Here is a 70,434-nt window from a genome sequence, read left to right on the forward strand (position 1 = left end):
AAATGTCTTAACCAAAACCATGTGGCAAGTCTTCTAGAAGCTATGAGATAAATGGCAAAATGCTTTTGAAAAGTGACAATTGCTTTGCCACGTTCTTTTCCCTCAGCATGTTGAATCCAAGACAAAAAGAAATCCTCTTCTCTTTCCTTCTAATTTCATTATTCACCAGCTTCCCTTTGTTGTATTTCTTTTTGGTAGTTTAACTTCTCCTGTTCCCCTCTTTTAAATAGCTGAGTTTGTAATATATAAATTTTGCTGATTCCTGCATCCTCTAAATAAATAGAGATGGGCTTGTTTAATCTTGGGAAAACATTTCACATTACTGAAATAATTTCTTAAGATAGTGTCTCGCACGACTCAAGCCAATTCGTGTATCTGCGTAGAAATAATATTATTGCACTATTATTATCGTTATTTTCTGGTGTCATTTCCTTACATATTCTACTAGAGTGCTCATACACTTGTGTCACTGGATCTTGGCACACACTAGTAGACTTATGATTTTGGGTTATTTTCTACAGTTATGATTGCATTTAGCTGCTTTTGTTTTGATTACTTTAAATCCGTTATTCATTAAATCTTTTAAATTAAGAAAAAAAATTTACTTGAAAAACTTTTTAAAATGATAAATCACTAGATTATTTACTATTGGCTTGCCTAACAACGATGCTGGATGCCATCACAACCTAAATTGGAATTGGGTCGTGACAACACCTGTTGTCTTATTTGTTATTCTTTCTTTCCCGTTGAATATGTAAAAAAACATGAAAAATAATTTAGCAGTATGTAAATTATGTTCTTGCTAGATCCTTTGCCTTACATTTTCTTATTATGAGCATCGCGCTGAAAAAAAGTACTCTTTTTTGTTCTAATTTATATTGTAAAGTCTCATTTTAGATGTTTCAGAAATGATAAGACAACATTCCGTTTGATACTAATATTCTCGACTCAACTGTTACAATTTAAAGAAATATAAATACGTATATTTAAAATTTATATTCAGATGTAAAATGAAATAACAGGGACATTTTAAAAGACAGCTAGATTATCCAGTCCCACGAAGTCCACGTGTATAAAAGTAGTGTAATGCTCCCTGTGTTGGGCCAAATTATCGTGCCCGCCGCGCCTTCTAAGACAACAATCCCATATTCCATTTTTTAAAATTTTTTTGAAGATTTCAACCGTTTTGAAGCTTCTTGGCAGTTGTCACGTTTTCACTGTATCATCATACAAAAATATTCCGATTTTGAGACAGAGAGAAAAAACAAAGAATGGAGGAAAAATGAAGAGAGATAATAGGAGAAGAGACGAGCACAGTACGCATCCTACCATACATTGACAACAACATACCCCTAAATCCACCCTCACAATTATTATTTTTCTAATGTTCTGAGACAATTACCCATTTTTTACCTTCATTCTTAAGCCTTCCTTTAATCCAATACCTTTTTCCTAATCATATCTATTTTGTTTTCCTACTTATACGCATACCTTTTTCTTGATTGTCAGAGGAAAGTGGGTGGTTGAGTGTATGCTTCTGTTTTTTTTTTCTTCGTAGAAATTGGATTAGGTTCATCTCAGAGTTTTATTATTTCTGGTAGAAGATTAGAATAGAGGGAATTAATTTTGAGAGAAAGGAGAATGGAGGGGACGATGGAAAAGGGAGTATTGGATGATATAATAAGGAGGTTATTGGAAGAGAAGGGAGGGAAGCAAGTTCAGCTCTCTGAGGCTGAGATCCGCCAGCTTTGTGTCAATGCTCGCCAGATTTTCCTCTCTCAGCCTAATCTCCTCCAGCTTCGTGCCCCCATTAGGATCTGCGGTATTTTCCTTTGCCTTTTTATTCATTTTTGATTTTTTATTTATATTGGTAGTGTCCGAATCAGCTTATTATCTCCCATTACCACAGGAAATATTGAATATTTTTTCAGCATGCAGGATGAATGGTCTTTTTAATATGTGATTGTGTGTCTTAGCATCTATCGTTTATTGTCACATAATTGGTAAAAAATGGACCTTTATGATTTGAGATGTCTATTCTTTGATATAGTAATTAAGAAAAAGATATGTATTATATTCCCTTCTTCCCTCTCCTCTCTTCTTTAGATGGGAATGCAGAGTGTTACAAAGAGCCCCTTATAATTGATATCTGCAATTTACTATTGTGACCTAATAACCTGAGCTTGGTATGAAATATTGGATTGCAAAGGTTGATGGTCCTCGGATAACAATAAGATATTGTTTGCATTAAAACATTTACATGTGCAATGAACATGTTGGAGGTTGAAGGTGCAGTTTGGTTTATAAGTATTCATAGATAGTTATGCAATGCTAGAAAATCTTTATATACTACTCCTATTATATAGATAAATTGTGGTTTACATGAAGGAAATATGTTATTAGCTAATAGACTTACATCGCCAAATTCTGGTGTCTGTGAAATATGTTTGATAATCTTAAATGTAAATTTTGGAGGCTCTTTTTGATGCTATAATTATCAGATTCTTGATGTTTTTTTTGCTTGCATTGAACATTTAGTTTCTAACGGGATATCATAAATGCCTCTCTTTGTAATACTCTCACAAATTTATCTCTTTCTTTTACCATTCTTGCAGGTGACATACATGGCCAATTCCAAGACTTATTAAGACTTTTTGAATATGGTGGCTATCCTCCTTCAGCAAACTACCTTTTTCTGGGGGATTATGTTGATCGAGGCAAGAAGAGCTTAGAAACAATATGTTTGCTACTGGCGTACAAAATTAGGTACCCCGACAAGATCTTCCTTCTTAGAGGGAACCATGAAGATGCAAAAATCAACAGGGTCTATGGATTTTATGATGAATGTAAAAGGAGATTCAATGTTAGGCTATGGAAGATATTCACAGACTGCTTTAATTGTTTACCTGTTGCTGCACTTATAGACGAAAAGATCCTTTGCATGCATGGTGGGATTTCTCCAGAGCTAAAAAGTTTGGACCAAATAAACGAAATTCAGCGGCCAGCTGAGATTCCAGACGGTGGCTTGCTGTGTGATCTGCTGTGGGCTGATCCTGACCCTAGAATTAAGGGTTGGTCAGAGAGTGATCGAGGTGTTTCTTGTACTTTTGGACCTGATGTAGTTGCCGAGTTTTTGGCTAAGAATGAGTTAGACCTCATCTGCCGGGGTCATCAGGTATGCCATACTCTGGATGGTCAAAAAATTATCTCGCTGATAAGCTTTGAAAACTCCAAACACCTACTTTTAGCTTGTATTCTTTAAAGCAAAGCTTATTTTCCAGGCATTTCTTATTTTCACTTCGTAAAAATGCCCATGCTAGAAAATTTCATATCTTTCTCATGGAAATGTGTTTTCTACAAAAATGTCAAGCAAAGTATTTATCCAGATTATGACATGAATATAGTTCTGTTTTTGTTTTGAAGTATTCTGGGGCAATTTTAAGAAGAGTTATTGTCGAAGCACTTCAATTATGATACTCTTGCAGTAGTTGTTCGCTTGCTTCTAAGCCATCAGCATTTCAGTTTCCTCAAGTTTTATATTTGTCCCGTATGTATTCTGATTCCTAAATTTTTGTTTTAGGTGGTGGAGGATGGATATGAATTCTTTGCCAAGCGAAGACTTGTGACTCTGTTTTCTGCTCCCAACTATGGTGGGGAGTTCGATAATGCAGGTGCTTTATTAAGCGTTGATGAGCAACTTGTATGTTCTTTTGAAATATTGAAACCGATATTATCTAGCGGTTCAAAGTTGCCCCTAAAGAAGGTATGATATTCTTGTTTATATTTTCTCAAGTTAATATAGTGATTTTGACATGAAAGAGTTCTTACAAGTCCCCGGTAAGTTTCTGAAATGAAGACTCTACCAGACATCTAACAATTGTGTTTTTCATTTGAACAGCCACCAAAGGTTGGAGGGATGTGATACAGTAGAAAGTGTACATGGAGATTTATCCATAATATAGCGAAGAATGATAAGCACTACACTTTATATTTTGTTATTAACACTAGCCATCCTTTCCCAATACCTTTTTGGCTTTGGAACTGTGGATGGGCCATGAGTATATTACTACCAAAGGGGAAAAAAATCTGTAAATCGGCAACATAACTTATATTCAGAAGATCTAAGATGTTTCAGTTTTTATAGACACATTTTGTTTCCTTTCTGTATTTACTAGCACTCAGATTTGACAATCCTTGATTTAGGATGAGTTGCTTTATCATCCAATAGTTTAAAAAATTCTGTAAGGTTATAGTTTATAAATCTTTTCTTTTAAGGATAACACAACCATTTTGTAACTGCAACAATGACTTACTTGATGATGAGAATGGTATCTAAACTAAACAGCCAGTGGAAATGTTACAAGCCCATTCCCCTCTCCGGTCCATGCCTCTCTTTGTGCAATAAGTAAAGAAGCTTAATGGGACAATGGTGTTCTAAATGTTGTAAGTTGCAAGTATGCAGCAAATGATATTAAACTCTTTTCATACACCTGATCTTCTGTTCTATCATCTGTTTGTCCATAAACTATAGTATTGGAAATACATGTTCGGCCACCAGTATCAAATATTGAACTTAAGTATTTGAAATACTGGTAAAATATAGTAGAAGAACTTGTTTGAGGCGTATTTCAAGGGAACAATGGACACGGCTCTACTTTTTTTTTAAAGTAAAATTCATGTTTACTTCTATATACTTCTTTGGCAACTTCAATTTTCAAATACTCGCTAAACAGTCCTTTTTAAGTTATTGAAATTGCAACCTAATAGTTACAGAATAGTGTAGTCAAAGTAGGCCAAGTCGATAACATTTTCTATCTATTCATATTATAAAGATATATTGGCCAAAAAGCCAGCTGATACGACGAAACCTATCAAAAGCCTTTCCCATTATACAAAGGTTCATTAATTCAAAATGATTTTAAAAGCTTTTTTGTATAAAAAATTAAGGGAAAAAAAGCCCATAGTAAACGATCCCCAAGATCTGTAGTGAGCAGGAAGAATTCTTTAGATCTTCGTAAAATGATATGTTCTTTTTTAATTTTTGTATATCAGATTCTATAAATTCCTCTCTTCCCATCTAAAGCACAACAAAGTGAAATAGCATTGGCATAACTTCGCAAAAAGCTAGCCCAAGTGTAAATTAAGCACCATAACTGAGATTTTTCTACTTCTGCAATGGAACCTACTTGAAGCTATCACAAGGGAACTAAAATAGTTATATGTTCCAGCTGCCTCCATGTTATCAAACTTGACTTCAACTTTTTCAATCTAGTTAACTTGCCTCCGCAGTAAGCAGGTGAATTTAGTTTGTTAGTAATCTACGAAGGAGAAAACTTTCTTCACTGGTTTACACTCGAAGTGCAATAACAAGTAAACCTGTACTCATCGCTAACTTTGACTGGGAACACAGCAACAAGATGAAACTCCTCTCAAGTAAGGAGATATTCATCTTAAACTACCCTTTTCGCTCCCTTGACTTGTAGGGGATCTCGGATTCACATTTCCTCCCAATCTCCTGGCCGTGCGTTGGAGGGCTGCTATGTTTCTGGCGTTGCCTATTGCTTTTCCTTTGACTGCATATTAAAAGTAAATTTACAGTGATGAAGTATGATATCATTAAGCATGCAGACATTATCAAACTTCCAAATACATCACTCTAATGGACTAAGAATCATACGCTGGAACTTAGAAAGTAACAACTAACATTCTAATATTACATGCCACATCAGAGAGAGTTGATGAAGCTTCAAATAAGATCCTCTTTATTTTATAACTACTAAAAAAAAAAGAGTGGCCTCACCTGGTAAATAGAAGTCCTGCTGTAAGAACCATGGCTCCTACTGCCCAAGATATTGTTTCTTTAAATGTCATGTCCTCTACCCATTGTTTGAAATCTTCCGTTTTCTCTTGCACCTTGGATAGTGAAGCCCTCCATGACTCAGCAATAAAATCCACGCTAGATTTTCCACATAGCAAGAAACTTCTTCTGGATCATCATACAAAGACTTCACAGTAAAACCTGCAACGCGCAGAGCTCTGTCCCATTAGAGATCCATTGGGATGCTCTACAACAAACAAAGTCGTTTACACCACAGGGTGCTAGAACCTGACATGTTGTAACAATCCGGCCGATTATTTTGAGAGTATTAGCCCCGATACCCGATTTATTGCTCCCTCTATTTTAGTTTGTGGTTATGTGACTTGCCATGATGGTTGATGTCGGGTTCGGGTGAATTTCGGAGTGGAATGAGATACATAGTCCCTAAATTGAAAGTTTGAGTCGTAGGAGTTGACCGTAGTTTGACTTGTGTGAAGACGACTCCGGAACGGAGTTTCGACAGTTCCAATAGCTCCGTATGGTAATTTTGATCTTAGGAGCGTGTTGGGAAGTTCATTTGGAGGTCTGTAGGTCGTTTCGGCATAAATTGGCGAAAGTTGAAAAGTTGGAATATTTTGGAAAGTTTGACCGGGAGTGAACTTTTTGATATCGGGGTCGGATTTCGATTCCGAAAGTTGAAATAGGTTCGTAATATCATATAGGACTTGCATGCAAAATTTGGTGTCACCAACGAAGTCGTCAAGTAGATCGAAGAGGCCTTGAGCGGAATGCGAGCTTGCTTCCGTGATTAGCATGAGATCGTCAAGGTGAGTAACCGGTTTGGTTTTCTTCCCGAGGCTGCATTGGTTTTATGGCAATCGCTTCGATCCACCCCCTCGGTGAAAAACCGAATACGCCCTGAGGAATTCCTACCAGCAGACTTCCCTGTACTCAAAGTGAATTGTCTAAGTGCTCTCCTTTGTCTCATTGTTTATCTCGTAATCATTCGATTCCGCCCCTAAAGCTAGCTCATACTCCTCCTCCTTCTCCTTTAGGATAGGATCCTCCTTGGTCCTTTTCACATAACATTCTCGGTTGCCTCCGGTCCAGTAGGTCGGTCGCCCTCTAGCCAGTGACTAGCCCAGCTATGGAGCTAGGTCTACACCGCCACGTCGAGACTCTCTTTCGAAAGTGAGATACCGGCTTTCATAAGAGGGAAAGATCACTCCGTCATGCAGCAGAGCAGTGTTTTTAGTTCATAATGAATGAACCCCCGGATGAAAAAAAAAATTTCTCTCCCTTTTACTAAACCATGGGGAGGCCCGAGTAGTTTACCGGACAAATTGAGTTGTCGTGACGATACCTTTCAACATCGGAAAAGACTTCTCTTCATCACGAGACTGATCGGATCTGCCGTAGACACCCGAGAGATTTTCACAAGGCAGGCTAAAATAAAAGACTAAGAGGCGCTGCAAGCGAGCAAAGAGTTATGCTTTCATTTCTTTGTTGAGATTGAAATCAAGTTAAAAGGTTAGGTATAATGCATGCAGCGGAGGCAAGTGGTTCATTCATGCGCAGACTTAACTGAAAAAGAAAGATTCCCTTTTGTTACCGACCTTCTTCCCTTGACTGGTGTTTTAGGTCTTCTTATCCAAGAGGACACATTAATCTTGCTTTAGAGGCCCGAATTCTTATCATTCTTGCCTTCTCCTTTCTATCGCTTGCCCTTGCCTTTCACTCTCATTTGGTCTCTTTCTTCTATAAAATAAAGCGAAGTAAAGCGCATGGCAAAGAAGTAGCCAGCTGCTTGCCCCCTTCCACTCGGCCTTTCTTCGCTGTGTGAATAAGGTCTTAGTCTGTATGGGCATTCTGGGCAGGTCGCAATAAGTCTCTAGTCGAAGGTTTAGACCAATCGCAATTCATCACCATCTTGCCCGCTTCCAATTGATGACTGTCTATTATATAAGTGTTGACCTAAGCCCCTGCGCAGGGGCTCGGCTCCCGAACCGTACCAAGTACCATTCAAACAAAGGGTGCATTGCCTCTTTGAGTGAAGAAGAGAGGGGCTTTGTATAGACACTCTTGAGCCATGTTCGTCGCCCTAGGCTTACCAAGAGCAAGGATTCCGGAAAGTCAAATTCTATATTGCAAGTGCAAGTCGACGTTCCTGATATGAAAGTGAGTTCTTTCCGTGGTGGAAAGGAAATCAATCCACTCGTCCTAACTAAGATGCCACTGAATCAACTCCAGAAGGAATTCCTTACCAAGAAAAAGAGGGAGAGGAGCGAGAGACTTTCCCTGAAACCAAGCAATCCTGAAGTCAATGGAAGAAAGGGGGTTCAAATACAGGCTGGCATTAAAGGAAGCGCTTTTAGCACACACCTAAACAATCGTGTACTTGGGAGCCCCGAGTGCCTATACCTTTCTAGGCTCCTGGTGCTGGCTGTAGTCGTGGGAGGTGGGGGCTCTACCAAAAAGCATGCAATGACACAATCAATAGGTGAGCCCTTACCCGCACTCCGAGCAGGTGGGTATCGACAGACACAACGACTTAATCAACCAAATCGCGCAGGGCTTTGAACCCAAATACGTTACCTACAATGGAAGTAAACATGTTGGTAACAGAACCTTCTTCAAAAATGTCTAAAGGGTAAGCTACATAAGAAATATTTAGATCTTTTTCTCCAACAACACGCTCGATGTGGTAGCATCGCCCTTTGTAACGATCAAGGCTGGTAAGTCCATCGGTCCATACAGTTGTCCATAGGCCTTTGGTGTCCCCTTCTGTCAGATAGAAGCTTTTCAAAGGAGTTTTCACTTCCTCAATTAAGGGCATTCTAGTTCGACATGCAACCTTCTCGATGTATCGATTCTTGGTAGACAAGGCTGGTTTAGATCGAGACGCCCACCTTTCGGTCCGGGGCTGAAGTTTTCTCTTTCTGTCGGAAAACGAGCTTCTGGCAAAACATCGGGAGAGAGTGCTACTGCTTCCTTAATTCATCAATTCCCATCTATGAAAGGGATCCAATTCAGTATCTTGCATACGAATTCATGTTGTCAACGAGGATCTTAGCCCCTTTCCTTGTTGTTTTCCCGTAAAATAAAAAAAAAGGAATGCCTTTAAGTGAGAGCAGAATGTAGGAACGAAACTTCCCGGAGTCCATCGATTCATTCCCAATCCCATCCCGTTCTCTCACCAACTTGAATAGCTTATTTTCCTTCTCAACTCAAGGTGATCTAAATATCATGTCTACGACCCTCACCTCCCCGGAAAGCGCCTTCGTTCCGCATCAATTGTACAATAAAATATATCTCGATTGGACTAAGGAAGAACAAAAAATCTTCGCTCGATGATTATTTAGTTTCTCTTGTTACCTTGTTTCAAAGCTAGCGCCCCTGCTCTTTCTATGAGTAGCCTGGGTCAACTATTCAATCAAATGATATTGAGCATGTTTCCCTTAGCCAAAAACATCACTAGCTTAGGCTCTGACCGCGTGCCTGTTGAAGAATGAGCCGGCGACTCATAGGCAGTGGCTTGATTAAGGGAACCCACCGGAGCCGTAGCGAAAGTGAGCCTTCATAGGGCAACTGTCACTGCTTATGGACCCAAACCTGGGTGATCTATCCATGACCAGGATGAAGCTTGGGTGAAACTAAGTGGAGGTCCGACCGACTGATGTACTTTCGTTCTACTTTACTATAGCTGTTTTAGATTTGTCGGTCGCTCTCTTGCAAGTGTGAGTCTAGCTCCCTCTCCTTGATCTCTTCTTTTTGTTTTTAGCCGGATTTGGCCTTTTAGCCATCCCTTCGATCAAATAGAATGCGCTTTACTCTTTCATTTGTAGCTGGATTACCCCTGGGCTAACTTAACTTGAATCTGTTCTCTTTAGTTTTTCACTAAGCCTCATCTGAGCGCAAAAGAGAAATGAATTAAAGAAATCAGTGAATGAAATAAGGCGATAAAAAAAGACCTAGGAACGAGCAAGGAGGATTGGTTTCCCCACCTTAAAGTACCAAGCATTTTAGGGGTCTAGCTCGCTGATATAAAAAAATGGAAGATTCAATCCAGTCCCAAACGTCCCTGGATTGAATCCTTAGTTAGAGAGAGGGGCTAAGCCTACGTAACGCTTAGCCGATTTCCTTAGTATGTCGAGGGTGGATTAATGAATGACTGCTTTAGCTCTATCGATAGAGGCCCCCGCCTAAAGTTCTGACCCTTGCTTCAAGCTCTGCTCTGGGAGAATGGCCCCACCCGATGTGCCTCCGGCTTGGGCGTGGTGAAGCAAGGGGTCAGTGAGATCGACCCCGATCAGTGCAGTTAGATAGTTAGAGTTAGTAGTTTCTTCAACAATTCTAAAAAGAGGAGTTGCTCTTAGACTTAGGGAGCGAGTAGAATAAACGGGTTGGCGACCACGGATGACAGCACCCACAATTAGGTCTTCCTGTTCTTAGAGGAGGGCCCGTTTCCTGTCTTCCAGGACGCTAATGCGGTCCCGGATCCACTGTATGGCTGCAGCCACAAGTGCAGGATCGATGGGAGGCAGGTGCTCCCAAAAGGCAGCCAGGGTTTGTTGCCTTTGTTCTTTTTCGCTTTCGACGGCTTGAATTGATTCTTGAATTGTTGCAAGTCTTCCGACGATATCCATTTCAGTGTTGTTGTAATAAGTGTTACTGAAAGTATTTCTTTTTGACTTCTACGTATCTCTTTGAAAATATAGACTGAAAGAAGCGGAGTTGTTTTAGTATGAAGTTTATAAGTTCTTAGGTTTGAATCGTGTTTTTAGCGTTGTTTGATGTGATTTTTGGCCTCGACTAGGTTCTTTATGTGTTTAGGAACTAGTTGGTATATTACGGACGGGGTCCCAGAGGCCCCGATTATGATTCGGATCGAGATCGGATTGTATTTTGGACTTGTGCAAATACTAAAGCTCCCAGTTCTAGTGTCATCGCACCTGTAGTGGAATTGGCCGCATATGCTGACTCGCATAAGCGAGCTTTCAATCGCATATGCGAAGTTGGCCTTGCCCAGCAGTGGTCGCAGAAGCGAGAATTTCTCCGAGAAGCGCCTTTGCTTCAGCGATGGCAGGTGGTCAGAAGTGCTAGTGGTCGCAGGTGTGATCCTTTCTCCGCAGAAGCGGTCTCACAGATACGAGCCCTTATCCACAGAAGCAAAAGCCCTAGACTCAAGTTGAAACTGCACCTGCGATGGTTTTTTCGCAGGTACGACGTCGCAGAAGAGACCCATTGGCCGTAGATGCGGAGGTCGTTGGGCAGAAAAGAGGAAATCGAGGGTTTAATTTCTTAACTCATTTTAGGACTTTGAGAGCTCGGATTGAGACGACATTTTGAGGGGTTTTCAGAGGAAGCATTAGGGTAAGAATTCTTGATTCGTTTTTGTATAAATCCCATGAATCTACTGTTAATTACACCTTATAATTTGTGTTTTGGAGTTAAAATTGAGGAATAAGGTGCAAAAGTTCTTAGACTGAATTCTTGAGTTTTGAAAGGCGAAATGGGATCGGATTTGAATAATTCTTGTATGGTTGGACTCGATATTGAATGAGTGTTCCATTTTTGTAATTTTGATCATGTTACGAGACGCGAGCCGGGGTTGACTTTTTGGGGTGATTTTCCAATTCTTTGCTAAAATCACAATTTCATTATTTAAGTTAGTTTCCTATTAGATATATTTATAGTGTGAAATTCTTTTGGCTAAATTCAAGCCGTTCGGAGTCGGAAAATTAAGGGAAAGGCCTTCTAATTGATTGATTGAGCATTGTTTGAGGTAAATGACTTGTCTAACCTTGTGTAGGGAAAATTCCCCTTAAGATTTGCTACTGTTATGGTTATTTGCAATATGTGAAGGCCATGTACGCAAGGTGAGAGTGCGCACACGGGCTAAATATTGAAATTTCGGTTTTAGCTAAGTAGTTTACTTTTTATGCCTTAACTGAGCTACATTAGCATGTATAGTCATCTTGTTTAGCATAATTTCACATGTCTACTTGTCTTGTCTCTTATTTACAACTTGTACTACGTGCTTAGTTGAATTACTTGCTTTCTTGATTCCCTATTCATTATTTAACTATAGGATTCTATACTTGAAATTGATATCCTTGAAATATAATTGTTTCAGTTGTTATGTTTTAGTTTTCGTGATTATTGTTGAGGTGATTGTTTGGTCGTTGCACGAGGTTTCTAATGTGCGGTTGTTATTGTTTGCACGAGATTTTTCCGTGCCATTGTGATTATTGATACGCATGCGGTGGTATAAGGTCTGGTGTTGAAAGACATACGGTGAAATAAGGTGGGCTTGATACGTGTGGCTAGTAAGGGAACTATTAGAAGCCATGCGGTGTGATTAGGTGGGCTAAAACGCGGGGTGCTATTTAGAAAAAATTAATTTCAAAACAAAATATAAAGGCTCCCGCGGTGAGATAAGGAAGGACTTTAGTTATTTTATATTTGGGACTACAAGGCGGTACCTCAGAAGTGCCTCTGTTGGTCTTCTCTATATGTTGTACTGTTGTTTGTCATTCCCTTAATATGTAAGGTTTTGTACCCTTTTGTGTTGTATTTGCCGTTTCTTGATTTCGTGTTGTTGCTTTCCGTATATTCTTTATTGTTTTATTTCCATGTTATTCTTTTTATATCATTATACCTTCTCCCTTGTTTTATTATATCCAGTAGGGTCCTAACCTGACCTCGTCACTACTCTACCGAGGTTAGGCTTGGTACTTACTGGGTACCATTGTGGTATACTCATACTATATTTCTGCACCTGTTTGTGCAGATCCAGATACATCTTATCAGCCTCGGTGTTAGTGTATGGATTGACTTACTTATCGAAGAGTTCAAAGTATACCTGCCCACATCCGCAGGCCTTGAAGTCCCCTTCTATCCCGTCTTTTCCTTGTTTCTTTATAGAAAGGGATGTATAAGATTGTGCATCATTGTATCTAGAGCTTGTGACGTATATCTTACCAGGTTTTAGGAGTTGTATTCATGTTGAGTTGCAGTTATTACTTTATACAGTTGTTGGTGTTTTGAGTTTTTAGTTAATATTTCAGTCATTCCGCATATTTGTTAGGCTTACCTAGTCTTAGAGACTAGGTGCCGTCACAATATTTTTAGGAGGGAAATATGGGCCGTAACAAGTTGGTATCAGAGCTCTAGGTTCATATGTGTTATGAGTCACAAGCAGGTTTAGTATAGTGTCGCGGATCGGTACAAAGATGTTTGTACTTATCTTCGGGATGCTATGAAACTGATAGGAAAAGCTTCAGTTCTTTAATTCCTTATTGTGCGAAATTGTTGACTTCAGAATTCTAAACTTCTATCTTTCTATTCTCTCACAGATGGTGAGGACACGTACAACCAGATTAGATGACCAGACACCCATGCCCCTTGATAGAATCACGAGATGCAGGGGCCAAGGTAGAGGTGGAGGACGTCTACGTGGTGCAGCCAAAGCACCCGCACGAGCTGCCACAGAGGAGCCACCAGTAGCTCCAGTGGGAGCGCAGGCACCTGAGACGCATGTTATTGCACCAGCTCTTCAGGAGACATTCACCTAGTTTTTGAGCCTGTTCGGCACTTTAGCTCAAGAAAGGTTGATCCCACTTTCTCCTCCCACATCTCAGGCCGGGGGAGGAGCACAGACTCCCGTCGCTCATACCCCAGAGCAGTGGGTTCTGGTTGACCAGGTTCCAGGGGTCATACTAGCACAGCCAGTAGCCCTAGTTCAGCCCGAGGTTAGGGCTGCAATTTCTGAGTCAGAGGATGCCCAGGATTTCTTGAGGAGTGACATTGTATCCTCCGCACTATAGGTATTGCGGAGTCTAGTGGGGTTGCTTTTACTATGTTCCAGCTTAAGGGAGCGGCTTATCAGTGGTGGCGAGCATATGAGTTGGGTAGTCTGGCTGAGGCAGCTTCACTCACTTGGACTCAGTTCTCAGATATGTTCTTGAGGGAGTATGTTCCCTAGAGTCTCAAAGATACATGGCGCGTAGAGTTTGAGCAGTTTTGTTAGGGTTCTATGAGCATGGCAGAGTATGCAGTTCGGTTCAGTGATTTGGCTACGCATGCACCAGCCTTGGTTGCTACTGTTAGATAGCGGGTCCATCAATTTATCGAGGGGCTCAACCATAGTATTAGATTTAGCATGGCCCGAGAGTTGGAGATGGACATCGCATACCAGCAGGTAGTGGGGATTGCTAGGAGACTGGAGGGTATGCTGACTCGGGAGAGAGAGGAGAGGGAGGCCAAGAGGTCTCGAGAGTCTAGCATATATACTGGTACTCGTACCCCAGCTGCAGCTCGTCATGGTAGGGGCTATGTGAGTCACCTTGTTCATTCAGCACTTGGTATTCCGACCACTCATATGCCTTAGGCTCCTTGTTATGCACCACCATTGTTTAGTGCACCTCCTGCACGGGGTGCTTTCAACGATCAGTCCAGCCGATCAGGCCCGAGCCAGCCACAACAATCATGTCTTCCGAGAGCTTATTTTTAGTATGGTGACACTCATCATATGGTGAGGGATTGCCCCAGACTCAGGATGGGTGCACCTCCACAGACTACTCAGGCTCCGCGTGCTCCACTAGGTACTCAGGCTGTGGTTACAACACCAGCTACCACTCCACCTACACTGCCAGTTATAAGACAAAAGTACCATGCATAAATTGAGTTATTATTATTTTTTTAATAAAAATATTGTTATTATTGTTGCAGGAATATCATGATTTATTAAGAAACTCCGTAGCTCAGCAATTGACGGAACATGTGCGTGAAAAAATACAAAGTTTCGATTTATAAAGAAAATCTAAGGGAACAAAGAAAGAAAGAAAGAAATGTTTTTTAAAAAAGAAAAGCTTGATAAAGAAAGAAGAACAATGCTCCTGGACACATGATTTATTTTATGTACACACTTTTTTTTAAGTAAGAAGAAAATGCCACTTGCCAACTTGGAAACATGTGATGAGCACAAGTTTAAAAACCAAAGCTGCAACTTGCCAAAACCGAAAGAACAAGTTGCCAAAACATATCCATTCACGAGCCTTGCAAGTTGGCAAATTGGAAGGTGCAACTTTTCAAATCAAAGAGAAAACGGTTTTGGACAAGTCTATAAATAGCACTCTTTTGAGCTGCTTTGGAAGAGTGTGGGAGCAAATATAATTTCCCTATCTTAAGTCATTTTCTTTCTTCTTCGTCTTCAGTTATTCAGTGTAGAAAATTACTCTAGTTACCGTTTTTAATTAAATAGTGGGAATTATTCTCCTTGAATATTTCTTTCTATTTTCTTATTTAATGGGCAAGAATATTTCTATTGTCAGTATTAACTCCATTATGGAGTAACTTTTCTTGTGTTGGAAGAGTGACAGATCTTAATATTTCTATATAATAGTAGATATTATTCCTTAATTTCACATACTTGAGATAAAGCTTTTCATTTAAATTTTATCTGCTTTTATAGTTATACAACAACAACCCAGTATAATCCCACTAGTGCTTTTATAGTTATGTATTATTTAATTTGTTAACATCTATCTATTTCGTATTATATATTAACTTCTTACTAATTCTGTAATCGAAAGAGGCGGAAGAACTAATATAGTTAATTTTGATGCTGATAGATGTTGACTTTTATTTAGTGACATCTAGCTCTTATATGTTAAAATTTGACTCTACACTTATCTGTAATTGAAAGAGGCGAATATTGTAGTAATCAATTATAACAAGTAGGGTAACCGAAAGGGGCCTACTAAAAAGAGTATGTTTTAGTTCAAGTATATATTTCTGGTTATTTAGTATTACCATTTTAATGATTAATTAGTATAACCGAGAGGAGTGCAATTAATTATTCAGCAATAGTAATAATATATAAATGTAATCGTGAGAGGCATTTATACATTTATGAGAAACAAAAATTGAAGAATAAATATATCTATTGTATAATAAAAATATTAAGTGAAGTCAGGATCCCAACACCTTTTTATTATATTTGTGAAAAACTAAATATTTTCTATTACTTTATTCGTGCATTTTTAGTTAGTTAATTCACAACTCAACCCTTTCTGATTTTCTCAAATAGTAATTAAAACAAGAAACGTCTGTAGAATAGATAAATCAATCTTTGTGGGTTCGACATCTTTCTATACTACTATTTGACAAAGTACGAGTTTAAATCATATATGCCAGACACTCATCAAATTTTTGGCGCCGTTGCCGGGGATTAGCTAAAGTCTACTACAGATTAATTGTTTTACTATTAATTTGAGAATTTTTTTATTGTCTAATTATTTTAACTTTTCTACAGAAATTTCAGAAAGTGTATGACTCGTTCCTCTTCTACAGAACTAGTCAAATACGATCCTGAAATTGAAAAATCCTTGTGGTTGTTGCGAAAAGAACAAACCTCACGATCTCAAATTTTCACATCAGAGGAAATGGAGAACGAAGAACTCAATAACCAACTTTCACCATATCAAGTAGAAGAACAGTTTGATGAGGTGGCACCACGACATGATAGAATACTCCGTCATTATGCAAGGCCAAATTATTTTGAAGGAGAATCAAGTATGAGGAGACCACCAATTGCAGTAAACAACTTTGAAATCCGCACAGGCGTGATTCAAACCATTCAACAATCATGTCAGTTTACTGGTGATGCAAGTGAAGATCCTCACACCCATTTAATTGATTTTCTTGAATTAGTTGAAACTTGCACGTATAATGGAGTCACAACAGATGCTATCAGGTTGCGGCTTTTTCCTTTTTTATTAAAAGGTGAAGCCAAAATATGGTTGCGAAGTCTACCAAGAGGTTCCATTACAATATGGGACCAAATGACCCAAAAATTTCTTAATAAATATTTTTCACCTCCAAAAACATTTAAAATGAAGCAAGAAATCAATAATTTTATACAGACAGATATCGAATCTGTATACCAGGCATGGGAAAGATTAGCAACAATGTTAAGAAAATGCCCACATCATGGTATCCAAGACCCTGACATTTTATACATTTTTTGTCACGGTCTTAAGCCCTCTGCAAGAAATGTAATTGATGCGGCATCAGGAGGATCAATAATGGGAAAAATCACTGCAGGAGCAATGCAACTACTTAATGAAATTTCAGAAAATGTTGTTCAATGGCCCTCGGATAGAATTATTATCAAGAAAACAGCAGGAGTAAATCAAATTGAAGCTTTGAATTCATTAGCACAACAAATTGCGACCTTAACACAAAAAATCGAAGCTTTTTAGGTAAGTGCTCAATCATCATCCCAACTTGAGAATTGTGATGTTTGTAAAGGTAATCATCATGAATATCAAGCTTTAACGCAAAATGAGGAGCAGGTAAATGTGATTGGTTATAGAAATAATTACTCATTTGATAGTCTCATGGCACAAAAACATCCAGGATTTTAGTGGAGTAATCCTAATGGTGCTGAGAGTCCTCAAAGATTTTTTAATTAAAAGCAGCAGTTACAGGAACCACCTGGATTTCAAAATCAAAATAGAGGCAACAAGATTTCCAAAAATATCAACAACCACCCCAAAGAGCTCATCAGCAAAGCCTTGAAGACATGATGTACAAATTCATTAAGGCTACTGATGAGAAGGTTGAAAGTCAAAGTTCAGCCATCAAGAATTTAGAAATTCAGATGAGCCAATTAACAACCCTCATGTTTGAACAAATAAAAGGTGCTCTACCAAGCAACACCGAGAAAAATCCAAAGGAACACCTCAAAGCCTTCTCTCTGCGGTCAGGTAAAACTCTTGATGATCCATATGCAGATAGACAAGGAAAACCACAAGAAGTGTAACAGGTAAATGAAGGTGAGAATAAAAGAGACTCTAAACTTCTAAAAGAACAAAAAGATAAAGGAAAAAGGTACAAGAAAATGAATTGATGACAAATCCTCACTCTGTACCTCTCCCTTTTCCCCAAAATTTGAAAAGAGAAAATCTTAACAAATAGTTTTCAAAGTTTCTCGATATTTTAAAGCAACTTTACATTAACATATCTTTCACAAAAGCTTTGATACAAATGCCTTCATATGCTAAATTTCTCAAAGAAATTTTGTCAAGTAAAAGAAAATTGGAAGAAGTTTCAGTGGTTAAGATTACTAAAAATGGTAGTGCTATACTTCAAAATAAGCTTCCACGGAAACTTGGTGATCCAGGAAGTGTTACAATTCCTTGTACTGTGGGAGGTTCTCACTTTGAAAAGGCATTATGTGATTCGGGTGCTTCAATAAATCTAATGTCTTTCTCAATTTTCAAGAAATTAGAACTTGGTGAAATGAAAGATACTTGTGTGTCTCTTCAGTTAGCTAATCAAAGTACTAAAAGGCCCAAATGAATAATTGAAAATGTCCTCGTTAGAGTAGATAAATTTGTATTCCCTGTACATTTTATAGTACTTGAAATGGAAGAAAATACTGAGGTACCATTAATTTTAGGTAGACCATTTCTCGCAACAGGAAGAGCGATCATTGATGTTCATCAATGACAATTAATATTGCGAGTTGATGAGGAGAGAGTAATTTTTGATATGCAGAAAATGATAAAATTTCCTAGGAATGAGTCATCATCATCTTGTCTTCAAATTGACATACTAGATGACCTTGTAGATGAATTCAAGGATAATCAATTAATTACTTATTCATTGAAAAGATGTTTGGTCAGGTTAGGGACCACAAGTGATGAAAATCCCACAATTAGAGAAGAAGCTGAAACACTGGAAAAAGAATCAGAAAATGAGAAAGTCTCACAAGAAGAAGTTCAATAAAAAATCGAACTCAAAAATCTTCCTTCTCATTTAAAATATATTTTTCTTGAACCTGAATTATTTCTGGTAATCATTTCATCTTCTTTAACTCCAAACAGGAATACAAACTGATAGAAGTCTTGAAGAAACATAAAAGGGCTTTAGGGTGGACTATAGCCGACATCAACGGAATCAATCCAGCTATTTGTATGTACAGGATCCTCATAGAAGAAAATTACAAACCTATAGTCCAACCCCAAAGGAGACTGAATCTAGCAATGCAAGAAGTTGTCAAGAAAGAAGTAGTGAAACTTCTAGCGGCAGGTATCATTTATCCAATATTTGATAGCCCTTGGTAAGTCCTGTACAGGTAGTACCAAAGAAAAGAGGTATGACTGTAATAAAAAATAAAAATAATGAACTCATACCTACTAGAATAGTCATAGGATAGAGAGTCTGTATAGATTACAGACGACTTAATAATGCCACGAGGAAAAATTATTTTCCTTTGCCTTTTATTGACCAAATGCTTGAAAGAATTGCAGTCCATAGATTTTATTGTTTTATTGACGGATATTCTTGGTATAATCAGATACCAATTGCTCCATAAGATCAGGAGAAAACCACATTCACATGCCCCCAAGGTACGTATGCTTGCAGAAGAATGACATTTGGACTAATGCTTCTGCTACATTTCAGCGTTGCATGTCGGCAATTTTCTCATATATGACTGAAAAGTTTCTTGAAATTTCCATGGATGATTTCACACTTTTTGGTAAGACATTTGAAGATTGTCTATATAATTTAACTTTGGTGCTTAAATGTGACGACCCAGACGGTCGTCTTAAGAATTAACGCCCTGATCCCCTATTAATTGCTTTTCCGAGTTTATTTCTGCTATTTTGATTTGCCGAGATGTTTGATTTTGAGTTTCCGGGAGTTTTGAGACACTTAGTCCAAGAATGAGAGCTTAAGTGTTGGAAGTTGATCATAGTCGGAACAATGTGAAAACGGCCTCATAATGGAAATCTGACGGTTCTGTTAGCTCCGTTGGGTGATTTCGGGCTTAGGGGCGTGATCGGATTGTGTTTTGGAGATCCGTAGCTAATTTAGGTACTTAGAGACTTCGAGGTACATCTTCCGTATCCGCAGACGGAGGAGTCCCTTTCTATTCCTACCTTTTAGTATTTAGCCCTTCTGTACTTTCTGTTCTTATCAGAAAAATTCCGGAGTTAGAGCTATGTAGTATTTATTTTATCTTAGCTTGTGATTCATGGGTTTCCGGGTCTTGGATTTGGATATTGGTTTTGAGATTTATATATGGTATATGCCGTCTACTTTATTTCTGTTTTAAATTGTTTACTTCCACAATTTTTGGTTTTTCTTCCACAAATTAGGCTTGCCTAGTCGTAGAGACTAGGTTCCTTCACGACGGTTCACGAAGGACGAACCGGGGTCGTGACATTAAAATATGTGAAGAGACAAATCTAGTTCTTAACTACGAAAAGTGTCACTTTATGGTAACTGATGGAATTGTTTTAGGACATAAAATCACTGCTAAAGGAATAGAAGTTGATAAGGCTAAATCTTATAGCAGAATTACCTCCTCCCACCACTGTTAAAAGTATTAGAAGTTTCTTAGGGCATGCATGTTTTTATAGAAGGTTTATAAAAGACTTTTCAAAATTTCGAAACCTCTGACTAACCTACTGATGAAAGATGTGAAATTTGAATTTTCAGATGATTGTAGAAAAGCATTTGAGTTTCTCAAAGAACAATTGACTAATGCTCGAATTGTTGTCTATCCTGATTGGAGCCAGCCATTTGAAATAATGTGTGATGCAAGTGATATAGCAGTAGGAGCGATATTGGGGCAAAAGAAAAATAAGATCTTTAGACCCATATACTATGCCAGCAGAACCTTCAATGAAGCTCAAATGTATTATGCAACAACCGAGAATGAGTTATTGGCAGTAGTATTTGCGTTTGACAAATTTCGTTCTTATTTGATAGGAACAAAGGTTACATTATTCACTGATCATGTAGCCTTAAAGTATCTATTAGCAAAGAAAGATGCTAGACATAGATTGCTAAGATGGATGCTCCTTTTGCAAGAATTTGATCTCGAAATAAAAGATAGAAAAGGTTCAGAAAATCAGGTAGCAGATCATTTGTCATATCTAGAGAATCCTCCTACTGAAATACTAGATATCCAAGAGGAATTTCCTGATGATCATATCTTTTCTGTCGCAATGGTTGTATATAGACCTCCTTGGTTTGCTGATATTGCCAATTATTTAGCGGGAGGGTGGATTCCAAAAGATTTTTCTTACGATCAAAGAAAAAGGCTTAAAAAAGAGGCAAGACATTATTACTATGAAGATCCTTACTTGTTTAAATTTTGTGCAGATGACATAATTAGAAGATGTGTGCCGGAGACAGAAATGAACAACATCTTAAGTCATTGCCATGATGGGGCTGTAGGAGGACACTATGGAGGAAGAAAGACAACATCTAAAGTACTTGAAGTTGGATTTTTCTGGCCTACTCTATTCAAAGATGCAAGGAATTATGTCGCCACTTGCGATAAATGCCAAAGAATCAGTAACATTTCAAAAAGGGACGAAATGCCTCTTAACTCTATTTTTGTTTGCGAAATCTTTAATGTATGTGGAATTGATTTTATGGGTCATTTTCCTTTTTCAAACGTCTATGAATATATTTTGGTAGCTGTTGACTATGTTTCAAAATGGGTAGAAGCAATTGCTACTAGAAAAAATGATGCTCATATTGTTTGTGCTTTTCTCAAGAAAAATATTTTTTCTAGATTTGAAACTCCGCGAGTAATAATAAGTGATCAAGGAACTCATTTTATAAATAGACAATTTGCTAGTTTGTTGTTAAAATATGGAGTAACTCATAAAACAAGAACTCCATACCATGCTCAAACAAGCGGGGCAAGTAGAAGTTTCCAACAAAGAATTAAAAAGAATTTTAGAAAAAATTGTTGGTTCTTCTCGAAAAGATTGGTCTTTAAAATTGGCTGATGCTTTATGGGCGTACAAAGCTGCTTATAAAATTCTCATAGGCACATCTCCTTATAAACTGGTTTTTGGGAAAGCTTGTCATTTACCCGTGGAATTAGAACATAAAGCATATTGGGCTATAAAATTTTTGAATCTAAACTTGCCAGATGCAGGTAAAAATCGTCTATTGCAGCTTGATTAGTTGGAAGAGTTCAGACTTACAGCATACGAAAATGCTAAATTGTACAAGAAAAAAACAAAAAAATGTCATGACAAGCTCATCCGTAAAGATTTTAAAGTTGGAGATCAAGTTCTATTGTACAATAGCCGATTGAGATTATTCCCAGGAAAGTTTAAGTCACGATGGACAAGACTATATACAGTAACAGGAATGACCCCCTATGGTGCCATTGAAGTACAACATGCAGATGGGGGAGACAAATTCAAAGTAAACGGTCATCGTTTGAAGCCTTATATCAGCAGATTCTTCGAGAAACAGGCTTCAACAATCCTTTTTGCCTAAATTTTAAAATAAGTCGAGCTGGCGACGTTAAACTCAGAACTATATTCTTCCCCTCTCTTTAATCGTTTATCTCTCTCTCTCTCTCTCTCTCTCTCTCTCTCTCTCTCTCTCTCTCTCTCTCTCTCTCTATATATATATATATATATATATATATATATATATATATATATATATATATGTAGTATGTATTAATATATTTTGCTATGATAAAGAAGCACTCCTATGATTTCAACAATGAAAGTTTTCTCCTATCATGAAAAAGAACATTTTCTTTGCCATAATCTTGTCTTTGTTATATATGAGGAACCTTGAGAAGCCAAGAAAAAGGAAATGAGGTCAGAATAGATAAAATTAGGGAAGCTCCTTTATCTCCTTTTACTTTTAATTTATTTGTCATGAGGACATGACATTATTTAAGCTAGGGGGTAGAGGAATGTGTTAGCTATATATGTGTTTTTTTTAAGTTTTTTTCCGGTTAAATAAAAAAAGGTATATATTACAACTGAAAAATTGTTTTTAGTAAAATTATAAATTTAAAAAAAACTTGAGTTGCCTTATTCTTAAGACAACTTATTTCATGTGCTTCCATGGATTTCTTGTTCAGTTCTTTGCCATGGTCGTAATATTTTGAATTGAACATTTTTTAGGACTTTTAGTTGTTTTAACTTGTTTTGGTAAATAAGTTGGCTAAACTTGATTTCACTTGAAAAGCATGACACTTAGAAAAGGCGAATTTGATTAAGTACCATTCACGGGTTTTATGATCATTTTTCTAAGCTCATGCTTACTTATTGATGATTGAAATCATAGTTTTCGTTGGCCCAAGTGTATTATGCAGTTAGCTCTATTGTCTAGTTCTCCTGCTTATCTGGAAATCTAGAACTTGCCTTGAATGTGGATTCAGGCGAAATTCTAGGCAGATCTTTTGAGTTGAGAAATGAAAGTAGGCCTTTTTTGTTAAGCTAGAGCCTAAATTGATCTACCTTAATGATTTTTACTGCTAGTTAGCCCAGTTGAGCCTAAATAAATTATCTCATATTTTTGTTGGTCGCCAAGCTTTAACCCTTAGCCTGTTTGTTGTTATGACTTGTTCTTTGTTCACCCGATTCCTTTTTGGCACTTTAAGATTTTAGCTGAATGTGAAAATCTAGGCGTGAGGTGTAGTTGTGAAAATAGTTGGTGAAAGAATAAGTGTTTGAGGTTGTCGATCTTTTGAGATGTTGCCATGAGAACTAAAAACGATAGTTACTTCTGAAATTAAAAAAGAAAAAAGAAAAAAAAAGAGAGGATAGCAACATAAAATGTCGGCATCTCCATCAAAAAAAAATATTGTGAAAGGGATGAAACAAAATAGAGGTTATTGTTTAAATAAAAGCAAATGCAATTGTGCTTAAGCAATAAAATAAAACGTAGTGCCCATAGGGAATTTAAATCACTATTATTTATATGTATCGTACCTATCTCTAAGCCTACATTATAACCTCGCAAAAGTCCTACATGATATCGACTCAAAGACTCCTACATCAGTGGAGAACCACATGACAGTCAAGCATATGGCAATTTCCAATAGCTTGAGGTACTTCTTTGTTGAGAGTGAGTGAATTTTTCTATTCATTCCCTTCTCTGTTCTTTATCTATATATTATGTGATATATGGGCATCTCTCTTCATCTAGTGAATGTCACGACCCCAATCCCCGATTGTGATGGCGCCCAACACGATGCTAGGCAAGCCCGACCAATTTGCCACCCACAATCCCTTATGTAGAATTCATTACCAATTAATAAGATTTAATGCCAAATTAACATGATTATAACTCTGTAGTAATAGATAAACAGTACGAAAATCCAAAAAATATCAATATAAATCCCACTGATCTAGGGTCACGAGCCAAGAGCCTCTAATACAAGTCTGTGTAGCAACATATACATAGAGTTGTCTAGAATGCGGATAATAAAGAGGATAAGGGGAGAAATCGGGTCCTGCGGACGCCATGCAACTACCTCGATGACTCCGGAATAAGCTGAACAGCAGCAGAAGGCTCAAACTATGCCTCCGGGATACTTGTATCTGCACACATGGTGTAGGGAGTAAAGTGAGTACTCCAACTCAGTGAGTAATAGCAATAAATAATGACTGACAGAAAGAAAACTCGTAAAACACTACGCAATTCTATATTAAAATAGTGAGAATATCAAAAATAGCAACTGAATGAAGAAGTCAGTTAAAAGTCCTTTAAGCCAGTATTCATTTCATTTACTCCTCACGATAACTGAATTCATTTTTGTACTGTTGCGGCGTGCAGACCAATCCATATAGTATACTGTTGCGGCGTGCAACCCGATCCATATATATATATATATATACTGCTGCGGCGTGCAGCCCGATCCAAGAATAGTCGACTGCGCTCACTGGGGGTGTGCAGACTCCGGAGGGGCTCCTTCAGCCCAAGCGCTATACTACTGCGGCGTGCAGTCCGACCCATATAATATACTACTGCGGCGTGCAGTCCGATCCATATAATATACTACTGCGGCGTGCAGTCCGATCCGCATATATATATACTGCTGCGGCGTGCAGCCCGATCCATAGCATATCAAATACCCTCACCATGGGGTTCTCGACCCCTCTCAGTCAATATAGACTTGGCCTCTCGGGCACACTAAGATAAGACGGGGTTCTCAACCCACACGTTACTCTCATTAGGATTTAACAATTCCTAAAGTTGGTTCATATTATGTTTAGCAGTTAAGAACATGACTGAGGGTATGATTTCGACAAGAAAAGTGAGGTCAACCAATACAGATGCCCCCTAAGGGTTCTACAGATTGGCACAAAGTCCCAAACATGGCAACTCGCCCATAATATAATGATATTAATTAAGTCTCAGTCAAAAGTACAGTAGAGAAATCAAATGGGATGGACCGAGTCCAAATCCCCAGTAGTAACAACCCCACGCTCATCATACAGCATGTGTCTCATCTCAACATAGCACCACATTATGCAAATCCGGGGTTTCAAACCTTTAGAACATCATTTACAACCATTACTCACCTTAAGACGGTCAAAGTCTAGCTCGCAATGCCCTTGCCTCTCAAATTAGCCTCCTCGTGCGACGAATCTACTCAAAATCACAACGAATATGTCGCATTATGCTAAAGAGACAATACCCAATCGAAAACACTCGAAAATTATCGAAATTAATGAATTTGACAAAACCTGAGCCCCGGGCCCACATCTCAAAACTCAGAAATTTTTACGTCATCAGGTTACTTATCTCGCCACGAGTCTATACATACAAAAATCTCTCAAATCGGACTACAAATGACCTCTCAAATCCCAAATTTAGAATTTCAATTTCAAACTCTAATTTCTTACAATTTGGCTATATTTTCATGAATTTCAAGGATGATTTCACAATATAATCATGTATTTAGTTCATAGGACTTACCTCCAATCACTTCTCGTCAAAACCCCTTCAATTCTAGTCCAAAAGCTCTCAAGGTTGCTCAAAAATGGAGGAAATGGGTTTGGGTTCGCGGATGAAATGTTTTTAACATTCTGCCCGGATCACTGTAGCTAACTCTATGCGATCGCATTCAAGCCCCTGCGATCGCATAGACTAAAATTTCATGGTCTCAAATTACCCTATGCGATCGCAACAGGCCCTATGCGATCACAGAGCCTTACCAAACAACACTGTGCGATCGCAATCCCTTCATGTGATCGCATTGAACAACCAAACAGCCTCTAAAATCCTTCTATGCGATCGCATCCCCTTGTGCTATGCGATCGCATAGAGAAAAATTGCTCTGCACTGACTGCTACATTTCTGCAGAATTTTCCAACTTCAAGAATTCCCGTTAACCATCTGAAATCACCCCGAGGCCCCCGGGACCTCAACCAAAAGTGCCAACTCATCCTAAAACATCATTCAAACTTGTTCCAATTATCAAAACACCACAAACAACACCAAAACCATCAAATTACATCGGATTCAAGCCTAAATTTCTTAAAAACTTCCGAAATACGCATTTGATAAAAAAAAACCCGACCAAGACACCTCCGAATGATCTGAAATTTTGCACACACATCCAAAATCACCTAACGAAGCTACTGTACTCGGAATTCCATTCCGACCCCCGTATCAAAATCTCACCTACCAACCAGAATTCGCCAAAATACTAACTTCGCCAATTCAAGCCTAATTCTACTCCGGACTTCCAAAATCAATTTCGATCACACTCCTAAGCCATATATTAACCCCCGAAGCTAGCCGAATCACCGAAAATCACATCCGATCCCTCTAACTCAATAGTCAACATCCGATTGACTTTTTCAAAACAAGCCTTCCTTAAAGAGACTAAGTGTCTCGTTTCCTATCAAAACCAATCCGATTTAACTCTAACACACCGAATACCGATAACGAAACATGAAGAAGCATAAAATGGGGGAAACGGGGAGGTAACTCATGAGATGATGGGTCGGGTCGTCACATCCTCCCCAACTTAAACAAATGCTCGTCCTCGAGCGTACCCAGAGTTTGTCCTAGAAGCCAACCAATAGCTGGATAACCTTACCAGGCATATACCCGGGGTGATGCCACGTCACCCTATCTCACATAGGTCCGATAACACCACATAGCTGAAATTTCACAATCCAACTAGTCCGTGAACCATAGAACCATATTGCACTTTCCAAAACCATACACACGATCAGGACCTCACATCTATACTCAGAATAAGCGTGAACCAACTGTAATAACCCATACCTGCAACCTCGGTGCCATTACATGATAAATCACCTAGCTCTAATGCTCGCAACCATAACCTCTATTCGCAACAGCTGCACACAACACCTAAATACCGATAGGGAAATTCTTATCGACTGAAATCTCATTCCAACACTTTCATATACTGCTAACGACACTGAAATGCAATAAACCGAAACCATTTCTAAGGTTAACCATTTATGAGGCCACTTCCCCTCTGGCAATTACCATAGGAAATTTGAATTGAACCTCGATATTAACCCCTTAAACATGTTGAATTCGAATCTGTTTGTATTCCTTGATGATCCCAACGATCCCATCTGACCAAACACACCATACAGGTGATATGACACCTCAATACGAGCCTAAACCACAACTTGCATAATACGCGCACCAATAAGAAACAGTCTGAACATACTCAAATCATGAAAAATGACTCAAACGAGAGAGTTGTACCTCAAGCTCATCTGTACCATCACAACACAAAGCTGAGACCCCATCTCACATCATAGAAATAGAACACCTAAATCTACCCCGAACGGTTATATCTCCACGTGGCCTCGCCACAATGCACGATCCTATCCAAACACTGTTACACATGAAACCCACTCAAGTCGCTATGCTCAAACACGATCGCCACACACAAGTTGATGTCTGGAACCAAAGCAATTCATTACACCCACGGTGAAACAAATAACATACACCACGCAACCCGATAGGTCGTAACCAATACTCCATTTACCGCACAATACCCAATTACTCATCTAGGTCGACTTTCACTATGAATCCCCCAATAGAACCGCACTACATGTGCCCATAACCAACAGATCATGACATCTCACTACACCGAAAAGCAACTCATAGCTCTCCTTATATCACTAACAAGCTCAATAATGATCGAATCAACCTATCCCTCAATAATACAATTCGGGGCCAACTAAGCCAACTCAAGCTAAACGCGTATCCAGATCGGCCTACCAGCGAACTCATTACAAAGAAAGCCTAAAGCTTCTCCTTCCACTACTATAACTCCTGCCAGAGCCGTACGATACGGTGCCCAGCACCAAATAATATCTAAATCCACAACCTCACCCGGCGACATGCCCGGCCACAAGAAACGCATCCAAAAAGTCCCTTAACACCGGTACGGAACCAATGGTAAAAACCTCTGCACTGACAATCATCACGAAGGCCCAATTAAGAAAAACAATCCTTCCCAGTCGCCCGCTGGGTCTTTGAAATATAAGCCACTCTGCTAGAACATAATCCAATGCACCTCGCCACTCAACCCGTGGCATTTTCGGCATAGCCCATAGCGCAATAGTTCAGAATCACCTAATACTCAAACAACCAGTCTGAATTTCAACATCACATCCAAAATCTAACATACCAGTAATTAAAGATCCACCCGAGCCTCCAAATCCCGATTGCCGCTAAACGGTGTCGAATACACACGGTCCACAACCATGACATAGCCTGTACATGAGAACTCTCAGTCTCCAGCTCCATATAACACACGAATCATTGCACCTAATCCCAATTTCGCCGTCCGAAAGCATAACACACCTTAATACCCAATAATTCCATGATAGATACTCTAAAATTTCCCTGTGTCACCAAGGCAACCCGAATATCACCAGTCGATCCAACAAGAATGTGCCGCAATACCACCGAAGTGCCATCCATTTAATCACATTGCCCCTTTTTTTAAATATATACTCTCGTCAAATCACTTTCCAATAGCAGTACCATTTCCTTGATTATCTGAGGCTACCTACTGCCTAAGTGTTTTATGAACTTCCTTTCTGAACTGAACTGTAACCCAACACACGCAAGTCTCGGTCCTCCACAACATACCGCATATAACATACCATCCGAAGATACATGAAAACTTTACCTCCCTTCTGAGCCACAGACATCTATGCACTCAACTAGTCAAGAGCTTTCCATTGGTCCCATCTAGAACAAAAACCACTATACATCCCATGCTCTGCATGCCCATAGAAAATATACGTCTCCAAACCACGATAAAACCCAACAAGAACTCTTCCAGTTCCATTTGCACCAACTAAACTGCCATGATTGAATTCTTCTAACTAGACCAAGCTAAGCAAGCCGTCGAAACCCAAGAGCATTGCTGCAGAACACTTGCACGAACTCATTACCTTGAACACATACGAAGACCTAATCATATCCTTACCATACCGATTCGGTCTACTATCAAGCTATTCCATCTATCTAATTTCCCTTCTGATTCATCATCAATTTGATATTTCCCCCTTGTTGTAGTACCACAGTTCCTCAACCCAGGCTTACTACACGAGACCCACGCGCAAAACCACACAGTCTCACGACCCACAAGTCGCTGAATACTCTCTCAATTATTCCCAAAAATACCACATTCCCAAATACTTTACTCTGAAGAACTTTCTGCAATCTAAATCTGTTACCCTTACATTTCCTGATACTGATATATAGAATCCCACAGTTAACATAGAAATACCACAAATCTGGACCTCTTCCAATGAAAACACCGTTTCTAACCACACATGCAACTGTAGAATACACAATTATTTCCTGTAGAGTCTTTATCACATTAGAGCCATCTTCGCAAGTCATTTTCTCTTATTCACTACAATTTACCTGACCCAATGAACATAACCACCCATTCCTCATTGGCATTCCGATACCGCAGAATGAAATCCTTATCCCATTACGACCAAGCAACTTCCTGCTCTAAGCACCGAGCATTCTTTGCCAACAACAACTCTAGATATTCCGCAATTCTCATACCCTATGAAGCATAATATAACCCTGGTCAAAATTTTCCTTTACTCTAACCATAGCTAATTCACTTGCAAGCCTCGAGATGGAACCAACATAACACATAACCGAACAATTTGCTAATCAATAACAAACTCCCCAACTTGGCTCGAAGCCATAAATCAATATACACTCAATAACTCATAACACTTTTACTCTATTGATGCCATGATACCATAGTAATATTAAACTCGAATCATTTATAAGTTTGCGAAACTCATATTGTCTAGTAATATAAACCTTCTGCAAATCTCGCATTCATTCCTGCAACGATTAAACCCACTCTCTTAAGCGACTCGGAATCCCAAATTCAGTACGTACTCATCAATTACACATGAGATCTTCTAACATACATATGAGGATCACGCCACTTCAGAACACTCCATAGAAGATAACCCACCTGCTTCGCCTCAATACAACATTTCTACACACCTTCCACCGACATACACATTACATAGTCACTTAGTCTTCTTGAGTCTGAACCCATACCGCAATGTGCAATCTACCTCACTCCCAACAAGGAGACTTGAAAAGATTCTTCACACGCCCGTAACTCGGAGCTACACCTCCAATCACAATGGAAATCATACACTTAATAGTCCACCTCTCGCCCAACATATCTTCCTTAACACTTCCAAGTCATATAGAAACATCACGCAGTACTAACATACTCATCACAAGGTATCCAGCCGTCATTCCCACTATTAGGGACAATACTGAACACATAAGTTCAAAACACTTACTCACACAATCAGCACCACGGTGCTCAAGCCATAGGTAAGGATCCGGCCTCAAGTCCTCCAGACTGCCCCAACATAAACTCACGGAGATCGCATATCGCCCCATATCGGGAAATCATAAGCCATCAAGGCACATCTGATACTGAGAGCTTATGTACACATACGAACGCGTGGGAGAAATTTCAAGAGTTACTTTTTCAAGCTAAATCAAGGACGCACGATAAGATTTCAAGAATGTGAAGTTTTCCTAAGGGTTCTGCAGCCTCTCGAGGATAAATACAGACGTCTCCGTACCGATCCGCGAGACTCTACTAAACTGGCTCAAGATTCGCGAGACCTAGTAACCTAGGCTCTGATACCAACTTTTCACGACCCCAATCCCCGGTCGTGATGGCGCCCAACACAATGCTAGGCAAGCCCGACCAATTCGCCACTCACAATCCCTTATGTAGAATTCATTACCAATTAATAAGATTTAATGATTAACATGATTATAACTCTTTAGTAATAGATAAACAGAACGGAAAATCCAAAAAATATCAATATAAATCCCACCGATCTGGTGTCACGAGCCAAGAGCCTCTAATACAAGTCTGTGTAGAAACCTATACATAGAGTTGTCTAGAATGCGGATAATAAAAGGTATAAGGGGAGAAATCGGGTCCTGCGGACGCCATGCAGCTACCTCGATGACTTTGGAATAAGCTGAACAGCAGTAGAAGGCTCAAACTATGCCTCCGGGATACCTGTATCTGCACACATGGTGCAGGGAGTAAAGTGAGTACTCCAACTCAGTGAGTAATAGCAATAAATAACGACTGACGGAAAGAAAACTCGTAAAACACTACGTAATACTATATTAAAATAGTGAGAATATCAAAAACAACAGCTGAATGAAGAAGTCAGTTAAAAGTCCTTTAAGTCAGTATTCATTTCATTTACTCCTTACGATAACCGAATTCATTTTTGTATTGTTGCGGCGTGCAGACCGATCCATATAGTATACTTTTGCGGCGTGCAACCCGATATATATGTATATATATATATATATATATATATATATATATATATATATATATATATATATATATACTGCTGCGGCGTGCAGCCCGATCCAAGAATAGTCGACTGCGCTCACTGGGGGTGTGCAGACTCCGGAGGGGCTCCTTCAGCCCAAGCGCTATACTACTGTGGCGTGCAGTCCGATCCATATAATATACTACTGCGGCGTGTAGTCCGATCCACATAAATATATATATACTACTGCGGTATGCAGCCCCATCCATAGCATATCAAATACCCTCAACATGTGGTTCTCGACCCCTCTCAATCAATATAGACTTGGCCTCTCGGGCACACTAAGATAAGACGGGGTTCTCAACCCACACGTTACTCTCATTAGGATTTAACAATTCCTAAAGTTGGTTCATATTATGTTTATCAGTTAAGAATATGACTGAGGGTATGATTTCGACAAGAAAAGTGAGGTCAACCAATACAAATGCCCCCTAAGGGTTCTACAGATCAGCACAAAGCCCAAACATGGCAACTAGCCCAAAATATAATGATATTAATTAAGTCTCAGTCAAAAGTACAGTAGAGTCATCAAACGGGATGGACCGAGTCCAAATGCCCAGTAGTAACAGACCCCACGCTTATCATACAACATGTGTCTCATCTCAACATAGCACCACGTTGTGCAAATTCGGGGTTTCAAACCATCAGAACATCATTTATAACCATTACTCACCTCAAGACGGTGAAAGTCTAGCTTGCAATTCCCTTGCCTCTCAAATTAGCCTCCTCGTGAGACGAATCTACTCAAAATCACAACGAATATGTCGCATTATGCTAAAGAGACAATACCCAATCGAAAACACTCGAAAATTATCGAAATTAACGAATATGCCAAAACCCGAGCCCCGGTCCCACATCTTGAAACTCAAAAATTTTTACATCATCGGGTTCCTTATCTCGCCACGAGTCTATACATACAAAAATCTCTCAAATCGAACCACAAATGGCCCCTCAAATCCCAAATTTAGAAATTCAATTTCAAGCCCTAATTTCTTACAATTTGGCTATATTTTCATGAATTTCAAGGATGATTTCACAATATAATCATGTATTTAGTTCATATGACTTACCTCCAATCACTTCCAGTCAAAACCCCTTCAATTCCTGTCCAAAAGCTCTCAAGGTTGCTCAAAAATGGAGCAAATGGGTTTGGGTTTGCGGATGAAATGTTTTTAACATTCTGCCCGGATCACTGTAGTTAATTCTATGCGATCGCATTCAAGCCCCTGCGATCGCATAGACCAAAAATTCCATGGTCTCAAATTACCCTATGTGATCGCAACAGGCCCTATGCGATCGCAGTGCCTTACCAAACAACATTGTGCGATCGCAACCCCTTCATGCGATCGCATTGAACAACCAAACAGCCCCTAAAATCCTTCTATGCGATCGCAGCCCTTTGTGCTATGCAATCGTATAGAGCAAAATTGCTCTGCACTGAGTGCTGCATTTCTGCAGCATTTTCCAACTTCAAGAATTCCCGTTAACCATCTGAAATCACCCCGAGGCCCCCGAGACCTCAACCAAAAGTGCCAACCCATCCTAAAACATCATTCAAACTTGTTCCAATCATCAAAATACCACAAACAACACCAAAACTATCAAATTACATCGGATTCAAGCCTAAATTTCTTAAAAACTTCCGAAATACGCATTTGATCAAAAACCCGACCAAGACACCTCCGAATGATCTGAAAATTTGCACACAAATCCAAAATCACCTAACGAAGCTACTGCAACTCTCGGAAGTCCATTCCGACCCCTGTATCATAATCTCACCTACCAACCGAAATTCGCCAAAATACTAACTTCGCCAATTCAAGCCTAATTCTACTCCGGACTTCCAAAATCAATTCCGATCACACTCCTAAGCCATATATCAACCCTCGAAGCTAACCGAAACACCGTAAATCACATCCGAGCCCTCTAACTCAATAGTCAACATCCGGTTGACTTTTCCAAAACAAGCCTTCCTTAAAGAGACTAAGTGTCTCATTTCCTTTCAAAACCAATCTGATTTAACTCTAACATACCAAATACTGATAATGAAACATGAAGAAGCATAAAATGGGGGAAATAGTGCGGTAACTCATGAGACGATGGGTCGGGTCGTCACAGCAAAACACACTTGGGACAAGAAAATATTATGATTTCGGTTCTCAAAGGGTGAAATTGAGTACAGTTAAAGGCTGTTTAAACTAGTGAATTAGTTTTAGTTAATTCTTGTCTGTCGAAAGTTCTCAATTTTGCTTAAAGTGTTTAACTTTATATTTTCTTTTCTTTTTTTCTCTAGGACGAATAAATATTTAAGTGTGGGAGAATATGATAAGACAAAAGTACCATGCATAAATTGAGTTATTATTTATTTTTTTAAATAAAAATATTGTTATTATTGTTGCAGGAATATCATGATTTATTAAGAAACTCCGTAGCTCAGCAATTGACGGAACATGTCCGTGAAAAAATACAAAGTTTCGATTTATAAAGAAAATCTAAGGGAACAAAGAAAGAAAGAAAGAAATGTTTTTAAGAAAAGAAAAGCTTGATAAAGAAAGAAGAACAATGCTCCTGGACACATGATTTATTTCATGTACACACTTTTTTTTAAGTAAGAAGAAAATGTCACTTGCCAACTTGGAAACATGTGATGAGCACAAGTTTAAAAACCAAAGCTGCAACTTGCCAAAATCGGAAGAACAAGTTGCCAAAACATATCCATTCATGAGCCTTGCAAGTTGCCAAATTGGAAGGTGCAACTTTTCAAATCAAAGAGAAACGGTTTTGGACAAGTCTATAAATAGCACTCCTTTGAGTTGTTTTGGGAGAGTGTGGGAGCAAATATAATTTCTCTATCTTAAGTCATTTTCTTTCTTCTTCGTCTTCAGTTATTTAGTGTAGGAAATTACTCTAGTTCCCGTTTTTAATTAAATAGTGGGAATTATTCTCCTTGAATATCTATTTCTATTTTCTTATTCAATGGGCAAGAATATTTCCATTGTCAGTACTAACTCCATTATGGAGTAACTTTTCTTGTGTTGGGAGAATGACAGATCTTAATATTTCTATATAATAGTAGATATTATTCCTCAATTTCACATACTTGAGCTGAAGCTTTTCATTTAAATTTTATCCGCTTTTGTAGTTAGGTGTTATTTAATTTGTTAGCATCTATCTATTTCGTACTATATATTAACTTCTTACTAATTCTGTAATCGAAAGAGGCGGAAGAAGTAATATAGTTAATTTTGGTACTGATAGATGTTGACTTTTATTTAGTGACATCTAGCTTTTATATGTTAAAATTTGAGTCTACACTTATTTGTAATCGAAAGAGGTGAATATTACAGTAATCAATTATATCAAGTAGGGTAACCGAAAGGGACCTACTAAAAAGAGCATATTTTAGTTCAAGTATATATTTCTGGTTATTTAATGTTACCATTTTAACGATTAATTAGTATAACCGAGAGGAGTGCAATTAATTATTTAACAATAGTAATAATATATAAATGTAATCGTGAGAGGCATTTATACATTTATGAGAAATAAAAATTGAAGAATAAATATATCTACTGTATAATAAAAATATTAAGTGAAGGCACGATCCCAACACCCTTTTTATTATATTTGTGAAAAACTAGATATTTTCTATTGCTTTATTCGTGCATTTTTAGTTAGTTAATTCACAACACAACTCTTTCTGATTTTCTCAAATAGTAATTAAAACAAAAAATGTCTGTAGAATAGATAAATCAATCTCTATGGGTTTAACATCTTTCTATATTATTATTTGACAGAGTACGAGTTTAAATCATATACGCCAGACACTCGTCAGCCAGCTCGAGGCGGAGGTCGAGCAAGTAGAGGTCACCCTAGAGGGGGAGGCTAGGCCAGATATTATGCTCTTCCTATTTGGACGGAGGTAGTTCCATTTGACTCTATCATCACATGTATTGTTTCGGTCTTTCATAGAGATGCATCAGTCTTATTTGATCCAGTCTCCACTTATTCATATGTGTCATCTTATTTTACCCCATATTTGGGTGTATCCCGTGTTTCCTTGAGTTTTCCTGCCTATATATCTACACCTGTGGGAGATTCTATTGTTGTTGACTGTGTGTATCAGTTTTGTTTGGTTGTTATTAGTGGTTTTGAGACTAGAGCTGATCTATTGTTACTCAGTATGGTATACTTTGATATTATTTTAGGCATGGGTTAGTTGTCACTCTATCATGTTATTATTGATTGTCACGCCAAGACCTTGACGCTGACTATGCCATGATTACCACGGTTAGAGTGGAGAGATATTTTATATTATACTCCTAGCAAGGTTATTTCATGTCTAAAGGCTCAGCGGATGGTTGAGAAGGGGTGTGATGCGTATCTAGCATATGTGAGAGATGTCAGTATTGATACTCCTACCGTTGAGTTATTTCCGGTAGTGAGGGATTATCCAGATGTGTTCCTAGCGGATCTTTTGGGCATGCCGCCTGATAGGAATATCGACTTTGGTATTGATTTGTTATCGGAAACTCAACCCATCTTTATCCCACCCTATCGTATGGCCCCAGCAGAGTTGAAAGAATTAAAGGACCAATTGCAAGAGTTGTTTAACTTAGGCTTCATTCGGCCCAGTGTGTCGCCTTGGGGTGCTCTAGTCTTGTTTGTAAAGAAGAAGGATGGTTCTGTTGCGCATGTGTATTGATTATAGTCACTTGAACAAGGTTACAATGAAGAACATGCATCCATTGCCACATATTGATGATCTATTTGATCAGTGAAAGGGTGCCAGAGTGTGCTCCAATATTGACTTGAATTCAGGCTATCATCAGTTGAAGATTCGGGAGCCAGATATCCCGAAGATTGCAGAACTTGGTATGGTCATTACTAGTTCTTTGTGATGTCTTTTAGGTTGACCAACTCCCCAGCAGCATTCATGCACTTGATGAACAATGTATCCCAGCCCTATCTCGACTCATTCATCATTGTATTTATTGACGACATTCTGGTGTACTCTCAAAGTTGGGAGGATCACGAGCAACACCTGAGGAGTGTACTTAAGACCTTGAGAGAAAAGAAGTTATATGCAAAATTCTCAAAGTGTGAATTTTGGCTAGATTCAGTGGCATTTTTGGGTCATGTAGTGTCTAGTAAGGGTATCAAGGTAGATCCGAAGATGGATGAAGCAATATAAAGTTGGCCCAGACCATTCTTAGCTACGGAGATCTGGAGTTTTCTTAGTTTGGCGGGGTATTATCATCGATTTGTATAGGGTTTCTCATATGTTGCAGCACCTATGACCAGATTGACCCAGAAGGGTGCTCCATTCAGGTGGACCAAGGAGTGTGAGGAGAGATTTCAAAAGCTCGAGACTGCTTTGACTACAACCCTAGTGTTGGTATTGCCTACTTGTTCGAGGTCTAATACTATGTATTGTGATGCGTCGTGTATTGGTCTTGGTGTGGTGTTGATGTAGGATGGTAGGTTGATTGCCTACGTGTCTAGGCAGATGAAGGTGCATGAGAAGAACTATCATGTCCATGACCTTGAACTAGCATCTATTATTCATGCCTTGAAGATTTGGCGGCACTACTTTTACGGTGTCCCTTGTGAGATCTACACTGACCACCAGAGTTTTCAGTATGTGTTCAAGCAAAAGGATATTAACTTGCATCAGCAGAGGTGGTTAGAGTTGCTTATGGACTATGATATCACCATTCTATATCATCCCGGGAAGGCTAATGTGGTGGTCTATGCCTTGAGTCGTAGGGCAAAGATTTTAGGCAGTCTTGCATATCTACCGGCAACAGAGAGACCATTAGCTTTGGATGTTCAGGCCTTGGCCAACTAGTTTATTGGATCGGATGTTTTTGAGCTGAGCCGAATTTTGGCTTATGTGGTTTCCTAATCTTCTCTTTATGATCGAATCAGAGAGCGTTAGTTTGATGACCCATATCTGCTTGTCCTTAAGGACATAGTTCTGCACGGCGATGCCAAAGAGGTTACTATTAGAGATGATGATGTATTGTGGAAGCAGGGTAGGCTATGTGTGACCAATAGATGGTTTGTGTGAGTTGATTCTCCAAGAGGCTTACAGCTTGTGGTACGCCATTCATCCAGGTGCCGCAAAGATGTATCAAGACTTGAGGCAGCATTATTGATAGAGGAGAATGAAGAAGAACATAGTGGAGTATGTAGCTTGCTTCCTAAATTGTCAACAGGTGAAGTATGAGCATCAGCGGCCAGGTGGATTCCTTCAGAATCTAGAGATTCTAGAGTGGAAATAGGAACGGATCACCATGGATTTTGTTGTTAGGCTCCCACAGACTTAGTGGAAATTCGATGTAGTTTGGGTAATTATGGATAGGTTGACCAATTAAACTCATTTCATTCCAGTAGTGACTACTTATTCTTCCGAGCAGCTGGCTCAAGTTTATATCCACAAGAATGTCAAGCTTAAAGGTGTGCCGGTATTCCATTGTCTGTGACTGGGGTATGCAGTTTACATCGCGGTTCTGGAGGGCCATACAACATGAGTTAGGTACTCAGTTTGAGTTGAGCACATCATTTCACCCTTAGATGGATGGACAGTCTGAGCGCACTATTCAAATATTGGAGGATATACTCTATGCATATGTGATAGAGTTTGGGAGTTCTTGTCATAAGTTCTTGACACTTACATATTTTGCCTATAATAACAACTACCATTCGAGCATTAAGATGGCCCCGTATGAGGCTTTGTATGGTATACGATGTCAGTCTCCAGTAGGTTGGTTCGAGCCAGGTGAGGTGGCCTACAGGTTCGCATTGCCACCTAGTTTATCAGCAGTCCATCCAACGTTCCATGTGTCCATGATCTAGAAGTATCACGATGATCTGTCCTATGTGTTAAATTTCAGCTCGGTCCAATTGGACAAGGATTTGACTTATGAGGAGGAGTTGGTGGCTATTCTAGCCCGGCAGGTCCGACAGTTGAGGTCTAAGAGTTATCCTTCAGTTTGAGTGTAGTGGAGAGGTCGGCCGATTGAGAAAGCCACCTTGGGAGACCGAGCATGATATGTGTATCCGTTATCCTCATCTTTTCACCACTCCAGGTATGTCTCTATACTCGTTTGAGGACAAATACTTATTTTAAGAGGGGGAGGATGTAACGACCCGACTGGTTGTTTTGAGAGTATTAGCCCAGATCCCCTATTTATTGCTCCCTCTATTTCAGTTTGTGGGTATGTGACTTACCAGGATGCTTGGTGTCGGTTTCGATTGAGTTTCGGAGTGGAATGAGACACAAAGCCCCTAATGTAAAGTTTGAGTCGTAAGAGTTGATTGTAGTTTGACGTGTATGAAGATGACTCTGGAATGGAGTTTCGACGAATCCAATAGCTTCGTATAGTGATTTTGGTCTTAAGAGCGTGTCTGGATATTGATTTGGAGGTTCGTAGGTCCTTTCGGCATAAATTGGCAAATGTTAGAAAGCTTGAAGATTTTGGAAATTTTGACCAGGAGTGGACTTTTTGATATCGGAGATGGATTCCGATTTTGGAAGTTGGAATAGGTATGTAATGTCATTTAAGGCTTGTGTGCAAAATTTGGTGTAAATCAGAGTTGTTTTAGTATGAATCGCCGTCGGTTCTGAAATTCGGAAGTTTATAAGTTCTTAGGCTTGATTTGATGTGTGAATCATAATTTTAGCACTGCTTGATGTGGTTTTTGGCCTCGACTAGCTTTGTTATGTACTTTGGAACTAGTTGGTATATTCGGACGAGGTCCCGGGGGCCCCAGGTGTTCTAGATTGGATCATATTTTGGATTTGTGCAAATACAGAAGCTCCCAGTTCTGGTGTCATCGCACCTGTGGTGGGATTAGCCGCTGGTGCATACTCACATAAGCAAGCTTTCAATCGCATATGCAAAGTTGGCATTGCCCAGCAGTGGTCCCAGAAGCGAGAATTTCTCCGTAGAAGCGCCTTTGCTTCTGCGATGGTAGATGCGCAGCCTTTCTCTGCAGAAGCGGTCTCGCAGATGCGAGCCCTTATCCGCAGAAGCGGAAGCCTTGGACTTAAGTTGAAGCCGCACCTTCGATGGTTTTTCCATTGGTGCGGCATCGCAGAAGCAACCTATTGGCCGCAGATGCGGAAGTCACTAGGCAGAAAAAAGGAAATCGAGGGTTTACTTTCATAACTCATTTTGGGACTTTGAGAGCTCGGATTGAGGCAAGTTTTGAGGGATTTTCAGGGAAAGCATTAGGGTAAGGATTCTTGACTCATTTTTGTATAAATCCCATGAATCTATTGTTAAATACACCTTATAATTTGTGTGTTGGAGTTTAAAATTGGGAGAAAAGGTGCAAAAGTTCTTAGACCGAATTCTTGAGTTTTGTAAGCCGAAATGGGATCAAATTTTTTTAATACTTCTTGTATGGTTGGAGTCGATATCGAATGTGTGTTTGATTTTTGTAATTTTGGTTGGGTTCCGAGACGCGGGCTCAAGTTGACTTTTTTGGGCGATTTTCTAATTCTTTGCTACAATCATAATTTTATTATTTAAATTAGTTTCCTATAATAATATTTATAGTATGAAATTATTTTGTCTAGATTCAAGCCATTCATAGTAGAAAAATCGAGGAAAAGGCCTTCTAATTGATTGATTGAGTGTGTTTTGAAGTAAGTGACTTGTCTAACCTTGTATGGGAAAAATTCCCCTTAAGATTTGGTATTGTTATGGTAATTTGCAATATGTGAAGGCTGTGTACGCAAGGTGACGAGTTCGTACATGGGCTAAATGTTAAAATTCTTGTTTTAGCTAAGTAGTTTCCTTTTATGCCTTAACTGAGCTACTCTAGCATGTATAATCATCATGTTTAGCCTAATTTCACATGTCTACTTGTCTTATCTCTTATTTGCAACTTGTACTATATGCTTAGTTGACTTACCTGCTTTTTTGATTCCATATTCATTATTTAACTATGGGATTCTTTACTTGAAATTGCTATCCTTAAAATATCATTGTTTCAGTTGTTATGTTTTGATTTTCGTGATTATTGTTGAGGTGATTGTTTGGTTGTTTCACGAGGTTTCTGTCGTGCGATTTTTGTTGTTGCACGAGGTTTCTGCCGTGAGCTTGTTATTATTACATGAGGTTTCTACCGTGTGGTTGTTATTGTTTGCACGAGGTTTCTGTCGTGTTGTTGTGATTATTGATCCACATGCGGTGATATACGGTCTAGGTGTTGAAACACATGCGATGAGATAAGGTGGGCTTGTTAGGCGTGGCTAGTAGGGGAACTACTAGAAGCCATGCAGTGTGATAAGGTGGGGTAAAATGCAGGATGCAATTTCGGGATAATAATTTTCAAAACAAAATATAAAGGCTCCCGTGGTGAGATAAGGAAAGACTTGAGTTATTTTACATTTGGGACAACGAGGCGGTACCTCGGGAGTGGCCCTATTGATTTTCTCTATCTGTTGTACTTTGTTTGTTGTTCCCTTAATATTTAAGGTTGTGTACCCTTTCGTGTTGTATTTGTTGTTTCTTGATTCCGTGTTATTACTTTTCGTAAATTCTTTATTGTTTCATTTCCCTGTCATTCTTATTATATCATTATATCTTCTGCCTTGTTCTTATTATCTCTAGTAGGTCCCATACCTGACCTAGCCACTACTCTATCGAGGTTAGGATTGGCACTTACTGGGTAACATTGTGGTGTACTCATACTACGCTTCTGCACATGTTTATGCAGATCCAGGTACATCTTATCAGCCTCGGTATTAGTGTATGGAGTTACTTGCTTATAGGAGACTTCAAGGTACACCTTCCTGTGTCCGTAGGCCTCGGAGTCCCCTTCAATCCTATCTTTTCCTTGTTTCTTTATGTTTCTTCATAGAGAGTGATGTATAGGTTTGTGCAACATTGTATCTAGAGCTTGTAACTTATATCTCACTGGGTTTTGGGAGTTGTATTCATATTGAGTTGCAGTTATTACTTTATATAGTTGTTGGCATTTTGAGTTTTTAGTTATTTTTTCAGTTATTCTGTATGTTTGTTAGGCTTACCTAGTCTTAAAGACTAGGTACCATCATGACATCTTTATGAGGAAAATATGGGTCATGGCATATGTAATTTCTAATCAGGTGTGAGAAAATAATTGATGCTCTTGGCATTGAGCTCAATCAAAGGGGCCAAAAGCATCTTCATTGAGACAGAACATGTATGATCCAAACTACAAATCATATCCAATGCAAGCTTATTGTTTGGTGAGTTTTTATACACCATTGCTGAATAACTCATCTGAAAAATCTATTAACAAATTGAGCTCAAACAAACATGTGTCTTAGCACCCATGAAGAAGTATGCATTGGAGCAAGCTTGGTATACTTTGTTACAGAAAAAGGTGAATAAAATAGGGGGTCCCGCCTGCACACCAACACATTATCCTAGTACGAAATACTCGTTAAGAGTAAAACAATGACTCATGGGGAAAAAAGGAGGAATCAGTGGTAAGAGCATCAAGATCAGGGGCGAAGCTATCCTTGTCCCAGGGGAGTCAATTGACACACCTTAGCCGAAAAATTTGTATATATACTATATGTTGAATTCCCTCGGCTTCTTTGTGTGTTTACTTCTTTATATTTTTAATTCCCTTCGCGAAAATCCCGACTTCGCCAGTGATCAAGATCTTCTCTTCGAGAAACATTCGCACTCTATACTCTACTTAGTTAATACACTTTTACTGACTGATCCACCGCTGTACGCTGGAAATAAATATATCAAAATTTTACTAGATTATCAATAATTCACAACCCAATATAGCACAGTCGACAAATTAACTACCTAACTGCTAAAAATTAAGATTTCCTTACCGCAATGATTCATTTATCTCAGGTTTTCCTAGAGAGTAGAGAGCATTAACATCTTGTTTGAATTGTTGTTACATGTCGTTTCATAATGTATCATATTGTATTGTACTGCATTGTATTGTATTATTTGATGAACACAATGTTTGGATAGATTATATCGGTTGTTGTCATTTCATGATGGACGCACTAACAATATGAAGAATAAACTTGCAATATAACTATAAAAGAATAGGATAAGGAGTAGAATTATTATATAAAATAGGAAATGAGGCCACCACGCCAAATAAGTTGTTTCATGAAGTGTTGTTACGTAATGATGGATTTAACAATATATTATAATAAAATTTAAGTAACAATACGATATAATACAATAGGTAACAACCATCCAAACAAGCAGTAAGTCAACACAATATCTGAACAAGATTTAAATTTAAAAAAAGGGGGTAAATTATAGGATTTAACAAAAATTCATCAAGAAGGGGCTTGTTGGCACTTAGGGCTGTGAGTCACCCAAAAAGGGATGAAATAAGTAGTTATTCTTTCTGACAATGATGAATGATTAAGCCTTTGAAAAACTTGGGTTGTTCTTGGATCCGGTGGAAATGCTCGACAAGAATCTTGGTAAAAAGGTTGTTTTGTATGCTTGCAATAGGACCCGATTATTTCTATAAAGTCAATATGTTCTTTACAAATCAATATTTCATGTTCCTTATCATTGTGTCTCTTTCTATTTATAGGGAACATTTTTCGAGAAACCCCTAGTAGTATATATTGTAAGGCCCCGTAAAATTTTACCTAAAAATCCGGAATTTCGTAGTGTCGAGATAGGCTTATGTGTTAAAAATTATAGAGATTCTTCGCGGCGAGCAAGTTCGTCGTGGTACAGACTTTTTGGGTTGAATAGTGCACTAAAGAGTTGAAGGAAATGTTTGGCAGAATTGGGCGTTTCTGCGGCTCATTATGCGGCCGCATAATCACTCTGCGGGCTGCAGAATGAGCGTAGAGTGAGGCAGTTTTTTGGGCCATTTTTGATGTCATTTTCGCGGCCTATTATGCGACTTCAAAACCACTTAGCGGGCCGCACTCTGATCGCATATCCAACCTTGAAATTTTTCAGATGGAGGTTCTGCGGTGCATTATGCGACTACAGAAAAGGTCTGCAGACCACAGACTGGTCGCATACTAAAGCAGAAAATGTCAGTTCCGAAGGGCCAATTATGCGGTCCACTTTGCGGACCGTAAAATTATTATATGCAACCACAACTCTGTGTTGGGGCTCCTATTTTTCTAATTTTTTGAACCCGACTCCTTCCTAATATAACACCTTTGGGGGTAATTTTAGAAGGAAAAGTCTTGCATTTCTAGAGAGAGGATGCCATAAAGTGAGAAGGGGAGTTCCTAAGCTCTTCGTTCATCAATTCTTGATCAAAGTTGAGGAATTTGTAAGAAAAATTCACTAAATCTTCATCCTAGAGGTAAGAATCTATACTCTCGCCCTCAATTCCAAAATTTAACTAAAATGGGTAATTAGCAAGTTAATTCTTGGGTAGGGGAGTTACTTATCTTGCATGCATGCGTTATCAAAGAGTGTAGGAAGATTGTGAGCTAAAAATGGTAAAGAATGGGTTATGGGATGATGAAGTCTTTCATAAAAAGGACCTTAAAACCTTGATGCACACCTAGTGGTTGATAAAATGCTTAAACGAGCTAGAATCATGATCATCTCCCTAATTTTGATTCAACTTATTATATTTCTAAAATAGATTGAAGTTGATAAGAAATTTCGAATTATTTTAGAGTTGAGGAAGCTCAATTGAGGTATGTTGGCTAAACCCTCTCTTCTTGGAATTGAATCCCACGATATTCATGCAATTGATGTAAGTCCCAAATTGATCATTATAAAATTGGCTATTCCGACTATGCTTGTGTTGAAGGATATATGTTCAATATGTATTCTAAATGATTCATCATGCTATCTTATCATTTTAGGATGTGTTCAAATATGAAATATGTGTTAAAAATATTAAAACTTCAAGTCAAGTTCGAATGAGGTTGTTATGCCAAATTGTGTGAAAAGTCTCTATGTGCCTAAAATTCCCAAATTGCTCATATGTGTATTTAATGTCTAGAATGGAAAGCCTTATTGTTGTTGATGATGATAATGATGCTGGACTATGGAAAAAGAACTTGAATTATGAACTACAGCCAAGTGCCAAGTACTAAGTTTGATGTTACAATTGTGGCTACTAGTGCCGAATGAATTGAAAAGATGTGAAATAAGTATGAAGTGAGATGATTGATAGAAAATGATAATGTCTCGGGTGAGACGGCCTAGCCGATCAGGCCGTGATCGGGCTTCATGTCGCACACATAGTGGTGACTGTGCTAGAAATTATAATTGAATTTGTGATTATGGTAGATGTCTCAAATGAGACGGCTTAGGCGATCGGGTTGTGATCGAACTCTGTGTAAGAATACGGTAGTATTCTGATTGATGGTATATCAGTATTAAAGATCTCCCAACCTAAGATCATGGAAATTTACTTGGAAAATTTATGTGATTCTTAACTTGATGTTTTGGTATTATTTGAGGCTTCTATTGATTTCATGATTGCTCCTCCTTGTATTGGTGTTCATTCTATTGAGATGGTATTTAGTTATACATACTAGTACTATTTGACGGTACTAACATCCCTTTTATCGGGGCCGCTGTGTCTTTAAATGGATGCAGGTGGTTTCATAGTAGGTAGTGTTGATCAGCGATAATGGTATACCCTCTTCCCAGCAGGCTTGGTGAGCCCCACTTCATCCCGGGGTCATGTGTTGTATCTTTTGTTCATATTATTATCACATTTTGAAGTATAGCCGGAGCCTTGTTGCCGACACTATCATAATACTCTTTTGTATCTTTTAGAGGCTCCGTGTACATAATGTGGGTTGTATATGGGTGATAGAAAAGTCAACATGTTATGTTGTGTTTTGATCACTTGTTCCACTTCAAACCATAAGAATGTGTGTATATTGAGATTTTAAAATGAAGTAACTAATTAAATGATTTAGTATTGTATGCGTGATCTTCCTACAGTCTAATTAATGAAAATATGTCTTCTCTTGATCATGGGTGAGTTGGGTAGAAAGAAATCTAACAAGCTTGTCCGGCCGTGTTAACTCGGTTGAGCACTATTCACACTCCCTGAGTTTGGGGCGTGACATATGTGCAGAGAATATCCACTAGAATATTTTCCTTTGTCCTATCATAGAATTAGTCGTTATAACCTCGTCTAAGATGCTCGACCTCGACCTTGATCCACGTTGACTTTGCGATCTTGATCTTTATTGACACTTCAACCGCACCCTTCATTGCTTTGAGACTACTTCGCCCTGAGGTCGGACTGTGGGGATATCGCTGATAGCACGTGGCAGTCGATGAGAGCTATAATAGTGCTGATGTGCTTGCCCATATTGAAGACTTTTTTGCCCTATATAGTTAGTCTCTCCACTCATTGAGGTTGTCCTCGTGGGCGAGGTCGATGAGTGGACAGTGTTGTTTGTAATCTAGCTTTACTGAGCTGGCTATACAGGTCGTGGTTTTGGCGAGAGGACAACATGGCTTTCTGAGGGTTGCATATTTTGAATTCTTCGAGTTTCTCGGGAAGTTCATTGGAGCCATCTAGTCCAAGAGAAAAGGTGACGTGTCATGACGTCATCTATCATAATGACGATGTTTTTTGACGTGTTGCATCGATTCAAGTGTGACCCTTGATTGGTTCTACCATTTCGATATTCGGTATGGTTTGTTCATTTTGAAACTTTTCCAAACTCCTTCCATTTCATAAGCATAGCTTTTTCCTCATCCCCTTCACAAAATCCTTCTAACTTTTTGTTGTTTTCTTTGCTTTACCATATTGTTTCTACAACAATGTATGGCCTACCATTAGATATCCATATGGAAGACCACTTCATTCCTCTAGATGTTGATTTTCCCAACCAGGGGGAAGATGGTGGAACTGCTACTGAGAAGGAAATCCTCTTCACTGTAGAGGAAATTGTACCTCGATGTCCCAATGTTAAACCTAACTTCCAAAAGGCGCCAGAAGTGGTGATGGAGAGGTTTAAATTTATGATGATGGCTAAATGACTAACCAAACTCAAGGTTAGACTCGGCCTACCTGGTCACGTAGACTTGATCCTTGCGGGCGACGACGAGGTTCGATTTCACTGTCTCGGAGGGAGAAGAGGCGTAAAGAGATCTTCGTTAAATTGAAAGATAAATACCTTGAATATCGCGGCAAGTATAGGGATCTCCGCAGTCGATTTCACAAGGGCGGCGACATGCAGGTCCTGAGGGACGAATTGAAGAAGAGGGACGATGAGTTGGTGCTGGCCATTGAAAAGTGTAACATCCTTGAGGGGACATAGAGAAGTAAGGAAGAGGAGCTTGAGGTTAGCAAAGGCATAGAGGACCAATGCAATGACCTTCAGACTAGGGTGGTCAAGGCAACTAGAAGAGTGCCGATTTCAGTTGGAGGCCCTCGGTGGCAAGGTTGCCGAGAAGCGGGAGGAGGTCGAGAAAGCAAAATCCTCTCATTTGGACACTTGGAGGAAGGCGGAGATATTCGAGTTGGCGAATAGGACTCTTCGTGCTGAGCGAGAAAATGATCAAGCAACGGCGAGAGCTAAGGAAGACCGGCTCGAGGAGAGGATCAGAGAGCTGAAAAAAGACAACTTCGTCCTTCATAATCGAGTGACTGCTCTAGAGACCGAGAAGGCTCAACTTCTTGCACGGTTGTCCTCGTCCAACACATCCAATTTTCCCAGTGTTCCTCGGGAGTTGTACAAAGAATGGATTCATGCCAAGGCCCGGCTAGTTGTGTTTCGGGACTTGCATGCAGTGGGTTCTGATCTTGAGACTACCCTTGAGGATGCTCGGGTTAAGGCTCATGAAGCTTGAGTTACTTGTAGATATGATCCCGTTACGCCTCAAGCTGATGAGAAGGATGTGGAAGAGGGTGTGGACTAGCTCGAGGAGGATTCCTAGTATGATACCACTTATCCCCCAGACGAATGTGGCGAGAATGTCGGGGGCCGAGGTGATAAGGTCACGGAGAACCGTGATGGCGAGGGCCAGTAATCTTCCCCTTAGACTTTTTATATATTTTTTCTACCTCTCTAAGAGTCCTTGTAATGAGAACAGATTTTGTATATAGATGTTTAAGTTGTTTTACACCTTTTTCCATATCTATTACTTGTTTCCCCACTCATGTATTTTGCTTTTGTTGCTTGCTTGCTTATGACCTCTGTTATTTCTATTATCATTGTCTTCTAATTGGTCATGGCCTTGTTGATGGCTATTTATGGGTCGTATCTGCCCTTTGTTTATATGGGTCGGGTGCACCTCTTCTTTTAGGTTAGGTTAATAGATGTTGTTTGAACTTATTTGATTTTGGTCTTTTGCCAGGTCGTGATCGAGGGACGAAAGGTGTTTGTTCGAGTTGGATCGAACTTAACCTTTTATTAAATTGCGATCGAGGGTCGATAGGTGTTTGTTCGAGCGTGGTCGAACTTAAACTTTTATTAAATCGCGATCGAGGGCCGACGGGTGTTTGTTCGAGCATGGTTGAACTTAACCTTTTGTTAAACCGCGGCCTAGGACCGATAGGTAATGTTTCAATGTAGTCGAATTAACCTTTTGTTAAATCACGGTCGAGGGTCGATAGGTGTTTGTTCGAGCGTGGTTGAACTAACCTTTTGTTTAAATTCCAGCCAAGGGCCGATAGGCGTTTGTTCGAGCTGGGTGGAACTTAACCTTTTATTAAATCGTTGTTTATACTTTTATTAAATCGCGCTCGAGGGCCGGTAGATGTCGTTCGAGTTGGGTCGAACTTAACCTTTTATTAAATTGTGGTCGAGGGCTGATTGGTGTTGTTCTAGCTGGATCAAACTTAAAATTTTTAAAATGCGATCGAGGGCCGATAGGTGTTATTCGAGGTGGGTTGAACTCAAGCTGGATTGAAACTAACCTTTTTGAAATGCGGCTGAGGGTCGATAGGTATTGTTCGAGCTGGGTCAAACTTAACCTTTTTAAAATGCGGCCGAGGGCCCATAGGTGTTGTTAGAGCTAGGTCGAACTTAACCTTAACATAAAAGGAGCTATGATAAATGTAAGTTTCATATTACTTTGACATTGTTGCGTCAGGTTATATGATTAGGGAGATTTATAGGTTTTGGGCATTGGCTGGCGTACCAGTCCTAGTCTCGTCTACCTAGTCCCTTCATTGTTTTGACTTGGAGAGTATTGTGGAGTCGGGAAATGAAAGAGAAAAATATCGCATAATTCGACTCAAACTATTCCCTTTGCCGCCTCATTAAAAACCTCCTTGCGAAAATCCTATTGGGACAAAACTCAAGTGAGGGAAAAATAGTATGACTTGGGGGACACTTCTTCCCTTAGAAGTTGAAGTATTTGAGGTGGTTGATGTTCCAATTGATTGGTAATTGCTTTCTTTCCATTGTCTCTAACTGGAATGAACCCTTGTTTGCTTTGGATGTGATTTTGTACGGACCATCCCAGTTTGTTCCTAGCTTGCCTTCTCGTGGGTCTTTGCTTGCTTGAGTTTTGCTTTTGAGTACGTAGTCCCCGACTTTGAGCAGCCGAACCTTTGCTTTTTTGTTGTAATAACATTCTGCTTGCTGCTTTTGGGCCACCATCCTTATGTACTCCATATCTCTTCGTTCATAGATTTTATCGAGTTCCTACCTTCTACTCTAATCATTACTAGTACCGCTTTTGTGGGAGTATCTTAAGCTGGGATCTCCTACTTCAACTGGTATAACTTCTTCGGTCCCATAGACCAAAGAATAATGCATCTCTCTTGTGCTCGTCTTTGGGGTAGCTTTATACGCTCATAATACTTCTGGTAGTATCTCCGGTCACAGTCCCTTAGCATATTCGAGCTTTTTCTTCATGATGTTTAATATGGACTTCTTGGAGGACTCTGCTTGTCCGTTACCCGATGGGTGATACGGGGTCATTAGTATCCCCTGATATATCATTTCTTGAAGAACTCGACGATTTCCTTTCCCGTGAACTAGGGTACTGATCTTCTTAGGTAGGCCAAATTGGTAGATAATGTTCCTCCAAATAAAGGTGATTACCTCTTGTTCCTATATTTGGGCGAACGCTCATGCTTCCACCCATTTAGAGAATTAGTCAGTTAAAATCAAAAAGAATTGTACATTACCTCGCCTTCTAGGAGGGGGACCACGATGTCCATTCCTCATTTGATGAACGACCACGTGGAGGTAATTGAGTGGAGGTGTTTGCCTTCTTGGTTAATCATTTGGTGTATTTTGGCATTGTTCGCATTTCTTCACAAATTCTAAGGCGTCTTTTTTTATGGTGGGCCATTAGTACCCATCCCGTATGAGGCACCTAAGGAGTGCTCGATCACCGGAATGAGCGTCGCAGTGGCCTTTATAGACTTCCTCGAGAACACGTTGGGTTTGGTTTGGACCCAAACACTTCGCCAGAGGGCCACCATACGTTCTCTTTGTACAAGTTATTATGAAGGAGGTTGTATCTGACTGCTTGCATTCTTAGTTTTTTGGCTTCTTTTTTATCATTTAGGAGTATGTCGTCCTTCAAATAGGCGATAATACGAATACGCCAAATCCCAAGTTAGGCTTACAAATCTTACCTCGATTTGGTCTAGTGACGAGTTGAGGAGGTGGACTACACGTTTATCTCCGGTCGCGATGCTCTTGGTAATTGCGGCTAATTTAACGAGGCTATCTGCTTTAGCAATATATGCACGCGAGATCTGGTTGAATTGGCAGTTGTCGAACTCAGGAAACAACTTACAAATCTCGGTTTGGTATTTTTGTAATCTTTGTTCTTTGATTTGGAAAGTCCCTGTAACTTAGTTGACCACAAGTTGGGAATCACAACGGAGTTTCAATCGCTTCGCCCCGTATTTGAGTTCTAGCTTCAATCCTGCCACTATGACCTTATACCCGGCCTCATTTTTAGTCTAATATGGACATCTTATGGATTGGCGAATTACTTTTCCTGTAGGGACCTCAAGCACGAGTCCCAGTCTGTATCTGGAAGTGTTGGATGTGCCATCGATATATAGGACCCAATCGTCTTATGTTTGAAGACAAAGTTGGATAGCTTCCTTCTCGACTTTAGGCATTATCTTTGTATTGAAGTATGCGATGAAGTCAACGAGCACCTACGATTTTATTGTCATTCGAGGCTGATATGTGATATCATGCTCGCTTAGCTCGATGGCCCATTTGGCCATCCTCCCCGATAGCTCAGGTTTATGCAAAATGCCTCTCAGGGGGAAGGTGGTAACGACCGAGATAGGGTGGTACTGGAAATAGGGTCTAAGCTCTCGTGAAGCTATGACTAGTTCCAATATTAGTTTCTCGAGGTGTGGGTACCTTAGTGATGATGAGTGTTTTGATAATGTAATAGATAGGAGATTGTGTACCTTTGTTTTCTCTGATCAGGCTTGCGCTTACTACTACTTTGGAGATAGCCAGATAGACGAAGAGATGTACCCCAAGTTCGGTCTCTAAAAGTAGGGGTGGTGATGAAAGATATGCCTTCGGTTCTTGCAAAGCTTGTATGCACTCGGGTGTCCACTCGAGGTCGTTGTCCTTTTTAGCACACCAAGAAACTTGTGAGGGGCAAACAAATTTGCATTAGTTATTAAGAATTGACTAAATATACCTGGTTCCCAAAGTTTGTAGCCGATGTAGGCCTTTTACTAGAGTTATTGAGGTCTAATTGAACGGGGTCAAGGTCTTTTATGGTTGAGTCCGCATCCTCAACCATTTCGAGATTTGTGATGACGTCCCTAGTCTCCTCTTGCATCGACCTCGTCCCTGTTGATTGATATGACTCTTTTTCCTTATCTCTTTGTTGTTGGTTTGTCGGATTGTCTAAGGTGATGCGGTAGAACTTCCAGGATGTATATTGTTCTCCACATATGCTGAATATTCCTCAAAGTATTGGGAATTTGATTACTTGGTATACGCTGAAGGGGATGGATCTCATGGGATGTATACATAGCCGTCCTTCTATGGCGTTGTACTTGGTGGCCTAGTCCATGATGTGGAATGTTGTCTCCAGCGTCACACCGCCAGCTAAGACGAGGAGTGTAATTTCTCCCAATGTCCATTCAACTGCATTATTAAAATTGGTTAGCGTGATGCAACACGACACTATCTTGTCCTTGAGTCTCATTTGGGTGAGGACTCGGGGGTGGATAATGCATGCTCCACTTTCATATTCCACCATGTACGTTTGACATCAGTAGCTAAAATGTGCAAAGTAATGACGAGAGCATCATTATGAGGGAAAGTCAAATCGTCGGCATCTAACTCATCGAAGATAATACTTTTTGCGAGTCCGTCATACCATTCGCAGGTGACAGATTGCTTGAGTTTGTGAGTGGTGGTGAACTTAACGTCATTGATATAGGCGTCCTCACTGCCGCCGATGATCATGTTCATAGTACAAGCTGGTGATAGTAGCTTCGGTGGACCTTGGTACTCATGTCCTCTAGCGAAGTTCTTTCTCCCATTTTTACTTAACAGCTCTTTGAGGTGTCCCTACCGCAACATGTTTACAACTTATTGCCTAATGGTGATGCAATCTTTCGTTTTGTGCCCACGTTACGAGTGGAACTCATAGAGGGCATTGGATTTTCTAGTGCTCGGACCTCATCTTTGGCGGCTACTTTACCTTCGTTCTGAGTTTCTCCAGAGCATAGACTATTTCTGTAGGTGACACACAAAAATTGTGAGCAAATAATAATGGGGGCATACCTCTCTCATTCAGGTGAATCCCTGTCCTTAGCCTAGATAGGCCTTCTTTATAGTGGAGGGAGGGCGAGGCGGGTGCCTTAACGTGTGGTCGGTGTCGTTCCCTGTTGTGCCGTGAGACCAGGTGATCCCTTCTGATGTTGTCTCTTCGTTCTTTTTTGGACTAGACTTGTACCGAGATGAGCCGATGAATTGGTTCGTTGAGGTCATCCTCATCTGCTCGGACTACGACATAATAAGAATTATGGATTTCGTCCCAAGTGGTTGGAGAATATTTCATCAATCGGCTCAACAGTTTTCTAGTCGCTCTCAAGCCATCTCTACTCAACCCGTTCTGGAAAACCACGACTGTCATCATCTCAGACATGTTTGACAGAGTCATCCTTACCCTGTTGAATCGGGCGAGGAAGTCCCTCAATCCCTCTCCGACGGACTGTCTGATAGTGAAATGTCATTTACTCTCATTTCGGCCCTCCTGGCCCTGGCATGTACCATTACGAACTTATCAGCCATTTTCTTGAAAGTTTCTATGGAGCGGGCAGGTAGTTGTGAGTACCATGTTAATACCCCTTCATTAAGGGTTTTGCCAAACTTCTTCAGCAAAATAGAGGACACTTGTTCCTTGGTGAGGTTATTGCCTTTCACAGCGGTGACGTAATGAGTCACATGATCTTTGGGATCAGTCGTTCCATCGTATATCCTAAGGTAGGGGGACATTTTGAAGGTTTTTTATATGGTATACGGTGCTGATTCTTTGTTGTATGGCTATTCTAAGAACCTGCCGACGTCCCTCTTTGGCAATAGCTTAGGAGCGCCCGTTATCTTGTCGACTCATTCTTGGTATTCTTTCATTTGATCTTTTAGTGCTTTATTTTCATTCTCCATTTCCTCCATCCTATTTAGAACAACAGCGAGGGCGCTATCACCAGCATTGTTAGTAATGTTGTGATTTATACCTAGAGTAGGAGTTGGAGGGTCTGGTCGGTCGCTCTGTTCGTATGCTCGTTGTATTGTGCAAGCTCTTGTGGTCTCTATAGTTGTGCATAGAGCAGGCTTGTTGAGAACGCTTACTAGCACATCGGTCAGCCATGCTTCGAGGAGCTTTTTCACGATCGGTGGCGTCCCTTCTTCTGTTGACATGGAAGCCCATTTTTTGTTGGTTTTTTTATACTACAATGGGGAGGAGGCGACCTCTCGTGCCTAGGGGATACAATGGGCGTCACGTCCTTGCCTATAGTTTTACAGCTCTCGTTGATAGCATTCATGAGGTTGCTAGGGAAATCACCTATTACTTTAATTCTCTCTCCTTTGTTACCTTCCATATAGGTTTTTGTACGTGCAAAGAAATAGGATAAATCTTAGGATTTGTGAAGTTAGTGACACACGTTAGCTGTATATCTAAGGAAACTAAAAAGTTAACTAAGAAATCCCCACAGACGACGTCAAACGTTTTGACCAAAAATATAGATTTCGGTTCAACCAATTAGATTTGTATAAAGAAGAGTTAATCTTAGTTAAAAATAATGTCCAAAAGATAAAACTACCGGTGTCAAAATAAAATAACTAGTATATTCTGCCCAGATGGTAATGAATATGAGCAATGACAACAATATTCAATGACCCAAAAAGATGGAATATAGCATTAAATAGCAATAAATAGTAATAAATAACATTTAAGTAAATAAAGCGTGTGAGTCGCCCAAAAAGAAATGAAATCAATAGTTATTCTTTCTGACAATGATGAATGATTAAACCTTTGAACATTTGGGTTGTTCTTGGATACGATGGAAATGCTCGACAAGAATTTTGGTAAAAATATTATTTTTGTATACTTGCAATATGACTGTATTCTCTCTATAAAGTTAATATGTTCTTTACAAATCAATATTCCATATCCCCTATCATTGTATCACTTTCTATTTATAGGGAATATTTTTCTAGAAAACCCTAGTAGTACATGTGCATAGAATATTCACTAGAATATTCTCCTTTACTTCCTATCATAAAACTAGTCGTTATCACCCTGTCTAAGATGCTCGACCTCGACCTTGATCCATGGTGACGTCGCGACCTTGATCTTTATTGACTCTTCGACTACATCCTTCAATGATTTAAGGCTACTTCACCCCGAGGTCAGTCTATGTGGGGACATCACCGATAGCACGTGGTAGTATAGTGTTGACGTGGCTTGTCCATATCAAAGATATTTTTTGGCCTATACATGTATAAAGAATATTTAAATATGATAGTGTATATATCACTTTTCTATGTTATCCTACCAACGAGAATCTAATAGATTAATTGCAACTTTTGTATATAAATCATTTTCAAGTTTCAAAGCTCTACACCACTTTGGTTCTAGTATGATCAGGAGTTGCCGCTTTAGCGCGAATGAAATCATTTCTCAATATAAAAAAGAATCTTTCTCTTAAGGCCGGTAACCTAGACACTCAAATCAGTTGAAAGATAGCTCATGGAATTTATCACACCTTCTTTTTACCTACACCCCCAAGAAGGGGTATATAAGGGAGTTTTTTCCAACTTAAAGTAACAATCAAAACGGGATTATTTATTTATTAAAATCAGAGTCGCCACTTGGGATAATTTTATGGTGTCCCAAGTCATCGGTTCAAATCCCGAGTCGGGGAAAAGATTGACTCTGTATGACAGTCCGCGAACACAGAAATTCGGGTAAGGAATTTTGTTAACCCGAGAGAAGGTATTAGGCATTCCCGAGTTCCGTGGATCTAGCACGGTCGCTCAACTATTATAATTGGCCTATTATCTGATTTTAGTACATGTTTTAGCCTATAGTACAATTTTAAACTTTGTAACAGCTTTTATTTAATTATATTTTAGGAGGATTTCAACGTTATTAAAAATATGTCTTGAACCACGTCACATAAATGCACCCGCGGTCCATGACACACTTTATCTAACGTTGTTGAGATTTGGATTTGGGTCACATAAATGCACACCCGAGTTTAGGAAAGTAATTTTTAAATAGCGCACATAAAGCAACTACGCACTTTCAACTTTGCGAGGGCCATGAAAATTCAACTAAATGGCACGCCTCGAATTATTTTAAAAGAAAAGAGTTGTATTTCACTAAGGCAAACTAAAGATGTTCCTACTTTAATCTAATTAGGTATCACAACCACGCCACGGGAACCGTACCCGTAGTTGTAATAATTTAATTGCATGCCTAAAAGTATAATAGCGATGTTCGTGAGTTACTTAACTTAATCAAATTTCGAATTAAAAAAAAAAGCATCAGAAATTGCAATGTTCCATCTCTATATTTTGGCACAACTACACGTGACCTCAACGAAAACTAATTTGAAGATGATAATTATTCCCTCACACAGTTTTTTTTGCTATTATATTTTTCTACTTTATCAAAATTCATTCTTAGATTATACGAACAAACATGGTATCCTAACTTAAGAAACCAACACAAGTACCTATTAAATTAACCCAGAATAAAGATGAATAAGATTGAGATCACTTAAAGAGCAAAATAAGAATTCATACATGTGTTACTAAACATTCTTAAACTACCAAGAAGACATTCAATTTTAAATAATTCAAGAAGTAGAATAACGAACCAAGTCTCTAGCAGACTTTAGGAACGAAAGAAACGATTTGCACATTTACACAAGATCTACTTTAGAGGCCAGCCATAGAAATCTAATCAATTCCTCTTAACAACCCAACATCAATGATCCAATAACACCAAAAATTGATAAACAAAATAAAATCACACGTGAAATCATGCTAACAGAGAAGTGGTGATCCATCAACAACATTCATCAAGCTATGGTCATAAGATGAGATAAGAACAAAAGAACCTTTTATAGATGCATTAGAGCTTCGATTCCTTGACAGCTTTTGAAGCTAAAACACCGACAAAACTACGTACAAGACCTCAACAGAAACTCGACCAAACCTCCTCGAACTCGGCTACAACGGACACCTCGACTCGATTCTTAGACTTTGGACTGGAATGCTCGATGGTTATGGAGTATTTTCAGGCGATGTTCTCGCTGTATTTCTATCCATCTCCATCATAACAGTCAAAAGGAAAGGGGAGACGATGAGAATAGAGAGCAGTGGCTATATTAGATTTCTCCGGCGAATCCGGTGACGAGAAAGAGCGGCGACGGCATAGATCTTCAAGAAGTGTCAGGGCCATGTTTGATTTTTTGTCTTGTGCCTGTATGTGTGTGTTCCGGCGAGTGGGTGGTGAAGGGGTCAAGAAGAAGATGAAGTCAGGGGGTCGTTTGAAAGAGATGAGATCCAGAGAGGGGGGTCCGCGTATGTCTATTGTGGCTGATCTCTTTTTTCAAATTTCAGGTGTTACTCCTATATATCTAGGTCCTAGAGTCTAGGTTTATATTTTGTGTATTTTGCCAATTAGTCCCTAGGTCTTTTTGTGTTAAGTCCTTAGGGTCTTTTTATTTATTTTTTGTTCCAAAGAAGAGTCTAGAAGGGTCCCTAGGATTAGCTTAATAGGTATTGGATATTGAGCTTAAGGAATGAGCTAGAAACTTGGGCCTTTATGACTAACTATATTTAAAATTAGCTAAATTAACTAAAAGTATTATCAAAAATATTAATTAGCTCTACTTAAGTAAAAATAATTATTTAAATAAGACTGACCATTAAAACAAAACTATTTTTTTGGTATTTTTTCAAGACTAAAAATGACTACAAAATATTAATGGAACAATTTTTGTAATTTTGATTTTTCTTGTAATAAAATAAATTAAAAGAGTAGAAATTAGTTTAAATAGCTATATTAGGCCTAGATTAAATATTACGTGCTAAACTATGGAAAATCTTGGGAAGGGTCAAAAATCACATGTCTACAGTTGCCCCTCTTTGACTGGAAACGCGAAGAGTTTTCAGATAAAGAATGACTAGACAGGTTTTTTGACCCGACCCTGATTTAGGGAGACCAAAACTAAGAGAAAGGAAGAGAATGTGACCGAGCCCTGGTATTTAATCTGCCTACATATCCTTGACTATAAAAGAATCAGGTCATTCAGAAGTGAATGAGGTGATGGAGTATGCGGAGGTGGAGAGTCGATTGAGGTGCCGTCGAGGTTCCGGTCCACGTTCCCGTTATTACATCAAAATCAAAAATGAAAAAGACTAACTAAGCCTATCAGCTACGAGTTACAAGATTCCTATCTACGAGTTTTCTGAAGCTTGATCTTGAGTCTTAGTTGGTTCTTCATGCGGACTCTGATCTGAATCTTGATGCTTGTTAGCTGTAGGTGTTGGTTCAATATTCTTCAGCTTTTTCAAATAAAGACGGGACATGCAAAGCTTGTGACCTCAGCCCTGTTTTGAGCAGCTCACATCTTTCATTAACTTCTGCATTTGGATTCACTTCTTGTCTTTCTTTTTTTTTCTTTTTATTCTGGATTGTGACTAACTTCTGTTGATCATCTTAGACTGCTGACTCGCATTCTTGACGCGAGCTTCTTTTGTTGCTGACCTGAATTGCATTCTGAATTGAATTCCCTTTTTTCAGGTGGGCGCCTAATTGCTGAACTTTAACCGTCTTCTCTTGTTACTTGACACTATTTTCCCTTGCACCTTGAACCATTTTCCCTTGAAACTTGAACTATCTTCCTTCGAAACTGCTTTCTCTTGAAACTTGAGTTGTCTTCCTTTGAAACTGCTTTCCCTTGAAACTTGAGTTGTCTTCCTTCGAAACTGCTTTTGCTTGAAACTTGAGTTGTCTTCCTTCGAAATGGCTTTCCCTTGAAACTTGAGTTGTCTTCCCTTGTTCTCCAGGTGGGCTCCTGATTACAACAAAACAAACAAAACAAAAGAAATTTTCCTGCCCCAGTTTGATATTGGGAATATCTGTGAGTGTTAACAAAACTATAAATCACTTGCGTTGCTGATAAAGGATGCAATGATGAGAGTAAAATTAATGACTCGACTAGGATGTGCGTCTTCTAAACGTGATTGAGCTTGCGAAAAACTATAAACTAAGCTTGACTAAAGTAAAAACTGACCCTATTCTCCAGGCGGGCCCCCCTGATTTCAGAAAACTAAACATTGATAATCTTAAGAAAACTAAAAAAATGACCCCCCCCCCCCTTTTTCAAATTCAGACTTCCTTTTTTTTTAAATTATTATCCTAGGAAAAAATTCATCGGACTAGGTTTTCTATCTTAGGAGAAAGATTTATCAGACTAATATTTCTATCCTAGGAGAAAATTCATCATACTATGTCTCTTTTCTTATCTTAGGAGAAAGATTCATCAGACTAAATTTTGATCCTAGGAGAAAGTTCATTAGACTAGCTCTTCTATCTTAGGAGAAAGATTCATCAGACTAAGATTTTGATCCTAGGAGAAAATTCATCAGACTAGGTCTCTTTTCTTATCTTAGGAGAAAGATTCATTAGACTAAGATTTTGATCCCAGGAGAAAGTTCATCAGACTAGGTCTTCTATCTTAGGAGAAAAATTCATCAGACTAAGATTTTGATCCTAGGAGAAAAGTCATCAGACTAGGTCTTCTAATTTGTTATCTTAGGAGAAAGATTCGTCAGACTAAGATTTATATCCCAGGAGAAAATTCATCAGACTAGGTTTGCTATCTTAAGAGAAAGATTCATCAGACTAAGATTTATATGCGGAGGAAAATCCATCAGACTAGGACTTTTTATCTTAGGAGAAAAAATGTGAAGATCAATGGCAAGATTTTATGCACAATAGCAAGACAAATAAAGGCAAAGATTTGAGAAAAACTTTCCTTTGTCAGCTCTTCTCGTCTTTTCTTTTTCTTCTCTCTTTTTTTTTGTTTTTTTTTCTCTTTTTGAATCACTTTCCTTGCACTGCTTTGTTCCTGTTTCATACAAAGAAAAATCTGTCAGTTTTAAAAATGGTGGTCGATTTGTGGCCTTGAGTCTTGGGCAGCTTGGCTTCTGCTCAATCAGCTTGAGTCGGTCTCAAAAGACTTTTGTTCTGCACCAACTCTGATTGTTTCACACCAGTACCATTTGTATTTGCAGCTCAAACAGCCTTATCCCAATTGGAGATCTTTGCTTAGGTGACTTTTTCCGATATCTTGAATGACTTCTTGCTTTTGAGCAATTTGTCTGCCAGAGAGAATCACCAGTTATCTTTGCTTGCGCCAAGTAGGCTGACAAGAGTCTTTAGGGGGAGCCTTTGCATGAATCCTCAAGGCATGTTGACAGTAACAACTGAGTGTGCTGGCCAAATTCACTTTGTGCAACTGAAAAGCTGGTAGCAGATTTTGAAATCTTTTCTAGCTTGTTTTGAGAAGGACTGACTCAGGGTGAAGGACACAATGACGCAACGAAACAAATATTAATAAGAAATGCCCATGTTGGAAGGACAGAAGGAAGAATTTTTTTTTTTTCAATAACTAGCCTTAATGATCATAACATGCATTTTGGACTCAACAGCCTAATCTATCAAACTAATCCAATCTTCACTTTTACCATTTTTATGATCTTTGAAGTTGGGCCTATCCATGCTAATCATTTACATCAGCTTCACGACTCACTTTCGATTAATGGTGCCCCGAGGAATTTTCACCAACAAGCATCTCTCATTTATTCATCTCTACTTACCGTCGCCTTACTGTGCCCATGAGGATTTTCACTAGTAAGACTCTCTCATTTTTTTTCCTTTTTCTTTTTCTTTTTCTTACTTTTTGTGAGTAACTTGACAGTGTTATATGTCGTATGACAACCGATGCTCATTGCATGCTTCTCTTGGCATTCTTGAAGGCATATCGGGAGGTCTTTATTTGGAAGATTTTTGGATAGGGTTGGACGAAAGGCTGACATGAAGGCTCAAAGTAAACTCAAAATGAGGGGTTATGGACTTACAACTCTTGGAACCAACTCTTTTACAAGTGAAATAAAAATCTCTGCCCCAGTTTCAGCTATTGGGAATTTTTTTAGATTTTTTTTTTTGAATTCTTATTTGGTTGGACCGAACCGTGAGGCTGCCTACGTATCCTTATTTTTTAAGGAATCAGGTCGAACGTAGTTCATGTTTTTTTTACTCTTGACTCTAAACTTGATTCCAAAAGAGGGTGGTCAAAGAAAATAACACAGGTTCAAAAGGGATAAAAAAGGGTATAAAGTGTTTGGATAGCAGAAAAAGGACCTCCCAGCCTCGAGAACGCCAATTATAGTATTTTTTTCACGATCACATCATTGATGAACATGCGTGACTTCTTGGGTCTTTTTCAGTGTAAAGCTGTATGAGCAATACTTTCCTCGTTGTGAATGACCCTTGTCAATTTGGGTGACTTTTCTAGGATTTTGTCTTGATGTAGAAGATGCATTTTGCCACTAACTGATCCATTTCAAGTTGTCTGGAATACACCTTCTATTGAAAATACTTTCTATCTCTTAGTACTAAACAGACTTCAGCCCATCCGATTATCCTTAAGACTGATCTTCTCAAATGATTCAAAAGGTAGAGATCCTTAACTTCCATGAGCATGACTGCTTTGGTTCCATGTAAACTTGGCTCATGCTTATTTTCCAAATGTTCCATGTCTTTATTCATCTTCCAAAAGTGTCTCTTTCTCACTTATCCAATTCAAGACTAAGTCAGTTTTCTAAGATCTGGCCAAAATTTCCGCATGTATGTCATGTCACTAAAACTAGCGTGAAAGAACTATGCACAAAATGGACACAAAATGACTGACATATTTTTTTTATTGAATAAAGGATAGCAGGGTACGATAACACAAAAGAAGAAGAAAAAATGACAAAATAAGCTACCATGGCTAAAAGAGGAGTGACTTTCGAGTTACTAAGTGACATCTTAGCCACACATTCGCACATCAACATTACCACAACATTTGACCATTTTAATTGCTTTGGATTCAACACTCAAATTTTGACAATCATCCCGAGCAGCCCATGTCCTATTGTTCAAAACTGGTAAATTCAACCCCACATTTGCCTCCATTTTTTATTTTCACCGCCAACTTGCCTGCTTGCCTTTTTGTGACTTTGGATCAACAACAATGGTGCTTGTTCCATTGGTTGAGAAGATGCATTTATTTCCGAGATCTTGGATTATTTTTGCCATTGCAAACCAACAAACCGACCACCCTTGACTACCTTTTATTCCAAAACATCAAGCATGTTACAATAAACACTCTTTTTTTTTCTTTTTTCTTTCTTTTCTCTTTTTTTTCTACCATTCAATCGAACCTCATGTGGGTTTGCCTACGTATTATGTGGGAACATAAATCAGATCTTGCGTAGTTCGGAAAGATCATGAATAAAGTAAATAAACTAACTTTTTTTTTGAATTTTTTAATTTATTTTTTTGAAAGAAAGGAAATATTTTTGGATTTTAATTTTTCTTCCGCATTTTTGCAAAGAAAGACTTCTAAAGAAGAAAGATTATTTTTTGAATTTTTTCTGGACTTTGGAAAGAAAATATTTTTGGAATTTTATTTTGAATTTATGAAAGAAATTCTTTTAAAAAAAGAAATAATTTTTGAATTTTGAATTTTCTTTTCAATTTTGAAAGAAGAATCAAAATATTTTTGGATTTTTGGAAGAAATTTAAAGAAACTATTTTTGTATATTTTTTAAAAAAACAATTAGTGTCTAAAAGAAAGGCTTTCTGAAGAAGGAAGTAATGGAAAATATTTTTGGATTTTTTAAAAATTTGGGTCTAAAAAAAAGACTTTTTTAGAGAGGAAGTAAAGGAAATATTTTTGGATTTTTTTGAAAATTATGGGCCGGAACCGATGAGGTTTGCCTACGTATCTCACATCCGGTGAGAATCAGACCCGCGTAGTTCGCCCATTTTTGGCGGAACAGAAAAATATGGCTTATTTTGAAATGACTTTTCTTTTTTCAAAATTTCGATAGAGTTTCAAGATATTTCAAATACCTACCTCTCACTCTCTTTTCTTTTTTCTTCTTTCTCCTTTTTTTTTGATTTTCTCTTTTTTTTTCATTTTCTTTCCCTATTCTAGAAGTTAGTCAACATGCAAGCCGAAACAGACAGATACGCAAGTAGCACGTAAGATGCATGAGGATGGTCTTTTAATTTGGGTACACCTGTCCTAGACGGATCCAACCTCTGTGTTGGGTCCCCAAAGTCAAATGCACATGATGCAAACAAACTTGCCTACTAGGGATCCGGCATGAGGCTGAGTTATACTAGGTTTAAAACCTGGGTTTATTGTTCTAGACCTGGCTTACCCGAGCAGACAGCTCGAGTCGAGGGGTGGGGGGCAGCTTACTGGGAATACAGAAGATCATCTGGCTTTGCAACTTGTCCGAACCTCATTCTATTTGGGATATGACACTAACAGAAAGAAGTCACACCAGCATGCACTCCTCAGGAGAGAGAAGAGAGGGGTTTCGTAGCAGTTTATATATACAATTTAGATAATATCAAGGCGATAAAAAGCAACATTTAGCACATTAGGCCCAAACATGTAAATAAAATCAGATAATAAATAAATTCAAATATAATGATTATTCTAAGCTCGAATTTTTGAACCTTGAACCAGAGAATCTGGGTTCTTATACCCAGCAGAATCACCAGAGCTGTCACGCCTCCTTTTTACCTACACCCGCGAGAAGAGGTATATAAGGGAGTTTTTTCCAACTTAAAGTGACAATCGAAACGGGATTATTTATTTATTAAAATCAGAGTCGCCACTTGGGATAATTTTATGGTGTCCAAAGTCATAGGTTCAAATCCCGAGTCGAGGAAAAGATTGACTCTGTATTACAGTCCGCGAACACAGAAATCCGGGTAAGGAATTCTGTTAACCCGAGAGAAGGTGTTAGGCATTCCCCAGTTCCATTGTTCTAGCACGGTCGCTTAACTATTATAATTGGCATATTATCTGTTAGTACATATTTTAGCCTATAGTGCAATTTTAAACTTTATAACCGCTTTTATTTAATTATTTTACTTTAGGAGGATTTCAACGTTATTAAAAATATGTCTTGAACCACGTCACATAAATGCACCTGCGTTCCACGACACACTTTGTCTAACGTTGTTGAGATTTGGACTTGGGTCACATAAATGCACACCCGAGTTTAGGAAAGTAATTTTTAAATAGCGTGCATAAAGCAACTACGCTCTTTCAACTTTGCGAGGGACATGAAAACTCAACTAAATGGCACGTCTCGAATTATTTTAAAAGAAAAAAGTTGTATTTCACTAAGGCAAACTAAAGATGCTCCTACTTTAATCTAATTAGGTATCACAACCACACCACGGGAACCGTACCCGTAGTTGTAATAATTTAATTGCGTGCCTAAAAGTATACTAGCGATGTTCATGAGTTACTTAACTTAATCAAATTTCGAATTAAAAAAAAAGCATCAGAAATTGCATTGTTCCATCTCTATATTTTGGCACAACTACACGTGACTTCAACGAAAACTAATTTGAAGATGATAATTATTCCCTTACACACTGTTTTTTTTTTCTATTATATTTATCTACTTTATCAAAATCCATTCTCAGATTATACGAACAAACATGGTATCCTAACTTAAGAAACCAACACAAGTACCTATTAAATTAACCCAGAATAAAAATGAATAAGATTGAGATCACTTAAAGAGCAAAATAAGAATTCATACATATATTACTAAACATTCTTAAACTACCAAGAAGACATTCAATTTTAAATAATTCAAGAAGTAGAATAACGAACCAAGTCTCTAGCAGACTTTAGGAACGAGAGAAATGATTTGCACATTTACACAAAATCTACTTTAGAGGCCAGCCATAGAAATCTAATCAATCCCTTTTAACAACCCAACATAAATGATCCAATAACACCAAAAATTGATAAACAAAATAAAATCACACGTGAAAGCAAGCTAACAGAGAAGTAGTGATCCATCAACAACATTCATCAAGCTATGGTCATAAGATGAGATAAGAACAAAAGAACCTTTTATAGATGCATCAGAGCTTCGATTCCTTGATAGATTGTGAAGCTAAAACATCGACAAAACTATGTACAAGACCTCAACAGAAACTCGACCCAACCTCCTCGAACTCGGCTACAACGGACACCTCGACTCGATTCTTGGACTTTGGACTGGAATGCTCAATGGTTATGGAGTATTTTCAGGCGATGTTCTCTCTTTATTTCTATCCATCTCCATCATAACAGTCAAAGGGAAAGGGGAGACGATGAGAATGGAGAGCAGTGGCCGTATTAGATTTCTCCGGCGAGTCCAGTGACGAGAAAGAGCGGCGACGGCATGGATCTTCAAGAAGTGTCACGGCTGTGTTTGATTTTTTGTCTTGTGCATGTGTTGTGTGTTCCAGCGAGTGGGTGGTGAAGGGATCAAGAAGAAGATAAAGTCAGGGGAGTCGTTTGAAAGAGACGAGATCCAGAGAGGGGGGTCCTCGTATGTCTATTGCGGCTGATCTCTTTTTTCAGATTTTAGGCATTACTCCTATATAACTAGGTCCTACAGTCTAGGTTTATATTTTGTGTATTTTGTCAATTAGTCCCTATGTCTTTTTGTGTTAAGTCCTTAGGGTCTTTTTATTTATTTTTTGTTCCAAAGAAGAGTCTAGAAGAGTCTCTAGGATTAGCTTAATAGGTATTGGATATTGAGCTTAAGGAATGAGCTAGAACTTGGGCCTTTATGACTAACTATATTTAAAATTAGCTTAATTAACTAAAAGTATTATCAAAAATATTAATTAGCTATACTTAAGTAAAAATAATTATTAAAATAAGACTGACCATTAAAACAAAACTATTTTTTTTGGTATTTTTTCAAGACTAAAAATGACTACAAAACATTAATGGAACAATTTTTTGTAATTTTAATTTTTCTTGTAATAAAATAAAGTAAAAAATTAGAAATTAGTTGAAATAGCTATATTAGGCTGTCACGACCCGGATTTCCCACCATCGGGTGTCGTGATGGTGCCTACTATCGGAGCTAGGCAAGCCAATGTTTAAAACACCTTTCCTGCTTTCTTTCAACAATATAATAAGCGAGACAAAATCTAAGCGGAAGACTTTAAATTTAAAACAACTGAAAACCAAAAGTGCGGAAGTTTGAACCAAAATGCTACCCAGAGTTTGGTGTCACTAGCTCACGGACTACTACAGAATGCTACAAACAATGTCTGAAAGGAAAATACATCATGTTTGTCTGATACAAGATAAATAAACGAAAAACATGGAAAGGGACTTCGGCCTGCGAACGCCAGCTAGGCTACCTCGAGAGTCCCTGGACTAAAGATAGCTCCCAAAAGTCCTACTGCTGCGGTCCAAAAGCTGCTCCCTGATCTGTGCACAAAAATGCACAGAGTGCAGCATCAGCACAACCGACCCCATATGCTGGTAAGTGCCTGGCCTAACCCCGGCGAAGTAGTGACGAGGCTAGACAGGACCTACCACAATTAACCTGTACAGATATATATAACAAGTGCAAGAAAACAATAACAAGATAATACAAAGTAAAGCTGGGAGGGGACATGCTATCGGGGAGTAACAGATAAAAATGAAATATCGGAAATAAATAGAAGAAACTCCGGTTTCCATGATATATATATATATATATAGTGGACGGCGTGCCACACGATCCCATAATGTCATATATAAATAATATCATATATAAGTGGACGGCGTGCCACACGATCCCATAATATCATATATAAGTGGACGGTGTGCCACACGATCCCATAATATCATATATAAGTGGACGGCGTGCCACACGATCCCATAATATCATATATAAATGGACGGCGTGCCACACGATCCCATAATATCATATATAAGTGGACGGCGTGCCACACGATCCCATTTCATCTTTATCACAGTGCACAATATGTCACCGGCAACGGAGGCCAATAACCAAGTGGACGGCGTGCCACACGATCCCATAATATAGTATATAATATCTGACTTCATATAGTAGACCCCTTCAGGGGAGGATAATAATTCAATACCTTTAACCCGACAAGGGTACAACTAACAGCCCAAAATATCCCGACAAGGGAGAGTATATATCAGTCTACACATCCCGGCAAGGGAGTACTCACAACACATTCTCTTTTTAAATCACTTCTTCCTCAACTAACACATTCATGTTCGAGCTAACGCTCCGAAAGTACACCAATCACAATTCTACCTCAATCGTTCACATTATATGAAACTCATCAAGTAAACAAGGAGATTGTGTCACATTATTCGAATTAAAAGCAATTAAGACTCACGGTCATGCTAGACTCCGATGCATAGATAACCGTCACCATGCCTATACACCGTACTCCACATTAGCAAGTAGCAAATAACATCCTAATCATATTCCCTCAAGCCAAAGATAGAACAAACACTTACCTCGAATGCTCCAAACTCAACTCACGCTTCTAGTATAGCTTTACCTCTTGATTCCACCACCAATCCGCTCGAATCTAGTCATAAGTTACTTAATCACATTAATAATTACTAAATGAATCGCTCCCCATGCATGAAAAATAAATTTTTACAAGGTTTTTCCCCAAAAGGTCAAAAATACCCTCGGACCCACGTGGTCGAAACTCGAGGTTAGGACCAAAACCCGGTTACCCTTTCCCCCATGAATCATATATGATTTGTTTTGAAATCGGACCCCAAAATGAGGTCCAACTTCTCCATTTGTAGAAAACCTAGGTTCTACCCAAAACACTCAATTTCACCCATGAAAATCTTTGATTTGAATTTGAAATCATGTTAAAAGATGTCAAGGAATAAAGAAATTAAGTTAGAAATCACTTACCAATTGTTTTGGAGAAGAAAAGTTGTTTGGAAAATCGCCTCTTAGGTTTTGGGTTTTTGAAAAGTGGAAAAATGAATGAAAATCCTGAATTTACATATATGCTGGGGGCTGGCGCGGAACGCGCTGAAATGCACCGCGGCCGCATGGCTGCCAGCGCGGACCGCGCGAAAATGTACCGCGGCCGTGCCGAGGGAGGGAAGAAGTGGGCTCTCTCTGAACCCACCTAGCGCGGACCGCACTGATTTGGTGCGCGGTCGCGCTGGTCAGCCTGGTCACCCCCCTCTGAACCCCACCACGCGGACCGCACAGAAAAGTGTTGCGGCCGCGTGGCTGCCAGCGCGGACCGCGCGGAAATGGCCGCGGCCGCGCCGAACCTACAACACCTGAACCTGCATTTTTTTAAGTTTAAGACCTCCCGGGCCCCACTCGAAACTCACCCGAGCCCTCGGGGCTCCAAATCAAACATGCACACAACCTTAAAACATCTTACGGACTTACTCGTGCGATCAAATCGCCAAGATAACATCATATACATAGAATCAAGTCTCAAAACACATGATTTTCTCTCAACTTTCATAAAACTCAAATTCCCCATTTTAAGTCCGAAACACGTCATATGACGTCCGTTTTTAGCCAAACTTTACGGATAGTGCTTAAAACATATTTAAGACTCGTACCGGGCATCGGAACCAAAATACAATCCAGATACCATAGTTTTCCGATCAATTTTCTTCTTCATTTTCCTTAATTAATTTCAAAAAAACAATTTCACACAAAAATTCATTTCTCGGGCTTTGGACCTCGGAATTTAATTCTGGGCACACGCCCAAGCCCCATATTTTTCTAAGACCCTCCGGGACCGTCGAATCACAGGTCCGGGTCGTTTACCCAAAATGTTGACCGAAGTCAATATTATGCATATTAATATCAAAATTCATCAAATTTCTCACAAAATTCGCATATTTCAACATAAAAGCTTTCCGGCTTCGCGCCCAGACTGCGCACGCAATATCGAGGAAAATAAAAACGAGGTTTTCAAGGCCTCGGAAGCACGGAACAAGGAAGAATTACGGTGATGACCCTTTGGTCATCACATTCTCCACCTCTAAAACAACCGTTCGTCCTCGAACGGACAAAAGAAAGAAGTACCTGAGTTGGGAAATAAATGAGAATAAGGGCTCCGCATATCGGACTCGGACTCCCAGGTCGATGCCTCAGGAGGCTGACCTCTCCACTGAACATGCACCGAAGGAAAACTCTTCGACCTCAACTGTCGAACCTGTAGGTCTAGAATAGTCACCGGCTCCTCTTCATATGACAGATCTTTGTCCAATTGGACAGTGCTTAAATCTAACACGTGCTATGGATCTCCGCGATACTTCCGGGGCATAGATATATGAAACACGGGATGCACAGCTGACAAGCTAGGTGGCAAGGCAAGTCTATAAGCCCCCTCTACCACACGATCAAGAATCTCAAATGGACCGATGAACCTAGGGCTGAGCTTTCCCTTCTTCCCAAATCTCATCACGCCCTTCATAGGCGATACATGGAGCAATACCTGCTCACCAACCATGAAAGCAACATCTCTGACCTTACGGTCTGCATAACTCTTCTGTCTGGACTGAGTTGTACGAAGTCTATCCTGAATAATCCTGACCTTGTCCAAGGCCTCCTGAACCAGATCCGTACCCAATAATCAAGCCTCTCCCGGCTGAAACCATCCAACTGGAGACCGACATCACCTACCATACAACGACTCATACGGAGCCATCTGAATGCTGGACTGGTAGTTGTTGTTGTAGGCGAACTCTGCTAAAGGCAAAAACTGGTCCCACGAGCCTCCAAAATCAATGACACAGGCTCGAAGCATGTCCTCAAGAATCTGAATAGTCCTCTCGGACTGACCGTCCGTCTGGGGATGAAATGTTGTACTCAACTCAACCTGGGTGCCCAACTCTCGCTGAACCGCCCTCTAGAAATGCGAGGTAAACTGCGTACCCGGATCCGAAATGATAGATAGCTTCACCCCATGAAGGCGAACAATCTCCCTGATATAAATCTCGGCTAACCTTTCAGACGAATAGGTGGTTGCAACAGGAACAAAATGCGTTGACTTGGTCAGCCTATCAATAATAACCCAAACCGCATCAAACTTCTTCCGAGTCATCGGAAGTCCAGTAACAAAATCCATAGTAATCCTCTCCCACTTCCACTCGGGAAGCTCAATCCTCTTAAATAAACCACCGGGCCTCTGATGCTCGTACTTAACCTGTTGACAATTCAAACAATGAGCCACATATGCAACAATGTATTTCTTCATTCTACGCCACCAATAGTGCTGCCTCAAATCCTGATACATCTTCGCGGCGCCCGTGTGAATAGAATATCGAGAACTGTGGGCCTCCACTAAGATCAACTCTCGAATCCCATCAACATTGGGCACACAAACTCGTCCCTGCAATCTCAATACACCATCATAATCTAAGGTCACTTTCTTGGCACCTCTACGCTACACCGTGTCCCTCAAGACACACAAATGGGGATCATCGAACTGCCGATCACGGATACGCTCCAATAACGAAGAACGAGCGACCGTGCAAGCTAATACTCTACTAGGCTCAGAAATGTCCAACCTCACAAACTGATTGGCCAAAGCCTGAACGTCCAAAGCAAGCGGTCTCTCACCGACCGGAATATAAGCAAGACTGCCCATACTGGTTGACTTCCTACTCAAGGCATCGGCCACCACATTGGCCTTTCCCGGGTGATATAAGATAGTGATGTCATAATCTTTCAACAATTCCAACCACCTCCTCTACCTCAAATTCAACTCCTTTGCTTGAACAAATACTGAAAACTCTTATGATCCGTGAACACCTCACACGCCACACCATACAGATAGTGTCTCCAAATCTTCAATGCGTGAACAATGGCTACCAACTCCAAATCATGCACTGGATTGTTCTTCTCATGAACCTTCAACTGCCTCGAAGCATAGGCAATGACCTTGCCATCCTGCATCAACACTGCACCAAGTCCAATACAAGATGCATCACAATAGACTGTATAGGGCCCTGAACTTGTGGACAAAACCAACACCGGTGTTGTGGTCAGAGCTGTCTTGAGCCTCTGAAAGCTCGTCTCACACTCATCTGACCATCAGAACTGGGCACCTTTCTGGGTCAATCTGGTCATAGGGGCTGCAATGGATGAAAACCCCTCTACGAACCGATGGTAGTAACCTGCTAACCCCAGGAAACTCCGAATCTCCATAGCTGAAGCTGGTCGAGGCCAGTTCTTGACTGCCTGTATCTTCTTCGGGTCTACCTGAATACCTGCTGCTGATACGACATGACCCAGGAATGCGACCAAACTCAACCAAAACTCGC

At 39.3% G+C, this 70,434-nt stretch overlaps 1 protein-coding gene and 1 long non-coding RNA gene across 2 annotated transcripts; both read left to right on the forward strand.

The window, feature by feature from the left end:
- The first annotated feature begins 1,276 nt into the window (after positions 1–1,276).
- LOC107825219 (serine/threonine-protein phosphatase PP1 isozyme 9-like) lies at positions 1,277–4,167 on the forward strand. Its single transcript, XM_016652048.2, has 4 exons — positions 1,277–1,822; positions 2,616–3,175; positions 3,581–3,763; positions 3,899–4,167. Exons 1-4 carry the CDS (start codon positions 1,642–1,644, stop codon positions 3,920–3,922), a joined length of 948 nt encoding a protein of 315 aa, XP_016507534.2. The 5' UTR covers positions 1,277–1,641; the 3' UTR covers positions 3,923–4,167.
- Positions 4,168–34,382: 30,215 nt separating this feature from the next.
- On the forward strand, positions 34,383–41,532 carry LOC107826509 (uncharacterized). Its single transcript, XR_001657292.2, has 2 exons — positions 34,383–35,476; positions 41,290–41,532. It is a non-coding gene; the product is annotated as an uncharacterized LOC107826509 (long non-coding RNA).
- The last annotated feature ends 28,902 nt before the right edge of the window (positions 41,533–70,434 follow it).

Source organism: Nicotiana tabacum, chromosome 7 (genome assembly GCF_000715075.1).
Source record: "Nicotiana tabacum cultivar K326 chromosome 7, ASM71507v2, whole genome shotgun sequence".
NCBI lineage: Eukaryota > Viridiplantae > Streptophyta > Magnoliopsida > Solanales > Solanaceae > Nicotiana > Nicotiana tabacum.

Coding starts and splice junctions, on each gene's coding strand:
- LOC107825219 (XM_016652048.2), top strand. CDS start 1,642: ATGGAGGGGACGATGGAAAAGGGAGTATTGGATGATATAATAAGGAGG. Junction 3,176..3,580: donor TCATCTGCCGGGGTCATCAG/GTATGCCATACT, acceptor TTTTTGTTTTAG/GTGGTGGAGGATGGATATGA. Junction 3,764..3,898: donor CAAAGTTGCCCCTAAAGAAG/GTATGATATTCT, acceptor TCATTTGAACAG/CCACCAAAGGTTGGAGGGAT.